Source organism: Vipera berus (assembly GCF_964194415.1).
Source record: "Vipera berus genome assembly, chromosome: 3".
Classification (NCBI taxonomy): Eukaryota; Metazoa; Chordata; class Lepidosauria; order Squamata; family Viperidae; genus Vipera; species Vipera berus.
In genome coordinates this window covers 183,798,037-183,870,125 of record NC_138204.1, presented here as the reverse complement: position 1 = coordinate 183,870,125, position 72,089 = coordinate 183,798,037, and the positions used below count along the sequence as shown (strand labels likewise).

Sequence of the window (72,089 nt, the reverse complement as noted above, 5' to 3'; positions counted from 1 at the left end):
AATGGTTGTCCAATCTCTTCTTAAAAACCTCAAGCGATGGACCACCCACAACTTTTTTATTATATAGTAATGCTATTCCACATTTCATTATTCCAAATTATAATTGATTTGTTTTGTTCTCCTATAACCCTACTCACCTATCCCTGCTTCATGGCAATTAGTCCATTAATATGGCTGCACCTTCAGCTAAAAGCTTTTTAATTTATCCACATTGATGAAGGTGTTTTTTAATTTGAACTCTCTTTGAAACAGTCTTATTAATTATGTTTACAAGACCCATCCCTGCATGAAACGTGTGTGTCTGTTGCTCTATTTATATGTATACCAGGGTAGAAATGAATACCTACTGAGAACTTTTCACTGGCTTTGGGGAAATTAGGTTCTACTAAGGTAGAAATTGACTTAATATATATGCACCCCAGGTCATATATTCTTATTACCAACTCAATTCCATAGTGTCACAGACAAATATCTCACGGTTAGAAAGTTTCTCCTTCGTTCCAGGTTGTATCTTTCTTGAACAAGCTTCCACGCACTGCTTCTTGTCCTCCGGAGCTATGGAAAATAAGTCAACCCCCCCACCACCACTCTGTAGCAATTTTCATGTACCAGAAGACAGCTATCATATCACCCTAATTGTTCTTTTCATTAGGCCAGATGTACCTATTCATTGTACAATTTATCCTGCAGACCCTTTATCATCTTAGTTGCTCTTTATATTCTTTCTAGGCCTCAGCATCTTTTTTATATTGTCGTGACCAAAAATGGATGCAGTATTCCAAGTGTGACCTCACTAGTGCAATTTATAGCAATACTATCTCTTCTCATGATCTTGATGCTATTCCTCTGTTGATGCAGCCTAGGACTATACTGCTGGCTCATACTTACATGGTGGTTCACTAGGATACTTAGAACCTACTCACAGTTACTACTGTTGAGCTAGCTACTGCCTGCTGTGATTTTTCTTGCCTTGGGGCAGGACCCTACTTTTCTCACCACTGCACTGTATCTTGTAAGCAAGGGCTCAATACTCAACTCTGTCAAGAACCTTCTTAATCTTGAATCTACCATCCAAAGTAGTAACAATTCTCCCCCCATTTGGTGTTGCCTGCAAATGTGATAAGTTCCTGTTCTATCTCCTCATCCGGATCATTTGTGAAGATGTTAAAACACTGGCCCCAAAACAGAACAAAATACACACACACAAATATTCACATAGACACACACACACACACACACACACACACACACACACAAAATTTGTCAATCATGTCAGTTCTTGCATTTGAAACATACTTCTGTTTTCAATAATAGCATTATAAAAACACAATTCAATAAGCAGAAATGTAAAAGTCTGCACTTTTCACTGACCCACAGAAAAACTTTAGTTGCTTGGTATAATAATCTTATTTGTAACCACAAATGCCAGTGGATTTAGCATTAAGGCTATAAATACAACTCCAGCTCATTCTGTTGTGTTTAGGTATTCAACAGATGAGTGTGCCTAGGCAGAACGGGGTTATTTAAGGACCTACCATACAATTTGAATATGCCCACAGACACAGCATTATATATCACCAGGCCCATTTGTGGATAGTGCTATATTAATGACACAATATTTGCTTTAGTGGCCACTACATATCTCTGCCAGATTAAACATTTGTAATCTGGACCAGCCTTAATATATCCTTTCAAATGGGCAAGCCACAAAGAGCCATACAGCTATATCAACAGAACGTCGCTCGATCTGTTAGCCTGTCAGCATTGCAGTTATGTCAAAACCAGTAATAGCAAATACTTCCATGAAGGTATTAATTAAACTTAAAAAAATTAAGGGATCCCTGACTCTGTACAGATCTTCATCTAATACTTTATAAAGTTTGAGGTTTTATTTTTTTGTTTATTTGCTCGATCACAATTAATCATTTCAGAGCTGCCTGCAATGCAGGATCAGAAAATGAATCAGAGCGTGTTTCTTCTCCAACGAAAACATTCACTAAAAGGTCTACTCCTTGCCACCATCTCTTCATACAGATGCAGGTAAATGAAATGCTTTCTGCTTAAAGAGACTTTTCCACACCATGGAGTTACATCAAGCTGGTACCAACGCAGCAGCCCTGTGCTTTTTATTAAATTTTGATAGTATTTCTGTAGCTAGCCTTATTTCCTGCTATTCCAGAGCACTTTTAATGAAGATAGCATATTTCACACCCTTTTTTGTTAGATCTGCAGAAAGAGCTGTTTGCTGTTGGGTGAGAAGCTTTGCCTTCTCCCTCTGCCAGTCTCTTTAGATCTTCCCTCTCTCTGCAGGAATGAAAGCAAACCTGGTCTTTGCAGTCATTTGTGGCAGAATATTGTAGCAAGCAGAAAGTCATCTCCTGCCCTCTTTCCCGCCATTCCACCCTCCCTAATTCCATCTCCACCCCTTCATTTTTCTTGCCAGAAAATAAAGGCAGAGACATAAGAAGGACAATGCTAACAAGCCATTAATTCTGTCAGTGTTTGTTTCTAAAAGTGACTAGCTGGAAGATGTTCTGATCAGCTTATAAATAGGCTTATGCATTGCAAGTTGGAAGTCAGCACCCACCCTCCTAGAAAAGGAAATATTTGGGGGGAATATTAAAAAGGACAGAATATTATATTTCCCCAAAAGAATAATGAAAAATCTTAGGCAAAGACAGCCCCAAGCAGAAACCAAGCAGACCAGCTTTTAGAAATGCAAATTTGATAATCCTTTCAGAAAGACTGGCACCAGGAAGCTTAGAGCTGATAGGATTAGAAAGACAAAGTTTCCTAAAACCAACGACCCCTCACCCAAAAAATCCAACACAGGACAGAGTCATCAGCCACAGCCACAGGGAAGCAGGATACGACTTTTAGGACATAATACGATTAACCCATCACCATCAGAATACCAAAAAAGACACACTCAAAAGCTTAGGTCAGAGTTCATGCCACAGGAACAGGAAACAACTCCAAACACAAAAGCCCAAGAAGATATAAACTACAATAAACTACAACCTTCTTTCTAAAGCACTTTTCATTTTGTTTATTCCCGGCTTGGACTGGACCCTGATGAAGATTTTTCTTTCAACACAATAATGGTAGGACACAATAACACAATAATAAGGATATTTCACATTGTGGCACAAGGCTGGCATGGAAGATTGGAAGGTGCAGTAGAGTGATGCAATTTCTATATGAAAATGCCATGAGTATATCAAATAGGATTGACAACAGGTGCAAAAATTACTACTAAAAGACAACAATTTGTCTTTCTTGCCTCCTAGTGATATACATAACTTTCCATTTCAGGCCTTATAATAACATGGACTGTTTCAGATACAGTTATATAATGCTTGTACTTCCCAAGTTGTATTTCATAATTATGATGGAATTAATATTTCTGGGGTGTAAAACTCTAGATGATTTCCAGATGGCAGCATAGAGTATGCTCCCATGTTGTGACGACCTATATATTGGCAGCTAAAGTATGGAAGTCTTGGATTGTGCAGAGTCCAATCACTGAATCCCTGCTTATGAGACCCCAGTTGAGATGGGTGGGACAGAATGGATGACTACTGTATGCTGAGCCAGCTGCTCTATAGTGTGCTGGAGTCTGGAAAGAGACCCGAAGGTCAACCATGAAGAACTACAAAGATGTTGCAAAAGAAACTTTATGCCACTGTGACATCAAACCAAGGGAATGAGAAGCTGCAGCTGCTGAAAAAAACCCACTGGCAAGACCTGTGCTATAAAGCATTCACTGACTTTGAAGACAGGCACTGTCAAAAATTGGTAGAAAGCCATGAGTGGCGTCAGAGAGTAGTAACCCACAGTTACTACAACAATGGACTTCCAGTGCTCCCATTGCGCTAGTTAGACTCTGTGCTTCCAGACTGCATAGCACTGTGTCTTCTTCGAACCCAAAGGACTACCATATCTATGATAGACAAAGTTTATAGGAATCAGATGCTATTTATTTAAATCACTGTAAACAAAAGTGTTAAATAGCAGGTTCTTTGGCGCAGGAATGAAGACGCGAAGCTGAGTACAAGGTAACTCATAGTTTATTTCATGCAGAAACTGTACTGGGGAAAAGGCTGCAATGAGCTGCAATATATAGTCTAGCCCCTAGGTGGCAGCCAATAAGTTTGAATCAACCATTAGTGCCTGGAGATAGTTAATTGCAGCACAGGAGACTTGTAGTCTGGGTTGTTGGAGAGCCGTTAGCTGCTCCAGCAACCCACGTGGTATTCTTTAAGAGCCCAGTACATAACACCCCTCCCCTCTTAGACCAGACCATAATAACACCAATTAGTCTCAACAATTGTCAAGACTCATTATCCAAACACACTAAAATAAAGTGATAATAATAATAAAAATAAAAAACAATGTAGGTTACAATGTTATTAAACAACGTCTCAATGAATAGGCTTCAAAGATGGCACTTTTAGACAGTTACATCATAGCACTAGTTTCTGTAGTGTAGTAGCACAGGAATTGCAATATATAGCTCTTTATTTTACAAAGTAATCTGCAAGATATGAAGGAGGCTTGTGTGCCCTAGAGGAACGTTTCGGAGTTCCCATCACTTTGTGGTCTACCAACTTACCCAGTGGGTTGGGTAGACTTGTGTCCCTTTGTGCTCCTGAGTCAAGGGGATTCGATGCACTCTGGCTGGCCTCTCCAGGTTGGCCCACCCCAGAGTCAGACTGTTCGGCAGAGTAGGCACAGCAGTTGCTGAAGTTCGGTTGGCTTGCTCCTTCAGGGGATCCATGTTGCATTCCAGGGCTCCCCAGTTCTCCCTCTGGTTCCACCTCATTTAAGAAGGAAAAGTCCTGATAGTCCATGTGAGGGCTGGCTTCGCCACAAGTTTGAGGACCTTGGGAGGGACTTATGATGCAGTCCTCACTTAGTGGCCATTCTGGAAACCATTTCCTGAGCTGATCAATGTGTTGTCAGACAACTCGCCCTCCCTCCAACCCCACTTCATAAGATAGGGGTCCGGATGCCTTGGTAATTTGACCAGGAACCCACAGATTCCCATGACCATAGTTCCTGGCCCAAACCCAATCGCCCATATGCAGCCCCCTCAGGGGTTTTGGTCCAGAGGCTTCAGCTGCTTTAACCCTAAGTTCCTGTTCTCAAATTGGAAACACAGCTTCAGCACTTCACAGTCTATTGTGTCTGCTTGTGCTGGAGTGATAATTAACCTCTCCTGTCATAAATTGATAATTATTAATAGAAATATACTTAATTCATAATAAAACTGTGAGGCTATCTGGAAATATTTTTTTATATGTGGTCAAAATTAATTACCCTTTCTTGGAGTAGAAAAATATTTCCCATATTGTATGTGTGCTGGCTTATAACCAAATGTGTATATGTGTAGACATCCAGCCGTCCAGTAGTGCTTTCCCATCTGTTTCTCTTCAGAGAGGTCTTCTGCATGTTCCAAGAAAATTTCTCTAAAGGAATAGGAATCCTTTGAGAAAGTCTAGTACTATGTACTATCCTATGATAATAATGATGATGATGATGATGATGATGATGAAGAAGAAGAAGAAGAAGTTGGAAGGGACCTTGGAGGTCATCTAGTCCAACCCCCTGCTCAGGCAGGAAACCCTATACCATTTCAGACAAATGGCTGGCCAGTATCTTCTTAAAAACTTCCAGTGTTGGAGCATTCACCTCTTCTGGAGCCAGGTTGTTCCACTGGTTATTTGTTCTCACTGTCAGGAAGTTTCTCCTTAGTTCTAGGTTGCTTCTCTCCTTGACTAGTTTCCATCCATTGCTTCTTGTCCTGCTTTTGGGTACTTTGGAGAATAGCTTGACTCTCTCTTCTTTGTGGCAGCCCCTGAGATATTGGAACCCTGCTATCATGTCACCCCTCACCCTTCTCTTCATTAAACTACACATACCCAATTCCAGCAACCGTTCCCTATATGTTTTAGCCTCCAATCACCCAATCATCTTTGTTGCTCTTCTCTGTACTCTTTCTAGAGTCTCGACATCTTTTTTACATCGTGGTGACCAAAACTGGATGCAGTATTCCAGGTGTGGCCTTACCAAAGCATTGTAAAGTGGTATTAGTACTTCACGTGATCTTGATTTTATCCCTCTGTTAATGCAGCCTAGCACTGTGTTGGCTTTTTTGGCAGCTGCAGCACACTGCTGGCTCATATTGAAGTGATTGTCCATTAGGACTCCGAGATCTTCAATATCTTCATTAATGATTTGGATGAGGGGATAGATGGGGAACTCATCAAATTTGCAGACGACACCAAGCTGGCAGGAATAGCCAATACTCCAGAAGATAGGCTTAAAATACAGGAGGATCTGGACAGACTCAAACACTGGGCGCTATCTAACAAAATGAAATTCAATGGTGAAAAAAGTAAGCTTCTACATTTAGGCAGGAAAAATCAAATGCACAGGTATAGTATAGGTGGTACCTTGCTCAATAGTAGTAACTGTGAGAGGGATCTCGGAGTCCTAGTAGACAATCACTTCAATATGAGCCAGCAGTGTGCTGCAGCTGCCAAAAAAGCCAACACAGTGCTAGGCTGCATTAACAGAGGGATAGAATCAAGATCAAGTGAAGTACTAATACCACTTTACAATGCTTTGGTAAGGCCACACCTGGAATACTGCATCCAGTTTTGGTCACCACGATGTAAAAAAGATGTCGAGACTCTAGAAAGGGTACAGAGAAGAGCAACAAAGATGATTGGGGGACTGGAGGCTAAAACATATAGGGAACGGTTGCTGGAATTGGGTATGTGTAGTTTAACGAAGAGAAGAGTGAGGGGTGACATGACAGCAGTGTTCCAATATCTCAGGGGCTGCCACAAAGAAGAGGGAGTCAAGCTATTCTCCAAAGCACCTGAAAGCAGGACAAGAAGCAACGAATGGAAACTAGTCAAGGAGAGAAGCAACCTAGAACTAAGGAGAAACTTCCTGACAGTTAGAACAACTAACCAGTGGAACAACCTGCCTCCAGAGGTGGTGAATGCTCCAACACTGGAGGTTTTTAAGAAGAGACTGGACAGCCATTTGCCTGAAATGGTATAATGTTTCCTGCCTGAGCAGGGGGTTGGACTAGATGATCTCCAAGGTCCCTTCCAACTTCTTCTTCTTCTTCTTCTTCTTCTTCTTATTATTATTATTATTATTATTATTATTATTATTATTATTATTATTATTATTATTATTATTATTATTCTCACAGTTACTACTATTGAGCAAGGTACCACCTATACTATACCTGTGCATTTGATTTTTCCTGCCTAAATGTAGAAGCTTACTTTTTTCACCATTGAATTTCATTTTGTTAGATAGTGCCCAGTGTTTGAGTCTGTCCAGATCCTCCTGTATCTTAAGCCTATCTTCTGGAGTATTGGCTATTCCTGCCAGCTTGGTGTCGTCTGCAAATTTGATGAGTTCCCCATCTATCCCCTCATCCAAATCGTTGATGAAGATGTTGAAGAGCACTGGGCCCAGAACAGAGCCCTGGGGCACCCCACTACACACTTCCTTCCATGTAGATGCAGTTCCATTGAGGACAACACACTGAGTATGGTCTGTCAGCCAGCTACGAATCCATCTGGTAGTGATGCTATCTAACCCACATTTTTCTATCTTATCAAGTAGTAGGTTGTGATCTACTTTATCAAATTCCTCACTGAAGTCCAAGTAAATTATATCTACAGCATTCCTCTGGTCCACTAGTTTTGTCACTTTGTCAAAGAATGCAATAAGATTTGTCTGGCATGATCTGTTTTTGACAAACCCATGTTGGCTTTTATTTATTTATTTATTTATTAATTATTAATTTAATTTATATACCGCCCTTTTCCCGAAGGACTCAGGGCGGTGAACAGGGCAATACATAAAAACAAGATACAAAAATTAAAAATTATTAAAAAGTAATTAAACAATGCCCATAATAAATTAATACAGATTAAAAATTGAAGTCCATTTATAAAATCCCACCCCGTCCCATCAGGCCAGGCCAGCTTGTTTAAAGAGATGGGTTTTAAGATCGCGCCGGAAGGAGCGGAGATCGGGCGCCATCCGGAGCTCGACTGGAAGATGGTTCCATAAATCCGGTGCACCCACAGAGAACGCCCTCCCCCTGGGGGCCACCAGTCGGCATTCTTTGACCGGTGGCACCCTGAGGAGGCCCGCTCTGTGGGAGCGTACTGGGCGGAGGGAAGTTGACGCCAGCCGCAGGTGCTCCCCAAGGTATTCCGGACCCATGCCATGTAGGGCTTTGTAGGTCATTACTAACACCTTGAACCTCACTCGGAAGACAACTGGAAGCCAATGCAGCTCGCGGAGCAAAGGTGTGACATGGGAGTGTCGGGAAACTCCCAATACAACTCTCGCGGCTGCATTCTGTACCAGTTGGAGCCTCCGAGTGGTCTTCAAGGGTAGCCCCATGTAGAGAGCGTTGCAGTAGTCAAGACGAGAGGTGATGACTTTGTTTGCATCAAGGTGTTCACTGATTTGTTGTTTGATTATCTTTTCCAGAATCTTCCCAGGTATTGAGGTCAGGCTGATAGGTCTGTAGTTTCCTGGATCTATTTTTTCCCCTTTTTTGAAGATGGGAACTACATCAGCTCTCTTCCAGTCCTCTGGTAGTTCCCCAGTGCTCCGGGATCTTTGAAAAATATAGTTCAGTGGTTCTGAGATCACGTCTGCCAGTTCCTTGACAACCTTGGGGTGTAATCCATCTTGTCCTGGTGATTTGAACTCGTCTAGGCTGGACAGGTGCTCAGTTACCATTTTCTTGCCTATCTTAATTGCTATGATGGTAGAAAAGTTTAAGATATTGGATATTTGAGAGTTTAGATGCAAATTGATTTGATCAGAATGGATTCATATCTATTGGCTTTACTATGAATCAAATGATGCAAGACAGTTTCAGCTCAAATTGATATCATATGTTTGATGGTATATCATCTGAAATAAAATACATCCACAAATATTTCAATTCTGATAGTAGAGTGTTCAGTGCAGTTCTCACCTCTGGCACTAGAGTCTTCCATAGGGTTCAGTCATAGCAGAAAATGTTCTTATACTTAGCCTACCTACCAGCTGGAATTCCTTAGTACACAGGTCCATAGCAGGCAGGCCTCTTCCACTGGCACAAGTGGAGGCAGGCTATTCCATCTGCATTAATGTGTTTGACATTGGTTCCCCTTGGAGATGATCAAAAATGCAGTTTCTGCAAAATATGCTAATACAAGCTTCAATTATGAAATTAAGCCAGTTTTATTTTAGTTTCAGAAGGGACGCCGTGGCTCAGTGGGTTAGGATGCTGAACTTGTCGATCGGAAGGCCGGCAGTTTGGCGGGTCGAATCCCGAGTGCCGCGTAGCAGAGTGAGCGCCTGTTACTCGTCCCAGCTTCTGCCCACCTAGCAGTTCGAAAGCACGTAAAAATGCAAGTACAAAAATAGGGACCACTACGGTGGGAAGGTAACAGCGTTCCGTGCGCCTTTGGCATCTAGTCATGCCGGCCACATGACCACGGAGACGTCCTCGGACAAGCGCTGGCTCTTCGGCTATGAAACGGAGATGAGCACCGGCCCCTAGAGTCGGAAACGACTAGCACGCATGTGCGGGGGAACCTTTACCTTTTACCTTATTTTAGTTTCAGTAACTTCAAGTTAATTGTCAAGTCTATTTGAAGCATCCATTTTGAGTCATTTATACCAATGGAACACCTTTATCCATAAGTGTCCACAAATTCCCTAAAACAGGAAATTAGTTTGATAGTCATCTGCTGAGTCTTTCTTCATTCTGAATCTCAGGTGGAAACTATTATGCAGAAGTTCTTCTCTTTGGTGGTTTCATGAGACATTTCCCCAGGTGTTGTTAATTTGAAGTAAAGTTTTGATTACTCCAGCAAATGCACTATTTGATCCCTTTGATCTTGCCTAATAAATATATTGCCCTAATGTAAATTCTAAAAATGTTTAATGTTGTTTAGATTAGGCAACCCATTTTCATGCTTCCTTGGATGGTGCTTCAAGTGATACAACATAAGACTATGTTAACTAAGATAGTACCTTTTGTTTGGATATAATTAGATTTACAGTTTTTCTCAAAGTATCATCTGTCATGAACTTACTACACAGTAAAAATTTGAATTAATTTTAGCTTGTTAATTCATATGAAGACTATTCAAGTACATGGAGTCTTTTCCTAATAGTAACTGTTTCAATTTAACTAATGCAGAGAAACAACCATTTATTGCTGAATTGTGAAATGGGACTGGTTTGTATAATCAAAAAACGTTCTCCCCCACCCCCACCCAGTTAGTTATTCTTCGCATTACCATTAGTGATGAATATTTGATCATTACTGTGTTGGCTTCTTTTAAAATTATGTCATCTATATGAAAACAAGTACTATACTAGAGTTGTTCAGTATGATTATATGCAATCAGGCAAATGATAACAATTCTAAAACAAGCAGATTTTTTTTTCAAACTAGATTTATTACTTTAGGGGGAAAGGTCAAATTCCCAGCAAGTCAGTGCTATGCTGGCTTTCGTCAGTGGGCCCTAATGCACAAGTAGTGTTTTTGGCTGAGAAGTATCAAGGAAAAAGTGACATAATAACTGAGGATTATTCAGTTTCTTGTTAGCCTTAATATTGCTAGAACTTGCCAGGACTTCTTACTTATGCAGCAAAGTACTACTTTATATATTTATTTCTAGGATCAGGTTTTCCTCTTACCAAATACTTTTAAGGTATCATATAATAATGGTACTAAGAAAATCAATAAAAATCAAATAGCAAGCAAAATAGTCAATTAAAATAATTTAAAATAGCATTGAAATAATACCAAAAAACATAGACTTAAAAAGAAAATCTAAAAATGTCACATGCATGCAATTATTTTGAATAATAACACAGTAACTGTAATTATCAAAGGACTAAGAAAAATAAAAAGTCTTTGCCAGGTTCCAAAAATTTAACAAAGGATGGTTCTTTCTTGGGAAGGTATAATGGGAAATGCTGCTAAAGGTTTTTTAAAGGACTCAGGATCATGCACACATACTAATTTCTATATTTAGAATTATGTAATATTGGCCCAGTGGAAATCAATTCCAAGTTTTGATAAAGAGAGAGGAAAAAAATAATGCTTACTTTTAGAAATCTGACAGTGTGGTGTTTTTTTTTTAATTTAAACATATATTCTCACACAAAATTATGGTTGTATTACCACAGGAATAGTGTAATACTAATCGCAATCTGTAATATAGCTATAATGATATGAAAAAGTAAATTTACCTATCACCTATGCCAGACAATGAACTATACTTTCAGACAAACAAACCACAAAAATAAGTCAAATATAGAAGAGAAATTGTTTTATTTTACAAATACATTAATTGCTGATTCCACATAATAACAATATCATGTTACAAGTTGGAAAGTTGGCCTCACAATGTTTTCAACATTAGCTATTTTCAGATATAACACTAAATTATGATTTAGCAATGGGAAAATGAGCCTATGTCTTGTGCATTCTTCAAATTATGTATCTCATTGTTTTGCATAAGAAGGTTTCTCATTCCTTTCTCGTAAATGGACAATAGTAAGAGGCATAGACACATTTACTTCATTTTGATTAATCATAATGCATAAATATTAGTTTTAACTATGATTTGTGAAAGAAAGACAATTTCAGGTTGTTCAGGTAAATCAGACTAATTTTAGTTAACAATTCAAAGTGATAAATTGTAGCCAGCTGAAAATGGAAGAAAATGCATCTTCTCTCCTCCTTCTAGCTATTCTAGATCTGGGTAGCACAGGAAAAAGCAAAATTAGGCAAGGAATAGCAGGATTAGGCATGGAATACTAAACAATTATTTAATCCAGCTTTCCTTAACTGATTCTCTTCAGAAGTGTTGGCCTACTTCTATAAATCCTCAAGTTGCATGGATAGTGTGTAGTGCTATGCAACACAAATGAAGCCACCAAGTTAAAGAGGATAATTTACACTTACTTTTCTAAAAATATAAAGAGTGGAATATAATATATCACTAGTAAATTTACACTAGTTTAACAAGGTTTTATTTCCTCTTTCCCACACGACTTGGCCTGCTCTTTAAATCTTCTTCAACAGGATAGAAGAACATGGAGGGACAGTTTTTAGAGCAGTGTTTCTCAATCTTGGCATCTGTACAATGCCTGGACTTCAACTTCCAGAATCCCATAGCCAGCCATACTGGCTGGGAATTCTGAAAGTTGAAGTCCAGAGAATTAAACTCGCAAGATTGAGAAACACTGGTTTAGAGGAAGGATTAGCCTACCTCTTCTTCAACTGAAAACGCATCCCACTAATGCAGGGGTGTCAAACTTGCAGCTCGTGGGCCAGAGACATCACGTGCAGGCCTTGCCCACACAGGCTTCGCAAAGGGGAAAAAAACATCAAAATATGTCACGATACAACATGTGATGTGATCGACTTTGACACTTGTGCACTAAGGGAATCAAAGCACTACGTTCCAACCAGAAAGGGGGAAAAGTGAGATTAACCTTTTTGCAGCAGCAACAGCAACAATTACCTAATGTGTTAACACTTAAGTTGCATTAGTGTGCTAATAAAGCTTGCTTATATAGTAGCAAACTATATTTTTTCCCACAGTGTGTATATATGCAATCAAAGTCATTCAGAGCTTTCTGATGGCTGGATTTCTGTGATATATGTATATTTACAAATGTGTATCTATTAGATCCACAAGTTACTTTTAAAACTTAAATTTCATATATTTTGATGTATTACTTCATGAGTTCAGACTTCATGAAGGAAATATCTTAGATTGCCACATGCCAAGGAGCATACTGGAAAGCTTTTTGCATAGGTTCCTTGGTGCTGTATTGGTGCAGCATTTTCTATCTGTGGTGAGATATATGGAGGTTTGATTTCTTGGCAACTTGTTTAATGAAGTTTTGTTTCTATTTTTGACTTTTGGTTATGCTTTGAATTCAGTGCCCATCCATTCTTTTTAAATTAATATTCTAAATTCTCACTGTACCTTTGTATTTAAGCTCATTGCAACCAAGACTCTTACAGTTTTGTATGAACATGTTGAAGCTACCCTCTGTAATGTCCATATCAATATCAATGAGTGTTTTAATCAAAAGATTAATGTCATAATCTTAAATCATTATTGTAGGTCAGCTCTGCTGTTGTTGTTAAACCACCTAAATTTCATTAAAGCCAGTTGCCTGATTTGGAGTAACTGAAATGTACAAGATAATTGATAAAATAATGTAGCACCTTAGTTATATAATATAGCACCAGCTTCAGAGTTAAATTGGTGTGACAATATGCCAACACATTTTGGTCTAGTGGCTAAGGCACCAAACCAGGAGACTGTGAGTTCTGCCTTAAACATAAAATCCAGTTGACTGACTATGCCCCATCACCCTGTTTCATCTCCGTACATCAGGCTTGGGTGCAAGCCATTCTGTCAATTCCTGTTACAACCAGTGGATCAACATTTGGTTGCTCTGAAAAAAACTAAACTCTGCACTTGCAGGAAATTTCTAGGAAAAAAAAGAAGAAAAAATACTGAGAGACTAGCAGTTCTGCAGGAATCAGAAAATGAGCCAAGGAGCCAGTCACAAATGTCTTCTCTTTTTTTGAGAAAATTTTAATTTTCCTTTAAAAATGTCTGCACATATGGCCAAATTTACACTTTCCAAATTTGGACTCTGTATATTTGCTGAAAAAAATAGTGACTGGGTGGTTGGTGTTTCAGATATCTGCTATAGGATTGTCCAAGGCCACAGTAAATCTATCTATCTATCTATCTATCTATCTATCTATCTATCTATCTATCTATCTATCTATCTATCTATCATCTATCTATCTATCTATCATCTATTTTACACTGATACATACTGTAGCTTTAGGCTGAGCTACTCGATCAAGCACCCATTGATACTACTGGTTATGTGAGAAAATGAGCATTTTTCAGCTTTCCTTTTATGTAAACTTGTGGTTTTCAAACTTTGTAAACTCAAAGAAAATTTTTCACATCAATTTGTTTACCAAGGAACTCAGATGTGTCTGCCAGGCAACATATACATCTGCCAAAGGTTGATAAATATGGCTCATCATCCAGACATGCTAGGTTTTGTCACACCTACAAACTAAATCTGTGTACCTTAAAATATAACCAAGATATATTTTGCAATTCAGATGAAGAGCAGTAATAGTTGACAGTAATCAAATTCCTTCCTGAAATGCTTGTCTTTTCATTACTATTTTTTTTTCACTGAGAAATCCTAAACTTCTAGGAAATACGGTTTAACCATCTTTGGCAGAAACCAATAGAGCTGATAAATATTATGTGATTTTGGGTTAACCATGCAGGTAATTTAATATCATCATTATATAATTAAGATAGAAAAGTCAGTCCCTCAACCAGTGCACTGAAAGTCTTTTAGGTCTATGAAGAAATTTCCTGCTGCCTGCTTTAAGAAGCTGCTCATATGAAATAGCTTATGTTGTATTTGTTTTAATTAACAGTGTATTTATAATGGATAAGTAGATGAACCATAGTTTCTCTGAAAACAATGGAAAAATGGGCATTGTTTTCAATAGAGCCAGATTTTGCCCTAGATTAGCACCATTTCTGCATGCTGTAAAAAGTCCTATGCAGCAGTTTGATAGTAAAGTTTTGTGGTCTGAGTTATTAAAAGATAATATTCCATAGAATCAGGTTATTTATATCAATGTAGAAGAATAATTATCACTAAAAATATAAATGCATTTATATTCTTTGAAATAGCTTCAGCTGCAATACAGAATCAGGTATGTACAATTCAGAAAGCACACTATACTACTTCTGAAATATCACTCTTTTTAAAAAAAATTAAATATATAGCATTTTTTTTGCTCACCACTCCTTCTAGTACCTAGAAAGGGTTATAACCTATTCTGCAAACTAAAATTATACTGGACCCAAAGAATTTTTTTCCCTATGGCAGAATAAGCCCCTTGCTACGTTGACAGTGATGAGAGGTCAACAGGTTATAAGGTTTACTTGTAATGTTACAGATCTATTTCTTGACTATCTTTTTGCCAATGAATTAAGGAATATAGTTAGTGGAACAGCATGTACCCCATAGAAGTTCAGTTGTATAATTGCTATCCAGTAACTATTTTAATGCTGGGGAAATTCTTGGTTACCATAAAGCAAACTACTCTAACATTCTTTCTCCATTAAGAAGCAAGATATTTGACTCTAAATTAATGTTTAGCTTATATATGGATAGAAGAGTGTGTTATTATTACAGTCCAGCCTGTGTTGAATATCCAGGTAATAATAAACCTGATGCTGTTTAAAATATATCTAACTTTATCAAAACTGAACAGTTCAATTTCTGATATTATTGCACATACTCCAATGAACCTGGGATCCACAATAGCATGGCAGCACCCATCTGCTCCACTCTACCTGCAAAGAATATCATTGATAGGAGTCAAGTAGTTCACAATGCAAAACTCCAGGAACAGCAGTGGCCTTAAATATCACAAACAGGAAGAAGAGTGTAAGTGACCATCAGATGATTGCCAAATTGCTTTGACTTTCTTATCCAAGTTAGGACTTTGTTTAACTATAGCTACATAACTAAGCATATTTCTAAGCACAAAACTAAAGTTAGTCTACAGAATTTTGCCACAATTGCACATATATTTTTAAGTAAAGGAAAAAGTTTGGACTTTTTTTGCTACTAAATACGAGAATTAAAGCTGTACAAATATACGCCATTATAATTTCAGTATTGTTTTTTCTTCTGTTAAATTTTCTGGAGAACTTTCTGTTCTTTTATAAAATTACACTTGGTTGGGTATAATAGCAGTACAAAGAAATATCCCATATTGATATTCTACCAATTTGAGTTATTTAAACTTTTCAATTTGTAGCTAGGATATCTTTTGTTTTCCAATTTTTGTAAAACACATACATATGCACACAAGTAAACTCAAAGGATTAGATATAATAATTTAGAGTTCATTTTGTGCCCAGGCTTATAAATATAAAATATTTGAGGATACATTCCTTTAAGGCCTTTAAGGGACTAAACGTAATCACTTTAATTCCTATTCCAATTTTCTTTGTCTTTGTTGTTTAAGGCACATTATTAATCTGTAGCTTTCAGTGGTCCACTGTCACTTAAAAAAGAAATATTTAAATATACATTATATCTCTAAAAACTAATGTTCATATTATTACATAAAGTCCATAATAATATTAATGAATCAATACATTATATATACAATATATGCAAACTTCAATATACAAGATTTTGTTACACATGCATTTCATTAGAACAATTGTATCATTTATTTAAACCAATATAAGTAGTTTGATGTCACTCCGGGAAAGCAAAGATTGTTAGTGCATGATCCTCCATAACTGGGAGGGCAAGCAGAACATGGCACCCCAACTTTATATGGTGCTTCTCCTATCCAATTTCCCCTAGAGAGGGAAAAAACAAATAATATACTTAGTATGCTGAATATTTCATAATATTCTTTATTGAATAACATAAAATATACTTTTTCCATATGTTACCTGCACAGCAGAGTCTATTATACAATTGTTCTTAGGTGCAGAATCTACCTTTATTCAAGATGTTGAATTCACTTAGATTTTTAGCCCCAATTCCTATGGACATAGGACTGGATATTTATGGGTAGAACCAGAAAAATCTCATAAGAAGACAAGTTACAATACGAATAGACCGAGACAGACTCCTTCTATGTTTAACTGATTTAAGCTAAATAAAATTCGGAGATTGCAGATTGTTTATAACCAAATCACATGTTCTTAAAATTCAATGCTTTTTGCTACCAATCTTCAAATACATGCCAAATATTTGCTGCTGATAATTCTTTGCCCCTTTTGCTATTGTCATTTAAAAACATGATATGAGGTTTAGCAACAGGGAATTCTTATATTTCTTTGATAGATGGAATTATAACTGCCCTGATTTACTTTTACGGAATACCAACATATCCAAAGTTACACGTATAACCTATGGATAACCTAACTTTATAGAATATAACCTGAATGAATTAGAAAATGAGTTACAATGATGGCTTGTATGCTGAGACAATATGCAACAGTAGATGAAATGAAAATAGAGAAACTTACTTTGGGGCATAGTTGCATACCAGATAAATAACTCGGCTCCAAACAGCCCCCCAGACATTCATATTAGGGCAAGTGTGGATTGCACAACCTATTCTGTTGGAAGTAGCCCAAACCATCTAAAGGAATAGTAAGATTTATTTGTTAAGTCCAGCCTGAAAATAACATACTTATTACATAGATGTAAGCTTTGAACTGAAGAATGATACAGGAAAACTGAACCAATATCACCTGGGTATAATGTGTGCACATTGGTCCATAACATCTCATTGGACACCTTGGATTGCAGTCCTGAGGATATGGAAAGGCATAATCTTTCACTTCTTCATACCAGGGCTGCACCAGCTGGAGAATGGATCGATATCTGAGCAAAATTAAAATAAGAAAAAATGGTATTTTTGAATGTTCAGTATTACTAACGTGCCTGTCATATATTATGTATAGACATATATATTATTTATTTTCTGAAAATTACTTCATTCTCATAAAATTGCAGGATAAAAGATGCTTGAAAATTAATGGCTTGAAACAAATATATATTAAATTTAATTACCTTCCAGTCCGTACAGATAAATTTTGTCCCAGAAATCTCAACAAGTAAGAAGGCCCATGGTCCCAAATGCAAGTAGCTGCCCAAGCTTCTGCAGATTTAGCTAGATTATCATCCCACACCTGGCAAAATATAACACTTTTATTTATCCTAAATACTGAAAAGGAGTTCAGAAATATCAATTGGATTGAATAATATAGTGATCAAATTATACTATTGAAGACCTGGTGGCAGACCACCCCAAAACCTAGTTAGTCAATTCTTCCATGTTTCTTTGTCCAGTGGGATGAACTGATCAAACATTATGAAGATGAATTGGCTGAGCTTCAATTCTAGGCAATTTATTAGAAAGTTACACTTTTGAAAAGACTGTTTATTCAGTTGTATTCCATCCATTTCTCAAATGACACACAAGCTGCATACCCCTCTGTATGAAGGCAACTGACTAGTCCAATTCATACCAGAAACATGGATATTGAGTATTTTGTGCCTCTTCCAGTTTCTCCACATCAGCAACATTAACTTCAAATAAACTTAAATGAAGAACTCTTTACACTGAGCACAAACTCACAACTTCTGTTAACAAGTAGGCTTTTTTCCAAGCATTAGCATAGTATCCTAACAATCCTTTAGTGACTTAAGAAATTTCTAAACAAACATGGATTTTGAAGATTCTGCATTTCTATCAACCTTGTAGTAATGGTGAAAAAGAACTGGATACTTGAAACATAAGAAACTTGGAGAAAGACCTATGATATTATGGAGGTATTAAACAGGACAGCAATGTATCTGTTCGCCCTGACTGTTCGCCCCGAAGAATCCTCATAGGAACCATTAAGATGTCTAGTGTAGTTCTTGAAATGAACTCTGTCGCTCCTTATGCTTCATTCCAAAAAGTTCCCTGTTAAGTATCAGCAGTCAGCTGCTCAAGGAAATGGGTCAGTGGGCTAGGATCTTTTATTATTATTATTATTATTATTATTATTATTATTATTATTATTATTATTATTATTATTATTATTATTATTATTCCTGATTCACAGTCCCACTTATGACAAACATGTTACAAAAAATAATTTGTATGGAGACTATTTGGGCTTAAATTGGTTTGGAAATATTCAAAAAGCTTGCAATAATTACTCTTGATCCTTTTACTACTGTTCCTATTTTACATAGAGAAAACCAAAATTCAGAAATAAAGGTTCACAGCCACCCAATGAGTGTTTGCTCGTGATGCTAATATAATTGGTTCTCCATCTCCTTTGCTATATATGCCAATTTTTAATAGGTCTTTTCTGTTCTACTCAATGTATTGTTTTCTTCATATAGATTACTGCATTTAATGAACTAAACCCAGAAAAATATAAACTATTTCCCCAATATTTTTTTTGCAAAATAAAGTTTAATTTGATTTTTGAAACAAAGCCATTTTTGGAAAGGATTTTATTAAAGAACCCTTCAGATCAAAGCATGTTAAGGTGCTACACTTTAAATACAATTTAATATGAGAGCAATAGTTTGAACTTAAATTACACTTAAATCTATTAATTTTCTGTTTAAGTGCATTTAAACTTAATTTAAATGTGGTCAAAATGTTTCATAGGCAGTTTTGAAGGAAGGAAAATGAATCAATAATAAATAATTATAAAGAAACTAAGTTTGCCAACTGATTGTTTATGTATGAGATCTCTGGCTTTATTAGCTGAAATTTCACATTAATCGAATTAAGAAATACAGACATTATCATCCAGAGGAAGGGTTCTCCTTAAGCCATAGTGTTCAATACCTGCCCAGAACAAAAATCCTAGTTAAAAGATCCCAGAAAAACAGCTGGAATCTGCTTCAACCCATCCAGGGAAGGGGGCCTATCTCTTCTCTGAGTAATTCTTCCATTGTCAATATTTTTTTCTAATTTGTAGACAGAATCTACCTTTGTGCAATATGAATTCATGTGTCTGTATTCATCACTTTTAAAAAGAGAGAACAAGTTGCTCTGTGTGATATCCCTTCAAGTATTTAAAAAGTGCTGTAATATCCTCCCTCCCTCCCTCCCTCCCTTCCTTCCTTCCTTCATTTATTATTTCCTGCCCTTATTATTTTTATAAATAACTCAAGGCAGCTAATATATCCAACACTCCTTCCTCCTCCTATTTTCCTTACAACAACCCCCTGAGATGAGTTGGGCTGAGAGAGAATGACTGGCCCAAAATCACCCAAATGGCTTTCATGCCTAAGGCAGGACTAGAACTCATCGCCCCCCGGGTTTTAGCCTTTTGCCTTAACAATTAGACCAAACTGGCTTCCTTAATCTCTGTCACAGTGAAACATACTCTACCCCTTCATAGTTTCTAATTCTCTGATCATCCATGTTTTCCAACACTCAGTCTATTTTCAGAATACTTAAATTGTGATACCTACAAATCGGCACAGTACTTAATACAGATTTTCACCAATGCATAATAAAAAGGAAACATTTCTTGTGCTAGAATCACTATACTAACATTTGCTTATCTAACTGTTGTATTACATGTTGATTTCTGCATGAGACTATAAAAACATAGACCGAAATGAAGTGAATATCTAATTCACTAACATTGACACTCTTTCTCCTGCTGTACCTGAGGGTCCTCAGGATGAAATCTAATTTGCACAGTTAGCTAGTTTCCCTATTCTTTATTGCTGAGACATATCTACCCGATGAACCGTTTTTTTGCACTTAGTCCTTTCAATATATACTGTGGTTGTAGTAAAAATAGAAGAGATTCCACAGGCCTGGAATCCATTGTTATAATAAATACTTTCTAGACAACAATTTTTAGAAATTCAAAAGTTGTTGACATGTATCAACAACTAAATCTTCAATCTGTCAGAATTTCTTCAGACTATATTCTTTAGACAATAATTTATCATACAAAACCAGTGCATGTCAATCAATAACTCAGTCTAAAACACCATATTCTTTTTGTATCAAATGTGCAGGTGAATTAAGAGCATCATTGTTGTTGTTAGTTGCAATGTCATGTCCAACCCATCGCGACCCCATGGACAACGTTCCTCCAGGCCTTACTGTCCTCTACCAACTTCTGGAGTCCATTTAAGCTCACACCTACTGCTTCAGTGACTCCATCCAGCCACCTCATTCTCTGTCGTCCCATTCTTCTATTGCCCTCGATCTTTCCCAGCATTAGGCTCTTCTCCAGTGAGTCCTTTCTTCTCATTAGGTGGCCAAAGTATTTGAATTTCAACTTCAGGATCTGGCCTTCTAAAGAGCAGTCAGGTTTGATCTCCTCTAGGACTGACCGGTTTGATCGCCTTGCAGTCCAGAGGACTCGCAGCAGTCTTCTCCAGCACCATAGTTCAAATGCCTCAATTCTTTGGTGCTCAGCCTTTCTTATGGTCCAGCTTTCACTGCCATACATTGCAGCTAGGAAAACCATAGCCTTGACTGTACACACTTTTGTTGACAGGGTGATGTCTCTGCTTTTTAGTGTGCTGTCTAGATTTGCCATGGCTTTCCTCCCCAGGAGCAAGCGTCGTTTAATTTCTTGGCTGCAGTCCCCACCTGCAGTGATCCTGGAGCCCAGGAAAATCAAATCTGTCACTACCTCCATTTCTTCCCCATCTATTTGCCAGGAATTAACAGTGCTGGATGCCATGATTTTGGTTTTCTTAATGTTGAGTTTCAAGCCAACTTTTGCACTCTCCTTCTTCACCAGCATCAAGAGGCTCTTTAGTTCTTCTTCACTTTCTGCCATTAGAGTGGTATCATCTGCATATCTTAGGTTGTTGATATTTCTCCCAGCAATCTTAATTCCAACTTTTGATTCATCTAGCCCTGCCTTTCCCATGATGTGTTCTGCATATAAGTTAAATAGGCAGGGTGACAGAATACAGCCTTGCCAGATTCCTTTCCCAATTTTGAACCAATCAGTGGTTCCATGTCCAGTTCTCACTGTTGCTTCTTGACCCACATATAGGTTTCTCAAGAGACAAATAAGATGGTCTGGTACTCTCATTTCTTTAAGAACTTGCTACAATTTGTTGTGATCCACAAAATCAAAGGCTTTAGCATAGTCAATGAAGCAGAAGTAAATGTTTTTTGGGAACTCCCTAGCTTTCTCCATGATCCAGCATATGTTGGCAATTTGCTCTCTAGTTCCTCTGCCTCTTCAAAATCCTTTCTGTACTTCTGAAAGTTCTCAATCCACATACTGCTGAAGTCTAGCTTGTAGGATTTTAAGCATAACTTTATTAGCATGTAAAATGAGTGCGATAGTGTGATAGTTTGAACATTCTTTGGCATTGCCTTTCATTGGAATTGGAATGTAAACTGCCTTTTTCCAGTCCTGTGGCCACTGTTGAGTTTTCCAAATTCGCTGGCAAATTGAGTGTAGCACTTTTACTGCATCGTCTTTTAAGATTTTGAATAGCTCAGCTGGAATACTGTCACCTCCACTAGCTTTCTTGTTGCTCAGATTTCTTAAGGCCCACTTCACTTCACATTGTAAGATGTCTGGCTCAAGGTCAGTGACCACCCCATCGTGGTTATCAGGGACACTAAGCTCATTTTTCTATAGTTCTTCTGTGTAGTTTTGCCACCTCTTCTTAATCTCTTCTGCCTCTGTTAGGTCCCTGCCATTTTGGTCCTTTATCATGCCCCTCTTTGCATGAAACGTTTCTTTCATATCTCCAATTTTCCTGAAGAAATCTCTGGTCCTCCCTATTCTATTGTTTTCTTCTATTTCTTTGCACTGTTCATTTAAGAGGCATTCTTATCTCTTCTAGGTATTCTCTGGAATTCAATTGGGTGTATCTTTCTCTTTCTCCCTTGCCTTTCACTTCCCTCCTTTCCTCAGCTATTTGCAAAGCTTCCTCAGACAGCCATTTTGCTTTCTTGCATTTCTTTTTCTTTGGGATGGTTTTAGTTGCTACCTCTGGTACAATGTTGCAAACCTTCGTCCATAGTTCTTCAGGCACTCTGTCTATGAGATCTAATTCCTTAAATCTATTTGTCACCTCTACTGTATATTCAACAGGGATATGATTTAGTTCATACCTGAGTGGCCTAGTGTTTTTCCCTACTTTCTTAAATTTAAGCCTAAATTTTGCAACGAGAAACTCATGGTCTGAGCCACAGTCAGCTCCTGGTCTTGTTTTTACTGACTATATAGAGCTTCTCCATCTTTGGCTACAGAGCACATAGTCAATCTGATTTCTGTGTTGACACATGATGTCCATGTGTAGAGCCGTCTCTTGGGTTGTTGGAACAGAGTGTTTGCTATGACCATCGTATTCTCTTGACAAAATTCTATCAGCATGTGCCCTGCTTCATTTTGTACTCCAAGGCCAAACTTGCCTGTTATTCCAGTTATCTTTTGGCTTCCTACTTTAGCATTCCAATCCCCCATGATGATAAGGACATCATTTTTGGTGTTAGTTCTATAAGGTGCTGTAGGGCTTCATAGAACCAGTCAATTTCATCCTCTTCAGCACCAGTGGTTGGGGCATAGACTTGGACTACTGTGATATTGAATGGTTTGCCTTGGATTCGCACTGAGATCATTCTGTCATTTGGGGGATTGTATCCCAGTATTGCTTTTCCTAATCTTTTATTGACTATGAAGGCTACTCCATTTCTTCTGAGGGATTCTTGCCCGCAGTAGTATACCTGATGGTCATCTGAATTAAATTCACCCATTCCTGTCCATTTTAATTTGCTGATACCTAAGATGTCGATGTTCAGTCTTGTCATCTCTTGTTTGACCACGTCCAGCTTTCCTTGATTCATGGATCTTACATTCCAGGTTCCTATGAAGAATAGATCTTTACAGCATCAGATTTCCTTTCACCACCAGATGCATCCACAGCTGAGCGTGCTTTCGGCTTTGGCCCAGTCACTTCATTCTTTCTGGTGCTACTAGTACTAGCCCTCTGTTCTTCCCCAGTAGCATATTGGACACCTTCCAACCTGAGGGGCTAATCTTCCAGCGTCATATCTTTTTGCCTTTTGATACTGTCCATGGGGTTTTCATGGCAAAGATACTGGAGTGGGTTGCCATTTCCTTCTCCAGTGGATCACATTTTGTCAGAACTCTCTGCTATGACCTGTCCATCTTGGGTGGCCCTGCACAGCATAGCTCATTGATTTACGCAAGCCCCTTCGCCACAACAAGGCACTAATCCAAGACAGGGGATTTCATTACCTGACTAAATAACATTATCAGTGCTAGGGAGTGTAGGGAATGTGGGGTTTGCGTTCTGTTGTACCCTGCCCTGCCAGTGTTGGTGTGGCTTTCTCCTTGGTAGTTTCTTGTTTTCTGCTTCATTGTTTTCTTGTTTGTCTCCTTGATAGTTCTTTGATTACAGTATTGTTTGTGCCCTTGATTGTTTGTCCAGTGTTAATTCCTACTTATCTGGGTTTGGCTGCTGGAGAGAAGGTGTTCTAGTCTTTTTGTTTCCTTCTCAGTTTTTATATTGTCTCTTTTGCATGGCGTGTAAATGTAGTTTATCTCTATATTTCTATTGATGGCTGAGTAGCAGAAATGCTGATTATTTTACACATTTTTATATAAATTTTGAATTCTTACTTTACTAAATATATCATCTCATTAAGTGGAGATTTTCTCCATTTAATACTGAGAGATTAGTGGAAAACTGACTGTATTAAAGTAATAACATATGCCTAATTCTGATGCTTGTATTTCGCAAGAGACCTCACAGAATTTATTTTTGGGATTACCAATTTTTAAAACAGTTTTCATTAACAAATGTGTATGTGGTACATATTCAACAAATAAAACCATTTTTAGAAGAACTGGGGGTAGGGGGGAAAGCAGTGATTCCAAGGCCATTTAAAAATAGGCCATTTCTTCTTTTTAAAATTGTACTGGAAGCACTTTGTACTAAAAGGATAATTTCCAGTGCCTATTTATCAAACTGGTCTGTGATCTCTCATTATTAACACATTTCTTGGCTTTAGTGACTTTAATATTTTTTTAAAAAAATTAGCTCTGCCTTGGATCTGTTCTTGCACAAAAAGCCACTATGTGGATTATATCATTTGGTTTATGTATGTCAAGGGAGTGGGTGAAGAAATCCTTTTTTAAAAATGGAATTGTCTACACATTTACAGATGTTGATAAATTATTAAAACTTTACAGGGACAAGTCTGATTTTTAGAAATATAACTAAGCATTTACATAAATTCTACTCTTGTATATTGAAGAAGCGACTAGTTCTTGATACACATATACATGCTCATGCTTACTTTGGAAATTCTTTTTCTAAAGATCTGGCTCAAAATAAAAACAAGAATAAATATAAGATTCTCACCATGATCTTGTTTTGTTACTTGGCTTTGATTGTTAATTGAGGTCTATTCTGAGATCCTATTTTCCTTAAGAAAAGTCCAGCTTGAACAAATCAGCATCTATCTAATCTAGCATTTGCTTCACCTTTTTTCACTGTGCAGAATTTGTGCTCTTTTATTATTGTATTTTACTTTCTCCTGGATTATTTTCATTTTTTGTTTTAGTAGTAGTAAGCTTATGTATCATTTACCTTTTACCAAGTAGGGTATGAAAAAAATAAGAACTCCAAATAGAGTGGGTGAAACATGCCTGGGAAATGAGTTTGAGGTGTTCCAAGCTAAATTCCTTTTTTTTTTAAAAAAAAAAGTACTTGAAAATTACTTCTAAGTTGCACCTATGCAAACTTTGAAATAAGTAGGTTGACAGATTTTTATTCAAAGTAAGCAGTGTTTGTAAGAAATAATGGCACCTTTTTCTGAATGCAATGAAGCTGATTGTTAGAAGTTTAGCTAAAGAATAAGCAATTAACTTACTAGTATGTTCCATTTACTTTTATTGAATATGGTGCTATAAAAATGATGGATGAAGTACTCAATGTTTTTGAATTACACTAGGACTCAGAGAATGGAGCAGGCTATATGTGTGAATAAATCATATTCATCAACAACAGCTGCTGGAAACAATTAGCACTATGGGGACCAAATAGTAAAACTAAAGATCTTTTCACCCGCATCATCTATCTATTGTCCAAAATGTGTAATTGGACTGATCAGCAATGGTTTAATTTGATATGAAGGCAGGGTTTTAGGTCACTGAAATGCAAGGCTTCTTCTTGTCTCTATTCCCTTCCCCATCATGCAGTTATATATAAAAGAAAGACTTGCATTAAAAAAAATCAGCTTCTGTCGTTTTGGGGCCCTGATACTAACATTGTACTACTCAAAGCTAATTTAGGCTGAAAATTAAAACCTAAAGTATGTCTGTTCTTTCTCTAGCAAATGAAAACAATCTCTTCTGGTTAAACTTGTAATAGATATCAAAAATACAGAGCCATCATAATTAACAGCTTTGTACACTATTATTTTGAAACAGATTGAAGCTGGAGACTAACCTTATCTAAATTAATAATTAAGATATGCACTGAAGTGCTTCTTTTTAGCTACTCTCAGCTTTCAAACATGTGGAATAATATACACATATTATGTGTTTTATGCTTACCTTTTTGAAAATTAAAAATATATATTTTGGTGTTTTAATGAGAACTGCCCAACGGGAACATCCTAGAGGAGGTAACAAAAAAATCAAGATGGGGACCATGACCACATAATTAAAGCACACTTAAAAGGGAAAGGCTTCAATTATGCAGCCACAGTTGCATAATTGATTCAACTTTTCCGAACCTTCCAGAGGATGCCCGTGCTATCCACATAAGAACTTTATCTGATTATCTTGCAGATGTATTGTTACAATGTGCTCTGTAGGTGTCTGAAAACCATTGGGAAGCTATGTCAAGAGTAGAGCAGTAAGTACAAGCAATGATTGGAAATCACAGTGTTCCCATGAAACATCCATGCTTCAAGTGCTACACAGATTACTGATTGGCTTCCAGGTGCAGTTCAAGGTACTGGTTGTCACCTTTAAAAGTCCTCATGAGATAGGGCCTAGTTATTTGAGGGAGTATCTGTTCCTATGGTTTCTGTTCAAGATTTGACAGAATTAGCATCTAGTAGGATCCAGGAAGTGGACCTAAGCTCTGGAATAGCATTTCTCTGACCACTCCCACCTTTGCTGCCTTTAAGAGTACTAAAAACATTATTCTTCTCTTGGTCCCTGGTTTAGTTAGGTTAGATTGGCCTTTTTGGTCTCTCCTCATAGGGGAGAGAGTTTGGTTGCTGTATCCTCCCAATGGCATTCCACATTGAACTTTTGGTGATTTTATTGTTTTTTATAGGTCAAATGTCCCAGAGTCATTTAGAGTCAGGCAGCCTAGAATTATGAGAAATAAATAAATGCATTTATTTATTTTTTTGGAAGTTTCATTCTGGTTTTTACTTTTTTCTTGCATTTATTTTCAAAACAAAGGTAGATATTGAACTAATGAACTGACCTTGATTTCATTTTCTACATTGAGATACAAAAGTAGAAATAGTAATTATAGTAAAATTATGTTGTATCTGCCACTGTATCCTCTGCTGAGGAGTAAACTAAATGTACATGGCATTTGTAAGGCTAATATTTAATGAGATGCCATTAGTCTATTAATGCACATCTACGCAACAGCTCCTTTGAGTCAAATTTACTGGGCGGCTATGTTTTTTCTTTGCAAAAAGATGCAGATACCATTTACCATGATGCCTTCTGGGGTCTTCTATCACCTTTTTAACCTAGTCCATAACTATTACCTGGGTGGTATTTATCTTCAAAGCTTGAAGGTTCATCAGGTGTTGCCATCTGCTGATACAATGTATGTTCTTAATTAACAGGACCAGGAAAGGTAGAATGCACAGTCCAAACAAATTGTACAGGCTCCAACTAAGATATTATGCCTACAAATCCTATTATTGAGGGACAATATTCTGATAGTTGTTAGGTGTAGTTGGAAATAGTTTTGGATGCTGATAGATTAACAGCTGCCTTCAAAGAACACCCACCAGATTTTTCCCAACTCCTGCAAAGCATAAGAGTATTGAAGGTAATTGTAGTTAGATGTGCACTATTTCTTTAGGTCCCTGCTACATAGATATGAAATTTCTGTGCAATTATTGCAATATGCAGTCATCTCTTTACTTCTGAAGATAAACCTGCACACGGAACTTGAATGTGCCTGAACATTTGCAAAACTTGAATAAGAAAATTGGGATGTGTTTCCTGACCATGGTCCTACCTCTGTGTTCAGGTGGAAAATCTAAAGTAGAGACTTAATTTGGATTCCCTTGAATGAGAGTAGAGCTACCAATACAACTCAGACTCCTGCTTTACCAAGAGCTAATTTCAGCAGTACTCAGGTGCACATGAATGCAACAGATCTCCTTCCAGATTTAGTTCATATTCTACTTGGTGCTTTGGAGAATTGCTTGGTTAACCTCAAACACTATAAGCCTGCTAGCTTTGACCCTGACCTGACTCAGAAATAAGACTGGGAAACAAAGCTTTGTGTCTTCCAGTATTTGTCATGGGAAAACCACAAATGGCTTTTAACTTTTTTTCTTGTTATTTTTTTCACAGACTAGGGTGAAATCTACAGACACAATATTGTTCAGAGAAAATGAAGTCAGCTCTGTCTTGGAAACAGAGTACAAAAAGTTTGGAAGTAGGCTCCATTACAAACATTTTTAAGACTATGTGCTTATACATTTTCAATTTTGGAGAAAATTAGACATTTTGAGGAATCAATCGCTGACAGATCAATCTTGCCTAGTTTCAGACTGATCAGTGCCTGTAACAAAAACTGTATTTTCTTAAAATATCTTTAAAGATAATCTGAATTTTTACATAGTTTAAAAATATTTTTCTTGTATTTTGTGAATATTCCTCTAGAAATTGTAGCCATTTATCTATATCTATTCCTTTATTAAAAATATGACAGAGCATTCTAAAAGAGATGAAAGTATTTGTAGTTAGGCTGTAAAGTATGATTTGGGAAAAATACTGAATATTTGATTTCAGATAGAATAAACTGACATGTTTAGCAAAGGACATTATATTCTTCTCTAAATCACTGTGTCTAGACAGGTATAATGACCCATTTCTTGTAACAGTGATGTTGATAGGAAGGTGGGAGATCAAATACACAAAATGGTGGATATGAAGATCTGATACAAAAGGGGTGGACTTGGTATGATTTTTCCTGTCAAAGTAAAAATAAAGAATGCAAGGCTAGATAGTAAACAATCCATTCTGATGAATGGTAACTTCGTACCAACTCTATGTTCCTAAATCTAAGTTGATTTCAAGTGCAGTTATGGTGCACTGAAGATTTTCTTTTCAAGAAAATTTCAAATACCTTTTATGGCCTTTCCAGAAGGGCTCATTTCCTACTAAAGTCTACTGGGTTTGTCTTCTTTTGTAAAGAAAACTTCTTAAAACATGTTCATTCTTCCAAAAAAAACTTGAATTGATCACTTTGGCTGCTTATCTTCTCATCTACATAAAGTTATGTTATTTGATTGATAAAGTTTATGATGATGAAGATGATTAGTTAAAATCAATCCATTGTAGGACAAAGAACTCTTCTTGAAAGTATGGACTGCAATCTACCTGCTTGTCCAATCTAGTTTATTAGATTGATGTTGCTCAACTCCCCAGTCTAGTGCTGAAAGAGGGCAGCTAGCGAACCAGTTAGCTTCCATGACTCTGAGTCTTCTATTCCTAGTCTAGCACCTTAACCACTGGCTATCTGTTTGATTGATGAATAAAATTAAATGTTTAAAATAAATAATTACAATATTGAGTTTGATTGTTCTGCCTTTTCAAAGCTGTGAGCTAACATACAGTAAATAGTCCAGAAGTGCAAGTGCCATTTTTTAAAAACTAAAAAGATCTGTCAATGCTTGAGAAAAGATATAATTTGTAATCTTGTTTACATATAAAATAAAAACAGACTTAAGCTGTTGAGAAATTCATCCTCAGTTCCAGACAGCATCTTGGTTTTTATCCAGGCAATTAAGTTACAAACGTCAGTGCTAGATTATGTAGCTTTAAAATGATTGGCATTATTTTAGAACTTATGCTTCTGAAGTCAGTATGAGTCACTTCACTGACTAAGTGCACTATTTTTATCAATTTAAATCTTAAAAGGGGACAGTTGATTCAGCTGCAAACTCAAAGGGTAAGACCATTCAAGGCTGAATGCCATCTCTTAGAATGACATTAGATACATGCAAATTGCATATTGTGCTATTCCCCAGATTGATATAACTATATCTGAAGTAATGAAAGACTTATCATTTTCCTAACTTCTTTACAAAAATGTACATAGGTACACATATGCAGAACTACACATTTTCTTTCTCACATGGCATGCAGTATTGCTTTCATTTGGGAGTTTAAATTGGCATATTAGTGTCTCAAGTATTATCAGATTTAAAGTATGTTGGATCTTAATATGCTGGGCCATAATAAACTTTTCCAAATGCACTTTTCCAGAATTTTTTTCCATTTCTATGCTAATGCTTTCACTTCCTTTTAAGAACTTGAAAGTAAATAGTTTCACTGACTGTGCAATCCTTTTATATGGCCTAATACAAAAGTGTGCAATCTGTGGTTCAAGGAATGTATACAGCCCCCTGTTTAATTTCCTGCATCTACTGGTCCAATTTCAAAAGCCTGTGCAATCTTTGGACAGAAGCAATCTGTTTCTTTCCTGGCAGCTTTCTGGGTGAGCCATAGATGACAACGAAAAGAAAGAATAGTCCAGGGAAGCTGATCCTTCCTTCCCATATTTAATTTTGGCCCTCACTACACAGGCTTTGGCCCTGTCAATTGCCTCATGTTCCTGGTGATTTTTTTTTTGCAATGCAAAGCAGCCTTGCATGCCAGTAAAAGTAAATAAATAAATTAAAAGCTAATTCATTAAACCTGAGCTTTTATCCTTGGATTGCCACTGAACACATTACAAGAAATAAGGCATCTACGACAAGCAATAGCCAATTTGTGGACGTTTTCACTATATTGAACTTCTGCTTTTTCCTGCAGGAACAGCTTTCCTGCTGAGATTTTTTTTGAAAGCTGTGAAGATCTGATTCTTCCCCAGTTGCTGGGCTTGTATGATAGTTGAGCCCAAAACAGATGCAACTGTGTTGTGGGTTTATTATTGTGCTTGGCTACTGTGTTATGGTTACTTTTAACTTAGTTTGTATTTGTATTTTGAGTTGTGTGTGTGTGGGGGGGTACTTTTTATTATTTTAAGATTATGTATTTAAATGGCTGGCCATATAAATAAATAAAAATTCACAGTTGCACATGACGAGCTAAGAAGCAACTCCTGAATAATTGCAAAATGTTGACTTGGTATAAGTCAATTTCTCTGAAGGCTTGTTGTAGGAAGAGCCTTGTCTATTTTCATCACATTCATTCTATTTCTCCCCATTGTAGAGTTTATGACCATGTGGAGGGGAAGGTAAGGAAACTGAGCAAGGAGATGGAATGGGAAAAATGCAATAGTAGAACTTCTGCTATTTCATAATGGTAACTAAATTCCTTTATTAATTTGTTCTTTCATCACACAAAACCAAAATATTAATCACTGAAGTAGGCCCACACTCACCAAAAGTGTGAATTGCATTTCTTATTGTAAGGCAGTGCTTCTCAGCTTCTCCATGCAAAATTCTGGGAGTTGAAGTTCAACATCTTAAAGTTACAGAGGTTGAGAGACACTGCTGTGGAGAGAGTGCTATATGTCTTGTTACTTTATACATGGATTAATTGAGAGTAAACTACCAGCTTACTGCTTGTAAGGATGCTATCAGTTCAAAATGTAAATACAAAAGTATATTGCACATTGTACTTTTCTAGATTTTTATTCAAATATTTTTAAGGAAAACCCATTTGTTGTTTTTTTATGTTAGTTCCCATCTGGTCTATTATTTCCTCAAAGTTTTCATTTGTTTACTCCACATGAAAGGACTGAGTTTTCACCATTGGTTCTTAGAGGTTTTGCTTATGGAATTTTATTGTTGAAAGAAAAGATATAGTCTGAAAGAGTTAACATGAGTTAAAAATTAGTATGTAGAATCACCTGATTCAATTTAGGGAGCCAATCTGAAACACAATAGGGCTCATTCTGGTCTAGGCCATTCCAAAAGTAGATCCATCTGATTCACATCCTGCATCCAAAGGAAGATTTAAACAAACCACACTTTTTGTTTGAGGATAATGTGATTAAATTTGCAGAAAAATTAACAAGCATTTTATATTTCAGACACACTAAAGGTTAATCACCACAAAATTTACAGCAAAGATTGATACAACTAAGTATTCCCTTCCATATAATTTGGCTCTGAGTCAGGTAGAACTCTCTGCTAGTTCAAAATGTGTAATCTCTGATAAAAGACATTTTCTCACATCTAATGTTTTTTTAATCCTCTACGGCCCATGGGCCAGTTGCATCATGCAGAGACCATGCCCACCCCAGGCAATGTGAAAAAAGTCACAATACATCACGACACATCACGTGATGTGGCGAGTTTGACACCTGTGCTCTGAAGTCTTACAAATTAGTTTGAAGTAGTCAAGCGACTTCATATTTATATATTCATTGCCTTTGTATACCACCATAATCAAGGTTTACTCTCACAGCTTATAAAATAAATAAAAACAAACATGCAATAAAATCCTAAGAACAAGACAATAAAACAACTTAACCATATGCAATAATGGTGCCAATTCCAACTTAATAATACCAATTCAGCCTTGATTGCCAATGAATACCTAAACAGAATACCTAAACAGTGCCAAGTAGATGCCACTCAGCCATCGGGAAGAGGGGTAAAGAAGTCATTATAAAAAAAAAGTTTTACTTCTGAGCCCTCATTTTTTATCTCACATATGGGGGAACCTTAACCATCAACACCTGAGAAAACCATATAGGATGGACTGTTTCCACCAGGAGGAAGTGAGGTCCTCCCAAATATATCAGGAAGTGAAATCATGATTGAAACCAGCTCCTTACCTGGAAACCTAATGGAAGGTAATGTAGTGCCTGTAATATAGATTTTATCTAGTTGTGGGAACTCTCATCCACTGAATTTTTCACCAGTTGCAGCTTTTCCAAGGTGGCTCCATGTAAAGCATGTCACTACTAGAAGAGTTACTAGTGTCAGGTGCTATTGTTCCAAGTAGGAGCATAATTGGCACACTATCTGAGGCAGGCAAAGTTTTCCTGGGCCATGGAATCCCCCTGTGAATCCAGCATAGCTGTGAGTCTAGAACTCCCAAGTCTAGATCTGCTCTTTCATAAGTGACATCCCATCAGAATTAAAATTGGAGCAGACAGAGCAAGAGATGTTTTCTGGACCAGCAACAATATGCTGATGTTTAGCCTGATTCATTCCATCCAGGCCCCTTTAGCAACCAGTAAAGACTTCCATGGCATGTCCAGACCAGCTCAATATGAACTCAGGTACCATCAGTGTATGGATATGTCATCCAAAACTCCCCTAGGAGTTTCATGTAGATATTGAAAAAGTAGTGGTAAAAGGACCAAACCCTGTGATACCCCACAGAAGGGTGACTACAGTTCAGAATATAATTTTCATATTCTAATAAAAAAAGAATTTTACTGATTCCTGGTGAGGTTGATTTCAATATGCTTCACTTATTACCAACTATTAGAAAGTGAACATTATCTAAAACTGGGTAATATATATGATAGCTGTAGACTCCAAGAAACAGGCTAGTTCTATAACATGACAAACTTCACATACCTGTTGGATGGTTCATGTGGGATATTACTAGAACTACCACAATAGAAGCAAAGTGCTGCTGGTTTGGGAAAGAACCATTCCTGTATGAGATCCACTAAGAAATAAAAGGCAGATTATCCTGACCCAGTAGACTTATAATCAGGGCTTTTTTTTCTCATAGAACGGTCAGAACAGAGTTCCAGCACCTTTTTTGGATGGAACCTTGTAGGGTAGGCAAGGCGGGTTGTATGATATGTGTGAGTTCCGGCACCTTTTTCTTTTACAAAAAAAGCACTGCTTATAATACCAATGTTATGACTCAGGGCCAGCCGGGGGGTCCGGCAGCCGGTTCAGATGTATCGGATGACTCAGATGAGGGGGAGGAGGAGGGTGTGGAAGACGAACCGGCTGATGATGGCTTGGAGGCTTTGCAGAGCCCTCAGCCGGGGACCTCTTCTCAGCTGCGTGAGCCCGATAGTGCGGAGGGTGATGACCCACAGCTGGCCCTGTTCAAGGACGCCCGACGCAGGAGGCAGTCGAGCAGGAACAAACAAAGAAAGGCTGTGGGACTCCTCGGGAGGAGGCACAGGGAGACCACGCCCTGAACTCTAAATAAAAGGAGTGTTTGGGGAGGGGCTGGTTGCTGAAAGCAACCCTTCTGCTTGAGGATTCAAGTTCCTGTGTTTTTGTTTCTTGTTCTGTTAATTGACTATTAAATCTCGGCAAACGCTTTTCAGCCTTGGACGCTCTCCAGTCTCTTCTGTGTGAATAGGGGTTTGCCTTACTACAAGGCCGGAAGAGGGCTGGTTCAGAACAACCAAATGCCTTTTGACAGAAAAGGTCAGGAGGAGGCAAATGAAACCATTACCATATAAAAACTCAAAATTAACTCAGTTGTCCTTTCTTGTGTTCTCTTTCCCATTTTGTTTTGGTGCTGGACCATATCCTAACAGTATCAAATGTTTCTGGTGTAAATTGCCCACAGTATAAGCAACTGCACTATCTTTCTACTTTACCTGAGATCCTTGGAGGTTCACTCATGCCATTCATTTCCCTCCTACATTATACCCACACCCAGGCTCTATAATTCAACCTAATGTTATATTTGCAACTGTTGGGAAAATTGCCTGGTTGAAAAACTTGGTTGTGTCCTGCCATCATAAATAATAAATAAACCTTTATTGTCAAAGTACAACATGTGTACATTCAGATTAGCTGAGCCTCCCCCCCCCCCGTGCTCTCTCCCCCCAACACACAGTGACAACAAACCCTCCATCCCACCACACTATGTGAACCAACTACACCACACACCGGCCTCCCAAGTCAATTCTGCATAAGATTATGTCCCATTTAAAAGCCTAACAGCCCACGGATAAAAGCTATTTTTCAGCCTGTTGGTACGGCTGGCTATATTCCTATATCTCCTACCGGATGGTAGGAGAGTAAAGAGATACCGTCCAGGGTGTGAGTCATCCCTGAGAATCTTCCTCACTCTTCCAAGGCAACGAGCCCTGGGAGTGGGAGTATATATTCAGGAAGAATGACACTTTGTTGTTTTATTCCTGGAGTCCCTATCTTGGAAATTAGGACACTTGCTGAATTATAGTTTGTTTGTTTTTCCCCTGTCAGTTGGGTGGAAAAAGCAGTTATTGGCTCTTGATCTTCCTTGTCTATTCTTAATGTTCTGAGCATAGTAAAACTTAGATGACCACATGGTTGGTTTCAAAATAGTATGGAGCAGGGCTGTCAAACTGCCAGCCCGCGGGCTGGATGCGTCATGCCAAAACTGCACTCACCCCATTGCTGGCAATGGAAAAATAGTTGCAATACATCATGACACATCATGTGACGTCACAGGTTTGACACCCCTGGTGTGGAGGGATTATCAAATGATGTGATGTGGAAGTGTCAGAAGCTTTTTAAAAAATGGATGCAAGAATGTATAAATTCTTAGAGATGCAATGTGAAATAGAAATTTTAACTTTAATTTTGTTATACTGTAAATTTATATGAGGTCCCTTTAATGCTTATGCTGTCAAATTTGATAATGATACCATTATGGTTCAATAATCCCACCTTTTGATATTATTGAAGATTTTGCTGTTTTTAATTATATATCAACATGTGATACATTTGATAATTATGTAAAATAATCTTCCATGTGTATGGTATATTGACACTAAAAAATATCACAGATTTCCTTTCTAAGAAATCTAACAGAATTATAGACAAGCAAGAGAGACAACAATTGGCAATAGGAAAAGTGAAAAACATTGCACATTTGATTAGACTTACCAGGGCCAGATTTTAGACAGAATGGAGTTCCTCAGAATAACTCCAAGCAATAAAAATATTTGATACCTACTTTCACATTTTAAAATTTATGGTTCACTCCTGTGCATGTTGATTCAGAAATGCAATTATATGCAGTGAGATTACCTGATAACTATGTGCAGGACTACAGCCTTAAAAAACTTAATTTCATTTTTCTTTATAACCTGAATAATTATTGCAATCAACTCTTGCTCTCATATAATACAGGATTAATCAAATACAGAATTAATCAAGCACTTTAGTAAATTCAGATTATATGATCCAAAGAAGCTTGTTATAGTGGTCTATTAGTTTATGCCTTGTATGCAGCATAGACAGAGGAAGAAGAAAATGGTCTGAATTACTCAGCACATGCAAACTATTATAGTAATTTGAAAAGCTCTTGGCTTGGCTTTTTTGATGAAGAAAAAAACATTATTGGCAATGTGAAACTTAAATAGATTGTACTTTTTTTATTTGCAAGTTCCTTCCAGGTTCAGACATGAGGAAATGAATAAAGACCTGACTGCTTACCATGTATTCCATATTGGATGCAGGTGGGAACACTTTGCCTCTGACCTGATTGTGATAATCCAAAATGGCAATCATATCATTCTGTGAGATATATCGCTTTTTCCTGACTTTGGGGAAGCTTGCAGAATCCAGATGAGTTTTCAAAGCTGCTTCAACATCAGTGTAATTTTTAGTGGACAGGAATAGGTCAGAGGAATTGGGCAACACTAGTGCACTTGCTTCACAGAGAATGGTAATTAAGAGAGCCCCACTAATGGCAGAAATGACTGTCATTTTAGGATCTGTGGGTATGTCTCCTTTAAAGCAGAGACAGAAGATCTGTGGAAGAAAAAGGGTTAAAGAATATTATTGGGATCAGACTAAATCTTTTCTTCCAGCTGAGTTTCCCAGCGGATCTCCCAAATCGATTCATGTGTGCAGCACAAATATATGACGTTTGCAAATAGTTAATTGAAATTCTCTGATCTCGTGTTGCCTAGCAACAATAAACACCAATTGTCCTATAAAATATGTGACCATCTTAGTACAGATCAGAACTTACAGAAAGGATTCAACACAGTATTTTCAAACTGAAAAAAGTTTTGGATCACTGGGAGTAAGTTCTGTACTCAAGCTAAAGAGACTTAACCAAAAGAAAAAATCAGGACAGGAGAAAGAGAGAGGGAGACAACATGGAAACCACTATCTTCCTTCTGCCACTCAACTGATTCAAGGAACACCAGATGTGTAATAATAACAGTAAAAAGACATGCAACAGAAAATGAGCTCAGTGGCTTACCTCTTTGCAGAATCAAAAAGCCTAGTGGTATTATTCTTCCAAGTTAAACAGTTCTCTTCTGTGCTCTAGTGTGAACTTTGGGAAAAAAGAGTGTATCTTATTACCAACTTACAAGGAGAAAGAGGGTGGGGAAAACTGCAAGCTTTCTGGCTGCTGGCTACACGAACTGCTAACAGCTTTTATATGTTATAGTAAACTACAAAGGACAACTCTTTTTCCAAGTCTTATGCACCCAAGGGGTGGAGTTTTGTACAGAAAACACAGTGATTGGGCTTTTACTGTAGGTTATTAGGATATTGTTTCAAACACCCCTTTCACCCTGACTACAAAAAGGCAAAATGCAACTCCCCCTCCCCTCCTTTGGCTTTATTTCCTTTGGCTTTCTTTTTTTCATAGTTTAATTTCCTGATGTTAATAATTATGTGCCTGTGATAAATAATGCACACGTTTTATTTTTTCAGAAATCTGGATGGAAAAAATACAGGAGGCTTAAAGAAAACAGAGACAATTTGTTTGAGGTTGACACTTGGAACACTGCTGTCAATTGTTTGCTTTTATTCAGGCAGCTCTGAAGCAAGAATGGAGAAAGTGATACTCTGGAAAAGACGTTTGTCACCTGAATTCATTCCTGTGAATAGCAATAGAAGCTGAATATTCTCGAAAGCAAAAAAAAGGGTCAGGGAAACATCTGGTCTGCATTTGCTGGAAGGGGGTGGGATGGAATTCTTTAAGCAGGGAATGGTTCGGCCACTGATACAAGATGCAAATAGCTGAGGGCATAAGTAAATAGCACCATGACAAATGGGCCATCAGCTATAAAGAGCCCCAGTGACCTAGAGCCAGCAATCCCATATCATGGATTTTATAGCTTGGAGTTCCTTCAGTATTACAGTAGACAGAAGCAGTGCCAGGTCTGGAAGCCTGAGGTAATCTTTACAATCAGCCCCATCAAACATTCCAAAGGGGAATATGTTATGAAGTCAATGGAATGAGGCTTCTCCCAGGAGAACTGAAGCAACAATTGGAGGGAGGCATGGATGAAAAGGCACTGGTGATTGCACAGATAAATGCTTACCCACTTTGCTTGGTCAACAGCCCAACTATGCTTTAAACCAGAGAGCATTTTCAAAATGCTTACTGTGTGTAAGAGGGGTAGCTCAGACAGTTTGCAGAGTGAAAATATTGGCACTTCATCTTTGAGACATATAAGCAGCCAACAATAGGTCATGTATCTCACTCTTTGCTCCATAACACTGAATGGCTAGTTAAAAGTAGGAACTTCTGGTGTGTAATGGGAGGGAGGAGGAAATGAAAGAAATATCTATTTAGTTTCTTTGTGGGAGTAATTTTATGAATCAGCCGAGTCATTAAACAAGTGGGAATGAAAGCTTAATTATTGCTTATGGCAGAAATCCACTTTGCTCACTTCACCAGTATGATCTTCAAAAGTGCTTCCCATCTTCTAGACCAGCATTGTAGAACAACAGAATAACAGAGTTGGAAGGGACCTTGGAGGTCTTCTAGTCCAACTCCCTGCTCAAGCAAGAAACCCTATACCAGTGATGGTGAACCTTTTAGAGACTGAGTGCCCAAACTGCAACCCAAAACCCACTTATGTATCATCGGGTGCCGGGTGGGCGTGGCCCGTTGGGTGGGTGTGGCTGCGGTGGTAATGGCAGACTGGGTGAGACTAAAAATTTCAATCAATTAATTCCAACTTTGCAAGATCTTTTTTTGTCCCGCAAGAAGTTGAAATTGAACCTTTTTTTTGCATATGGCAGCGGAGGCCTAAAGCAAAAAGGTTTTATAAAACCCAGCTGAAGGCCTAGGACTGGGACGAGGGCATGTGTGCCCACAGAGAGGGCTTTGTGTGCCACCTGTGGCACGCCTGCCATAGGTTCACCACCACGGCCTTATACCATTTCAGACAAATGGTTGTTCAATCTTTTCTTTAAAAATTCCATTGTTGAAGCATTCACAGCTTCTGGAGGCAGGTTGTTCCACTGATTAATTGTTCTAACTGTCAGGAAATTTCTCCTTAGTTCTAGGTTGCTTCTCTCTTTGGTTAGTTTCCATCCGTTGCTTCTTGTCCTGCCTTCAGGTGCTTTGGAGAATAGCTTGACTCCCTCTTCTTTGTGGCAGCCCCTGAGATATTGGAACACTGCTATCATGTCACCTCTAGTCAGTCTTTTCATTAAACTAGACCAGACATGTCAAACACAAGGCCCAGAGGCCGGATCCAGCCCGCAAAGTGGTTTCATGTGGCCCGCAAAGCCATCCTGGAAACAGTGAGGGAACGGCCCCCACTGCCTTGGCCCTGGCCCAGAGACCCTCCTTCTGCCAGAGACCCTCAGATCTGTCCCACTCCTGCCCAGGTCCCCATAGGCACCCTTGATGCGAACGATGTAGAGCTGGCCATGCCCACCCAGTAGGCCATACACACTGTAGCCATGCCCACCCAGTAGGCCATGCCCACTCTGGCCATACCCACCTGGCCCCCTGAGGGTAACCGCAATGCTGATGCGGCCCTCAGTGAAATTGAGTTTGACACCCATGAACTAGACATATCCAATTCCTGCAACTGTTCTTCGTATGTTTTAGCCTCCAGTCCCCTAATCATCTTTGTTGCTCTTCTCTGCACTCTTTCTAAAGCCTCAACATTTTTTATATTGTTGTGAACAAAACTGGATGCAATATTCCAACAGTGGTCTTATCAATGGCACTAACACTTCACATGTTAATGCAGCCTAGGGCTGTGTTAGCTTTTTTTTTGTCAGCTGCAGCACACCGCTGGCTCACATTTAAGTGACTATCCACTAGGACTCCAAGATCCCTCTAGCAGTTACTACTGTTGAAAACTACCTGCTTCCACCTTAACAACAAACTAGATATGAAGCCCCAAAGGTCTACAGTATTTAAACAACAACCTACTTCTCTATAATCCCCATCCAAATTACTTTGGAGTAACATTGGACTGGACTCTCTCCTATAAGATATACCTAGAGAATACAGTGGCAAAAATCAACACTAGGACCAACATACTCCAGAAATTATGTGGAACTAAATGAGGCTATCAGCACTAGAGTTTTTCTACTCTGCAACAGAATATTGTGCAAATGATGCTGCACTTCAATGGATAGATGGCCTAGACATTGGTATTTGAACACAGATCTTTTTAACATTTATATTTTATTATGTTTTACTAATCTAGGTGAAATGTTAATGTATATTGTAGTCTGTGTATACTGTATATATGCCATGTGCTAAATAATAATATCACATCCTCAAATCTTAGTCTAAGTTATTTTTTACCTCTTATCTATAGATATACCTCACCAAAGATTGCAGGTGTTAATTTATAAAGATAAATGTATGTCAGACATGAAAGACCAGGAGCATACATAAAGTTCAAATTTATTATTTTATTATTTATTATTTTGATTTATTACTACTCATGCCTATGCACAGGAATTTGCCAACTAATGATTAGCACTAGTTTAGTGCTAGATAAGAATTAGCAGAATTTAAGAGAGGTTGGACTTAGGCTGTTTGTGGCTACATAGAGACTTTAGGTTTTGACTCTACCCCCAGGTTCTGCCACTCCTTCTCCTACCATGCACATCTCATACTTGAGTTTAGATTGTGACTCTAGAATTTCCTGCACATATTGTATCTCACTAAGATAATTTATTTACATGTTGTCCACATACAAAAAGTTACGTAAAATTGTATGAAGTTGCAATGATAAACTGCATATTTGAAATAGCCCTTCAGATTAGCACCAAATAATACAATCTTCTATTCACATCTGACTTCCAGAGCTTGAACAGTTTAGAATATACAGGATTATAGACTCAGTAGTATGCTATATATCCAAATACATGTTTACAATATGAACAGGAGACAATTTTTGCCATTGACTAAAATATAATGAATATTATTATATAAAATAGGAAGTAATTATGAGGATTGAGATCCACACTCAGAAGTATATTTGTTTTATGAGTATCATAGGAAGTTTACACAAACTATTAAAGGGAATAATGAAGCTTCTTGTATTTTATAAAAATATATGAACCATAGAATTATTAGATCTGATGCAGTATATATCAGCTTTCCTTAGCCTGAAACCTCCAAATTATATAGTCCTACAGCTACCACAGTCTGACTATCTGGTAGATTACCAGAAAAAGAACAGTATTCACAGTATATTGGATAGATTTGGTCATCAAGCAATGTACGTAACTCTCTAGACATCCTTCCAAATTTTACATATGCCAAGTAAGATTCACTTCACCAGATCATAATTCACCCTGGCAACTGGACAATCTAAAATTGTGTGACGCATATAGCAGCCAAGGGGAAAAAAGTCACATTTTTTTTACTTACTCTGACTGGAAATGCTCCTTGTTATGTTACACTGAAAAGTTTCTAAACAAGTCATTTAAACTAACAACGGAACTGAGAGAAATCAAAGTCATCAATGTCATGTGAATTCCAGCAGTAAAAATGTTGACATTAGCTCTTCTAAGTTTCTCATAATCCATGTATTTGGGTGGCTGTTTTCTCTATTTCAGAAGAGAAATACAGTAATAGAGTACTGATTGTTTTACATCCATATATGTGGAAAAATTCTAGAACAAATTCAGAATGAATGTACTGTGCAAAACTGTCTTAATACAGTGCTGGTTATTTTAAAGGCATCATCTCCAAATTCTCTATAGTTATTATGTCTATTGTTGTGTAGTCGGTTTGTTGCAGGCAATAAGCAAGACGAAGGTTCCAAACAGTAACATGCTTTATTGAAGTCAAGCAGAATAGAACTGAAACAGTGGCTGCTGCACAGCTATTTATATGGTTGGCCACTAGGCAGCGGCCAATAGATTTGAAGGAAGCCATTCCTGCCCCAAATCTACCAATGATAGTCCTGGAGGCAACAAGTCTGGCTTAGTCAGTAGCTGATACACATACACACCAATGAGCAACCATTAATGCAGCATTTAAACAGACATGTGAATCCGTACAAGCAAAAACTCCAATACATTACATCTACTAGCATGTATCAGGCAACATCCTAATACAATTGAATCTGCCCTTCTGATATAATCACTGAGACAGGGCCTTCTGTAGGTCCTCCTTTGACAAAATACATGGAGTATGAACTAAGTGATACGCCTCAGTTGTGGCCTCTATTTTATGGAGGACTCTACCCTTGCAGGTACAAATAGAAACAACTCTATTGGCGTTACATAAACAAGTTAAAGCAGTTCTGTTCCAGAATGCAATTGGCTTTTAGTTTATTTTATGGGGGTGGAAGCTATTCAGCATTCAGTCACTGAGTAAGTGATTATCTTAATTCTAACTACATTGGGTTTTATATCTTTGTTTTTAGTTTTGTCATATGATTTTAGTCTTGTCATGGGAATTATGGTGGAAAGTACTTTTAGATTATTCTAATCCAGGGGTGTCAAACTCAATTTCATTGAGGGCCTCATCAGCACTGCGATTGCCCTTGGGGGGGTTGGGGGGTGGCCAGGGTGGGCACAGCCTACTGGGTGGGTGTGGCTAGAGTGCGTGTGGCCTACTAGGTGGGTATGGCCAGCTCTACATCATTCGTATCAAGGGTGCCTATGGGGGCCTGGGCAGGAGTGGGACAGATCGGAGGGTCTCTGGCAGGAGGAGATGGGACTGGGGGACGTGCCAAGGCATGGTCCACTGAAGGAGACTCACTGTTCCTCTCGGGCCATGCGGGGGGGGCTGGATGGTGGCACAGAGTTCAAATGCCCAGCCCAGCCCTCAAGCACCCACGGCACTAAGCCCAGCCCCACTTCCCCAAGGGGGTGCCCAGCTGCACTTACCTCCTTCTCAAGGCTGCTGGTGCTGTGCTTGCTCTCCTTAGCCAGGTTGCTCATGATGGGTATGAGGGCAAAGTCAAGAGGGAAGACCACTCCCTCTCCATGTGAGAAGACCTGGCTTTGTATCCAAAGCTTCCTTAGCAATAGGATGGGAGACCCCCCAGGATAGGCCAGGAGGAGGGGGCAAGGTTTAAGGTTTAAAGTTTATTAAATTTATATGCCGCCCTTCTCCCTGAGGACTCAGGGCAGCTCACAACAATAAAAAGTTAAAAGATATAAATACAAAAATTAAAAGAGGATTAAACAATATAAGAAATAAGAGCAATTTAAACCAATAAAAAACCAAATTTAAAAACCATGATCAGTCCAGGCCCGCTTGTTGGAATAACCAGGTCTTTAGGTCACAGCAGAAGGACCGAAGGTCAGGGGCCATCCGCAGCTCCGTAGGCAGTTTGTTCCAGAGGGTCGGTGCGCCCACAGAGAAGGCTCTCCCCCTGGGGGTCGCCAGCTGGCATTGCCTGGCCGACGGCACCCTGAGGAGGCCGACTCTGTGGGAGCGAACCGGGCGATGGGAGGTTGACATTGGCAGCAGGTGGTCTCGCAAGGGGATGGTGAAAGGGCAGCAGGGCAGGACTAAGGCAGGGCTTCTCTCAGACCCTCCCTCTCCTTCCTTCCTTCCTTCCTTTCTTTCTTCCTTCCTTCGAACAGAGTGGTGGGAAAATATTTGAGATGAGGGAGAGAGAAAAACAGGCAAGAAATAGCTAGGGAAGTGTCATCCTTTGTGAAGAATGAAGAAATGCACCATCGCCTGGAAGTAGCCAGCACATGGCCCTTGTCTATTTCACATATCCGGCTTGGTGGGCTCTGGGGGAGGGGATGCCATGAGCAGCGTGAGAGTCAATGTTACCTGTGCAATGCTTCCCAGCCCCCAGCCTGCCTGGTTTTAGCAGGCAGCGGGGTGCTCTCCTCACAGCGCTGAGAGGCTAAGCCGGGTGGCACAAATCTGAAGAGAAGTGCAATGCTGCCCAGCCCCTAGCCTGCCCAAAATAGGCAGGGCCATGTGCTGGCCACTTTCAGGTGATCGTGCATTTCCTGTTGCAAAGTAAGTGGTCATTGGCTACAAAAGATATTGTGAGAGGGAATGATTTGATGGTATTTTCCTGTAGCACTTTTTATTAAAACAATTGTTTCTGAAATTATCCATGATTATCCTTTTCCACTGAAAGAATTCATTGGTGAAATTAAAGATCCAGGCTACCTATTGCTGACCCTTTTATTAGTAACTTCTGAGCAATATTTTCCTTGGAGACACAATACATGTATTTCCTTTCGCTCTGTTCTATAGCTTTGCTTCTTTTGTTATCCTAGTGACTTTGAAAAATGAACAAGCTTTTTTAAAAAAATTCTTTAGCCAAACAATTTTCCACATTTTAAAATATCTGAAAAAGGAGGAAAGGAAGCGAGGGTTCAATGCAGTAAATTAGGATGATTAGCAAGTAATTATATTGAAATAATCACTCTCTTGATTAGTGAACACATTCCTTCTCCACTCTTCTTAAATATTATACTTACCCCAAATAATTTACCTTTAAAATGGGTAAATTACATCCACCAAGAGTACAGTAAAAGAAACAGATGCATTTGTTCCCTGCACAATACTGTGTTTTCAAAGAGTCTGTCATCTCCAGGATCAAATTCCTTTGGAGTAAATGAAATACCGTATTTTCCGGCGTATAAGACGACTGGGCGTATAAGATGACCCCCGAATTTTGAGAAGATTTTCATGGGTTAAAAAGTCGTCTTATACGCCAGAAAATATGGTAACAGGATAATTTGAAATTTATTTCAAGTTATTTTGCTTACTTACTTACTTACTTATTTAACTAATAGTCACTTGCAGAGATGAAGACTGGCAAGGGTATTTTAAACAAAAAAATTAAAGAATCCTCCCCAAATATTCATTTTTGCAAGATTTTTTTTCTGTAATTCTATTGTGTTGTATTTGGTTTCCACACAATTTTTTTCTTTTTGCCATCCTCTGTATTCAACAGCTATTATTAGGTTGCTCAGGAATTTTTCACATAACTTTCTATTCTAGGCTAGTCTAAATATTTTTTTACTATACAAAGCCTCTTGCCAAGATATTTATAGTTATGCACTTATTACACAGACCTACCATTAACTTCTTTAGGGTTCAGCTCAAAGAACCAAGAAATAAAATAACAATAGCACCATTTGCACTTTTCAGGAACATGGGTTAAAAAGAAATTTGTGCAACGCTGTAACAACTGTTCTTTATACTAGGTGCTTTGTAGAAGAAGCAGGCGAGACAGCGAAGTTAAACACTTAACTTTATTACAAACCAGGCAAAAGAACAGAAGAACATAGCTCCTATTTATACTTGCAGCTGTCAACAGTTTGGCCAATCAGGGCTGAGCTGGGTTCCCACGCCGTTCACTTCCGCCAATCGGGGTCGGCTGGTTTTGACAGCTCGGAGCTGTCATCGGTAGCGCGTGCTGTTGCCAGGTGATTTTGACAGCCGAGAGCTGTCAGTTGGTTGGCGCCTGCGCAGTTCTGTTCGGCAGCTTTTGACAGCTGTCAAAAGCTGCCGCGGTTTTACCTCAGCCCTGTTTATATATATGAACGTTATTTAACATGTGAATACATAACACCCCTTACCCCTCCCTCTGATTAAGTTGATGTTTCCCCAACTGTTTCTTTTTTGGGTTTCCCCATTCGAAGTCTTCCAAATAGGTGGGGGGTCTTTTTATTCTTTCGGAGCGCCGGGGTGTTGACTCTGCAGGTCGTTCTCTTTCCCCAGGTGTATCGGGATCTGGCTCGGGGGGTAAGGGACTTGGCTCTGCTGTTTCAGAATCGTTTTGTGTGGGGTCTTGTTGTGGAGCAATTTGATCGGGGGGGTATTGGTGTGGTAATGTTTGCGGTAGGGGTTCTGCATGCATTTCGTTGTTCCCCCTTTCCCCCATATTTTGTGGGCTGCGCCGCCGTAGTTGGTCGATGTGTCTGCGGATTTGGGCATTGTTGCCTGTGTCAATGACGTATGATAGGGGACCCGTTTGTTTCATGACAACCCCTTGTGTCCATTTATTGCCCCCTCCATAGTTCCTGGCCCAGACAGCTTGCCCTGTGCTGAGAGTTCTGTATTGGAGGGGAAGCTCTGGGTCTAGAGGGGATCTGTCGGGATGTAAACGGTCCAATCTGGTGGTTAGTCTCTTGCCCCAGCAGAGTTCTGCTGGAGACTTCCCTGTAGTTGTGCAGGGGGTCGTGTGTTGAGCCAAAAGGAATTGAGCCAGTCTGCGGTGCCAGTTGCCGGTGATGATTTTCCGCAGTGCCTCTTTGGTCGACTTCACCATCACCTCTGCCAAGCCGTTAGTGGATGGGTGAAACGGAGCTGTGGTGGTGTGCCTAATAGAGTTCGCCGTTGTGAAACTCTGGAATTCGTAGGAAGTAAATTGGGGGCCGTTATCAGAAACTATTACATCCGGAAGCCCATGTGTTGCAAACAATCCCCTTAAAACCTGTATTGTGGCTGCCGAAGTTGTGCTTGTCACTGGGGCCACCTCAAGCCATCTTGAATAGCTATCCACGACTATTAGGAACGTTTGTCCCTGGAATGGCCCTGCAAAGTCTATGTGGATGCGTGACCAGGGTGTCTTTGTAGTTTCCCATCTGTGTATGGGAGCTTGGGGCTGGGCTGCTCTGACAAGTTGGCAGGGATAGCAGCCGGCTACGTGTGCTTCTATCTGCTTGTCTAATCCTGGCCACCAGACGTAGCTTCTGGCCAGAGCCTTCATTTTGACGGTTCCTGGGTGACCTTCATGGAGGCTTTCTAACACCTTTAGTCTGTGCTTCTCAGGTATGATTACCCTGCTGCCCCATAATAAACATCCTTGATGGGTGGACAATTCTTTTTGTTTTAAAATATAAGTTTGGAATTCTGGGTCTGGCGGTGTGGATTGCCAGCCAGACGTGACATAGCCTAAGACTCTCCCTAGTGTTTTGTCTGCAGCAGTGGCTGCAGAAATGTCCTTAACAGATAACGGGCATTCCGGAAGTTCTGAGATAGCCAGTATCTTTCCAGCTGGTGCTGGGTCTGGGTCGATGATTGGTTGAGGCAGTCTGCTAAGCCCGTCAGCATGGCCCATATTTTTCCCTGGTTTATATTCTAAGGTGAATGAATAGGCTGACAAAAAGGTAGACCATCTCAGGATGCGGGGGGATAATATTTGGGGCGTTAGTTTGTTTACTGTAAAGATTCCTAATAGGGGCTTATGGTCCGTAAAAATGGTAAAGGGACGGCCATATAGGTAGTCATGAAACTTTTTTACGCTAGCAACTATAGCTAAAGCCTCTTTATCGATTTGAGCGTAATTGCACTCAGGTTTTGACAGCGTTCTAGAATAGAACGCTACAGGGGTTTGCGTACCTTCCTTAGTTAGGTGGCTTAGGACTGCTCCGATGCCGTAGGGAGAGGCATCGCAAGCCAGACATAGGGGTAACTGTTCGTTGAACAGTGCCACCGTAGCATTGCTAGTCAGTAAATTTTTTAGTAGATTAAAACTTTTATCGTGCTGAGGTGACCAGTTCCAGGGTTTGCCTTTATCTAATAGCCTGTGTAGGGGTTCAGCAATGGAGGCTTTATGAGGCAGGAAGGTATGATAAAAATTAACTAACCCTAGGAAGGCTTGTAGTTCCTGTTTATTTTTAGGGGTTGGTGCTGTTTTAATGGCTTTAATTTTTGTTTCAGTGGGGTGGATTCCTTTTGCGTCAATTTTAAATCCTAAAAACTCTGTTGAGGGCACCCCAATGGAGCATTTGTCTCGTCTTAATTTAAGGCCAGCCTCCCTGAATCTAAGGAGCACCTTTGTTAATTTGTCAGCTAAGTCATTTTCTGATTTCCCTGCAATTAGGATGTCGTCGAAATATGGACAGACCCCAGGGATCCCTTTCAGTGTTTTTTCCATGATTTCTTGGAAGATCCCTGGGGCTGCAGAGATGCCGAATTGAAGGCGGTTAATTTTAAATGCTCCTTTGTGGGTGACGATTGTCTGTGCTAAGGCGGTGTCAGGGGTGACAGGCAGATGTAAATACGCCTGCGCCAAGTCTAACTTAGCAAAAATGGCACCTGACTTAATGGCCGCGAGGATGTCTTTGACAGCCGGGACCGGGTAGGCATGGGCATTTAATGCGCGGTTTAGTGTCGCTTTATAATCAGCACATAATCTGATTTGGCCATTTGGCTTAATTGGGGTCACTATGGGTGTCTCCCACTCTGCCCCCTCTACTGGTTCTAGGACTCCTAAGTTAGTTAATCGGTCTAGTTCAGTTTCTATTTTTTCTCTTAAGGCGAAGGGAACTCTTCTTGCCTTGATTCTGACAGGCATTACATTTGGGTTTAGTTTTAATGATACAGGCGGACCTGTGTATTTCCCTAGCAAGCTGTCAAAGACGTCCGCGAATTGAAGGCAGACGGATTCTAAGTTTGACAGCTGAATGGCGTTGACGCCTGTCAACACTATCCCTAGCGCCTCAAACCAGTCCAATCCTAGCAGGCTGGTCCTGTTTTCTTGGGTCACTAGTATGGTGAGGGGTCCTTTAAATTGTTTGAACTCCGCTGGGACGGAAGCCTTCCCCCGGAGTTTAATGGGCGTTTTTTGAAAATCCGCTAGGCGGAGTTTGGTGGGGCGTAGGACGGGCCGGTTTCTGCTGCGGTTACAAATGTCCCTGTACGTTTGCCAAGAAATAAGTGAGACGGAGGACCCAGAGTCTACTTCCATCTCACAGGGAATTCCGTGAATCAGGACGTCCACCTTGACTTTGGGCTTAAGGGTACTGTGGACTGTGTGCTCCCTCGTCTTTCCCTTCACGTTTAGTACTAAGGTTTTGAAATTTTGCCTGGCCCTGGGTGGGTGCTGGTTCATACCTGCGGACGTCACCTCCAGTTCATGCAGATTTTCTCGGCCCCGGCTGCGGCACACGGCTTTGAGGTGGCCTGTCTTCCCGCATCCATGGCACTTGGCACTGCGGAACCGGCATGCTGCTCTCGGGTGGTTTCCGCCACAGCTGGCACATTTAGCCCTGTTGGGCTGGTAGTTAGTGCTCTTTTGGTTGTTGGCAGGACCCCCTCGGTTGTTGCGTTGCAGCCTGAGCCTTTCGAATCGCCGCTGCACAGCATCGATGTCCATTGAGACGTTGTCATCTTCTGGACCGCTGAAACCGCCGTCCTCCTGGTGCACGGACCCACTGGGCCCGCTATCAGGGGAACGTTGGTTGTCACCGTGGCTGTCCTCGTAGGCGATGACTTCCCTAGCCACTTCAGCCAGTGTCAGTTCGGGCTTGGCAATCAGCTTCTTCCTCAGCCGCTCATCTTTAAGCCCTATGACGATTTGGTCCCGGATTCGGTCCTCTAAATCTGGGAACCGACATCGCCGAGCGGCGTGTCTGACCCGGGTTATAAAGTCATTGGCGGGCTCGTCAGGGAGCTGTATTCTTCGGGCGAAGTTTACCCTCCAGAAGAGCTCTGATTTCGTGGGCATGAAGTGTTTACTCAGCCCCTCGGTGAGATCAGCGTAGGAGATTGTGGCGATTGGCTCTGGACTGAAGAGCCCCACAGCGGCATCGTAAACAGCGGGCCCGCTGAGCCAGAGGAGGGTGGCTGCCTTTGCCCGGTCGTCCGTAATCTTCTTCACCACCAGGTATCCTTCTACCTGGCCTAGATGAGACTCCCAACATTCTGGGTGGTGAGTGTTGAACTCTCGAATGTGGCCGTGGTTTGTCATGCTGTCTGTCAAGTCGTGGGTGCAGCTGCTTGCGTCGTGAGGAGTTAGGCTCCCCCAGTGACTTCAGCGAGTGACTAGCTCAGGCTAAGGGAAAAAATCTCTTCTCCCCTTAGGCGGTGACTTCAGCTATGCAAGCAGGCATCCCATCCTCGTCGCCAGTGCTTTGTAGAAGAAGCAGGCGAGACAGCGAAGTTAAACACTTAACTTTATTACAAACCAGGCAAAAGAACAGAAGAACATAGCTCCTATTTATACTTGCAGCTGTCAACAGTTTGGCCAATCAGGGCTGAGCTGGGTTCCCGCGCCGTTCGCTTCCGCCAATCGGGGTCGGCTGGTTTTGACAGCTCGGAGCTGTCATTGGTAGCGCGTGCTGTTGCCAGGTGATTTTGACAGCCGAGAGCTGTCAGTCGGTTGGCGCCTGCGCAGTTCTGTTCGGCAGCTTTTGACAGCTGTCAAAAGCTGCCGCGGTTTTACCTCAGCCCTGTTTATATATATGAACGTTATTTAACATGTGAATACATAACACTAGGTCTCTTTCTTTTGATTATTCAAAAAGTCATATGGTCTTTTGCAAAGACTAAACATATTTTCCCAAGTTTCTAATACCTAAAAAAACCTAATAGAAACTGTATATGCAATTATATAGAAAAATAAAGAATGCAACAAAAAGAAAATTAACCTGAAAATTATAGTCACAATAATATCCTATCATTTTATAAACACAATGAATTCATTTGAAATGCAATATTTTTTTAAAAAAACATTTTAAATATTTTTTTCTTCAAAGGAAAAAGAGGAAGGAAAATATTGTTCAGAAGGTACAACTATATATTCTTTAAAAGCAGTTCTTTTTTGAACCTGGAATATTTAGCTTTTTTAAAAGGTCTAAGAGTTGTTGAAAGAAAAATCTTCATCAGGGTCCAGTCTAAGCTGGGAATAAGCAAAGTGGAGACTGCTTTAGTAAGAAGGTTGGAGTTTATTGAAGAGCAAAGCCAGACAAGCATGGCTCTGGGAACGCTGACCTGAGTCTGGGTGTGCCCTTTTGGTATTGATGGCTTAATCCTATTATGTTCCAAAGGTCATATCCTGCTTTCCTGGGGGTGTGGCTGATGACTATGTCCTGTATTGGATTTTTTGGTGTGAAGAATTGTTGATTCTAGGGATCTCTGTCTTTTTAATACCATCAGCTCCAGCTTCCTGGCTCCAACCTTCCTGAATGGATTGTGATATCTGCATTTCTACAGAGCTGGTTTCTGCTTGCAGGAGGGAGACTTGGGGCTATTAAAAAAAACTGGGCATGCTTTTCTGCCTTTTTAAGATACTTTGAGGAAATATAATGTTCTGCCTATTTAATATTTCTTCCCACAGAGTCATAGGTAAAGGTAAAGGTTCCCCCGCACATGCGTGCTAGTCATTTCCAACTCTAGGGGCCGGTGCTCATCTCCATTTCAAAGCCGAAGAGCCAGTGTTTGCCCGAGGACATCTCCGTGGTCATGTGGCTGGCATGACTAGATGCCAAAGGCGCATGGAATGCTGTTACCTTCCCTACTTGCATTTTTACGTGCTTTCGAACTGCTAGGTTGGTAGAAGCTGGGACGAGTAACAGGCGCTCACTCTGGTACGCGGCACTTGGGATTCAACTTGCCAAACTGCCGACCTTCTGATTGACAAGCTCAGTGTCCTAACCCACTGAGCCACCACGTCCCTCACAGAGTTATAGATGCTAAATATTGAAAACAGGGTTGCCTGCAGGATACGGTTTAAAAAAATCAATATGGTAGCCACAACTGAAGTGATGCCTGTTTTATATGTTTCTTGCACATAAAAAACAGGTAGAGCTTCAGTCACTCCATTATGCTGCCATCTTGATATTTTTTATAGTACACCCTGCAAATACAGATAGAAGTTACTGTTTGCACAGTTGGTAAACACTGTCTGGTAATATGGTATGTTACAAATTCCTTTAAAGATTGTACTTGCTCATCTCATGCTGAGAACAAATTTATTGGGGAAACAACATTTCTTTCAGAGGGAGCAGCCAATAAGAACAGAAATTTATTCCCATAATTTAAAGCCTCATGAAAAGAGGTCTAAATGTTATTTTTCTTGTTGAGTTTCCAAATCCCAATTCATTTATATCTATTCAAGGTGCAGGGTAAATAATATTTTATTTGTTGTTAATTTTGCTTATGAATTTCATACCCAATCAATATTGATCTTTGATGGATGAAGTGATTGCTGAAACCTTGTACTTTATATATTTTTCCCCTTTTTACCACTTGGTCTTTTCTTGAGGTATTTGAATTAAATTTTAAGATGCTATGACTAATTGTCTTCAGGGAAAAGTAAATAGCAATAGCAGTTAGACTTATATAGTGCTTCATAGTGCTTTACAGCCCTCTCTGAGTGGTTTACAATGTCCAAGAATCCAAGAATCTGTGTCCTCATTGTACCCATCTCAGAACAATGGAAGGCTGAGTCAACTTAAGGTAGTGAGAATCGAACTGCTGGCAGTCAACAAAATTAGCCTGCAATACTGCAGGTTTACAATGCAGTTACCTAGTTACAATGCACCACCACCATGAAATTGATAGTAAAACTGGCTGACAAAGAAAAGTAAAATAAGCTATAAATGGAACAATTATAATAGACTAAAATTAGACTCAGAGCAAGTGACTCATCCTTGCAGGATATTGGTGCTATCTTCCCTATTATATTGTTTTCTTTCCTTCTTAAGATCTGATTTTATTCTTCTGACATCGTAGCTTCATCAGTCATAGTATTTTCCAGCCTTCATTTCTTGTTGTGTTTTTAGTCTGTTTGTAGTTTCTGAGCAAACCCTATCTGCATATATAATTACATTTTTTACTATATTTATCTACATGAATGAAGAGCGTTTGAAGGAGAAGCTAAAGATAAATTGATGGAATTATAATTTTCTCTGTGAGACAATTCCCTTTGAAAGAATTAAATTAACAAAATTCATTTAGTGCTCTCATTTAGGTCTATGTATCTGATTTGGCTTATGAGTGTGATGGTTCTTCATTCCTGTTTATCTTCTTTACTTTTGTCTTGTCTGTAGGTACTAATTTCCCTTTGATCCTAGTTTTCCATTTCTCTGCTCTTGTCAATGTTCAGTGCTTAGTCCTTACACTTTTGAAGATTTTCGAGTGACCCATTCTGTCAATCATTGTATCAAAAGTGATGCCAAACAATAATCCCATAGTAGCCAGCTTACTATCTCTTTTTAGGTTCCAGTAACCCATGAAATGTGACAATAGATACAAGATAATTATGTCTGCAAAATGACCAAGTCTTAGTAAATTTCTTTGAAGTTTCATACGTGGCTACTTTTATCTCACACTGTATTTTTTATCTAAGTTATTGAAAGGAAGAATACTTCTAGACCTCACAGGAAGTCCAGCTAATTCATAAAGCTAAGTAATAACCCATGATTTATAAATACATAGCTGATTCACATATTCTTTACATCACATTATAATTGAGGGCATTGTGACTTTGTCAATGTCTGTGAAAAGATAATAATAATAATAATGGCTCTTTATCTATCCTTATTTTTAATAACACTAATTTTATACACTTCCCAATCATCTGAATGCATGGTACTGTAATCCCAAGATACTAAGATATAATTGTGCTGACTTAATTATTAGAATTAAGTTTTTCAGAAAAATAAATTACAGTACTTTCATTTAAGAAAGACTATAACTCTATTGAGATTAACAACAATTCTACAAAATAAAACTACATTTTAGTGTCTTCTTTCTGTTCCAGCACCACTGTTTTTATTAAGAATCACTCATCTTGGCTAACATAAGAAAGGTTGTGTAATTTATGTTTTTATTTTGGTTGTTTTTCTCTTTTTACAGTTCCTGTAAATTTTGGGAATTATAGGGAATTTTGACTGAGATGCAATGCAAACCATAGCAGTGGCATCACAAATCTGCTTTTTCTCAGAAACTTAATTTGTTCAGATAAAAGGGTATGGGAAATAATGTTATTTCTTTTCTCAGTTCTATTCAATGATAGAATTCCAAGACAATTGATAATGAGTACATAAGCAGTGACATATTTATTCATGGTTTATGAAATTAACCAATATCTTGTGTTCATATGGTGCCTCATCTTTCTTTCTTTCTTCCTTTTTATATAGTTGCCCACTTCAAGAGATTCTGGAGAGCCTACAAAAATACTAAATACTAAATTAAACACAACAGTTCCCCACCACCATCAAACCCCCCCCACAACACATTAGCCTCAGGTCTGGAATCAAAGCCAAGTTTTAAGAGCTGTTGGGAACCATAGGATAGAGAGTACTCTCTGTATCTGGAGGCCGGGGAAGAGAATACTGTTCTAGAAGGTGGAGCTGTAACACAGAAGGCATGCTTCCAAGATCGTATAAGATGACAAAGTTTAATGGCAGTAATTTGGATTGGGAACTCTGCTACTAAGCAGCACAGTTGGATTATAATTGGCAATTCTGGCAGTTCCAGTGGTGATCATTGTGTGTGATATCATGTGATCACCATTTACCACCACTGATGGCTTCCCTAATGACTTTGCTTGTTGGAAGCTGGCAGTAGTAAATTACAGTCATGTGTCTGCTACTAGCATCAGAATTGTGAGTTGGTTGCCAAACACTCAAATCACAATCACATAACCTCTTAACATGACTTTTATTGTTTTATCAATATATAAAATACAAAGAAAAATAAAAATAGGAAATTAAGGGAAGGCAAAAGAAAGGGAGAAAGAAAATATAAGGTACAAAGGAAGAAAGAAAAAAAGTGTTGATTTCCGACTCTTTTTGGCACAGTACACAATAACATTACAGCTTCAAGTTTTTACTTTTATACATTAGTACAGGTGAAACTCAAAAAATTAGAATATCGTGCAAAAGTTCATTTATTTCAGTAATGCAGCTTAAAAGGGGAAACTAATATATGAGGTAGACTCATTACATGCAAAGCAAGATAGTTCAAGCTGTGATTTGTCATAATTGTGATGATTATGGCGTACAGCTCATGAAAACCCCAAATCCACAATCTCAGAAAATTAGAATATTGTGAAAAGGTGCAATATTCTAGGCTCAAAGTGTCCCACTCTAATCAGCTAATTAAGCCATAACACCTGCAAAGGGTTTCTGAGCCTTTAAATGGTCTCTCAGTCTGGTTCAGTAGGAATCGCAATCATGGGGAAGACTGCTGACCTGACAGTTGTGCAGAAAATCATCATTGACACCCTCCATAAGGAGGGAAAGCCTCAAAAGGTAATCACAAAAGAAGTTGGATGTTCCCAAAGTGCTGTATCAAAGCACATTAATAGAAAGTTATGTGGAAGGGAAAAGTGTGGAAGAAAGAGGTGCACAAGCAGCAGGGATGACCGCAGCCTGGAGAGGATTGTCAGGAAAAGGCAATTCAAAAGTGTTGGGGACTTTCACAAGGAGTGGACTGAGGCTGGAGTCAGTGCATCAAGAGCCACCACACACAGACAGATCCTGGACATGGGCTTCAAATGTCGTATTCCTCTTGTCAAGCTGCTCCTGAACAACAAACAACATCAGAAGCGTCTTACCTGGGCTAAAGAAAAACAGACCTGGTCTGTTGCTCAGTGGTCCAAAGTCCTCTTTTCTGATGAGAGCAACTTTTGCATCTCATTTGAAAACCAAGGACCCAGAGTCTGGAGGAAGAATGGAGAGGCACACACCGCAAGATGCTTGAAGTCCAGTGTGAAGTTTCCACAGTCTGTGTTGATTTGGGGAGCCATGTCATCTGCTGGTGTTGGTCCACTGTGCTTCATTAAGTCCAGGGTCAATGCAGCCGTCTACCAGGAGATTTTGGAGAACTTCATGCTTCCTTCTGCAGACGAGCTTTTTGGGGATGCTGACTTCATTTTCCAGCAGGACTTGGCACCTGCCCACACTGCCAAAAGCACCAAAACCTGGTTCAATGACCGTGGGATTACTGTGCTTGATTGGCCAGCAAACTCGCCTGACCTGAACCCCATAGAGAATCTATGGGGCATTGCCAAGAGAAAGATGAGAGACATGAGACCAAACAATGCAGAAGACCTGAAGGCCGCTATTGAAGCATCCTGGTCTTCCATAACACCTCAGCAGTGCCACAGGCTGATAGCTTCCATGCCACACCGCATTGAGGCAGTAATTGCTGCAAAAGGGGCCCAAACCAAGCATGCTTATATTTTTCAGAGGTCCGATATTGTTCTATGTACACTCCTTGTTTTATTGATTGCATGTAATATTCTAATTTTCTGAGATTGTGGATTTGGGGTTTTCATGAGCTGTACGCCATAATCATCACAATTATGACAAATCACGGCTTGAACTATCTTGCTTTGCATGTAATGAGTCTATCTTATATATTAGTTTCCCCTTTTAAGTTGCATTACTGAAATAAATGAACTTTTGCACAATATTCTAATTTTTCGAGTTTCACCTGTATATAACTAGACATTTCTATAACAACAAATTTATCTAATCGGCAAAACCAAATCAAAGTTTTGTTTTTTTCATCACAAGCACAAAAACCAAAAGTGATATCCAAATAAAAAACATAATTAAATTTATTCTCCTCTTTGAATAAAACAATCAATTTAACCATTCCTGTTTTATCTTCCTTGCTGTGGAAATAATAAATATTTCTATTTGTGCTTAATAATCTTTATAAACTATCATCATTTATATTAACAATATTCACTGTATTCTTTCAGATTCTTTAACCTTAAAGGGAAAAATACTTTTTCCTATCTATTTTAAAACACTAAACTTTTCTTTAAAAACATTTCTAAAATCAAAATTTTCTAATACATTTTTTAAACTTACCCTTAACATGCATACTTTAAAGTTCACTATTAAATTTATATCACTTCCTCCAAATTGCCCTCATAAAATATTTTTTCTTCTTGCATACATCCTTTTTAAAATTCTAAACTTCTTTAAACTAATACATCTTTTTCTTTAACTTTCTCTTAACACAGATACTCTGAAATACTCTTTCAATAATATTTTACATTTATTTAACTTTAGGAATTACTTAAGCCTTATATATTATATAAAGGAAAATTACATTTTCAATCTTTAGATTAAGACCTAGAGGTTCTTTCAACCTCTGAACTGCATCTGAACTGGAACTTTGTAGAAATTGTGTCTTACAGTCCCTGAGTAAGTGTCCAGGTTTACCAAATTTATAGCACTCTTTTATCAACCCCAATTCTCTTTTAATCTTTACAGAACCATGTGATTTCTGTCCTGGTTTGCTTCATTCTTTTTTCTCCACAATGGAGGCTTTTACAGAGTACATTTCTCAGGGCTTTTTCTATCCATTATCTCGCCTAGTGTATTCTGCTTTCCTATATACTAAGTAATTTTCTGCTAAGGACACATCATTTGTTCCTGTCTTTGGGTAATGTTTTTCTACACTAAAATGTACATCTGGGGATAACATCTGGAGGACTACCTCTTCTAGTAATTCATCCTTGGCTTGTTCATGAAGCCTGAGCCCCTTTTTTTAGATAGCCAGCTCAGTCCACAGTTCCCTTACTCCTTCCAGACAGTTGTAAGGATATTCATGAAACGTTTGCTGGTCTGTATATTGTGCTACTTCATGTAGAAACAAAATTTTGCTCCTCTGTACTCTATTACTTCCTATACTGATAAACTGGTATAAGCCCCAACTGCTAGTAGTGCTACCCTGGTTATCTGGTTTGGCCATTTACAAGCTATAGCAACTGTCTCAAACATAAGAAACTATGATTCCATATATATCTTTCTCCTCTGTGAATTTAGAAAAGTATCTCATGCTGTCTTTCCCTTTTCTATCCCAGATAATGGATGTGGAGAACTAGTGCTTCAGTAAAGAGAATATTTGTCCCTCAGAGTTGAACTGTGAGGTAATTCGTGCTTTCTGAACTTGGTTGTTTTCTTGCAGACATTTCATTACCAAACTAGTTAACATCATAAGTGCTAGTAGGGATGGGGTTTGCTCTCAATTTATATACTAGGGGTTTGCCCTTTCAGTGTTAGTGGAAGTGGTCTTTGAGGTTTCTTGATTGGGCTGTTGTTTACTGTTAGTTTGTCTGACTTGGTAGTTGATTAGGATATTGTTTACTACTTGATTGTTGGTCTAATGTTTTGTGTTAATGTCTGCTCATCTGGGTGTTGACTGCTGGTGAAGAGTTTTTTGGGGGTCTTTTATGTAAATGATATGTAAATGTTGTTTATCTCTCTGTGCCTGTGGATGGCTGATTTGTCTGAGTGCCAGGCTTCCAGGAATTCTCTGGCATTTTTAGATTTGGCCAAGAACAAGAACTCTGAGGTCCCAAGCAGTCAGAGCAATGGGGAGGTGGTCATAGGGGATCAAAGCCCAGGAGTGCAGCATGGGGCCCCTGACAGAGAAAGTCAACCAGAACACTACAGCCACCATGCTAACTCTGCGGAAGGATTGGACTCTGGGGTGGGCTGACCTGCAATGGCCAGCCAGAGAATTCCGAGCCAGCCAGACTCATTTGAACTTATAGACCCTGGTTTACCCAGCCCGGCGGGCAAACTGGTAGGCCAGGGAGCGCCTGGTTGTCCCAGGCGCTCTACGAGGGTTTGCAAGCCTCCTGCATATTTACAAGATTTTGTTCCAAAATAACGAAGCTATAATGTTGTATGTGTCATTGATTTGCTGCTAGCCAGGAGAGCCTCTGTATTAGCAAGTACAGAAAATGTGTATGTTGCATACTACTTCTGTATCGCTGTAAAACTTGTAATTGCTGTAATCATTCCCTTTGTTGTTATAATGTGTGTACATTCTAGGGGGGAGGGGTGTAATGTATTGGGCTTTGTCTTGCTTGGAATATCACGTGGGGTTAATTGCTGGAAGGTTGCTTAAGCAAGGAAGCTGGCTAACGGTTCCCAGCTCCTCAGACAACCCGTCTCCAGCGCCGCCGCCTAGAGGCCAGGGTATAAATTGCTGCATTCATAGCCCTGTTTCTCAATTCAGTTCCTGCAACCAAATAAACAATTATCTTTGCTGAACTCTCTCGCCTCGTCTCATCAATCAAGCAACGAACCCAGTATCTAACAGAATGATTAAAGTTTTAGGTTTCTCTGTGCATTTACTATTGCTTTTGACTTTGCAGATATCTCTAGAAGCAAATTAGGAGGAATGTTTTGCAAATCAGCAGTCAAATATACACATGTCCAAAAAAGCATAGACCAGGGGTGTCAAACTCTATTTCATTGAGGGCCGCATCAGTATTGTGGTTGCCCTCAGGGGGCCGGGTGGGTATGGCCAGGGTGGGCGTGGCCTACTGGGTGGGCGTGGCTAGAGTGTGTATGGTCTACTGGGTGGGCGTGGCCAGCTCTACATCGTTCGCATCAAGGGTGCCTATGGGGGCCTGGGCAGGAGTGGGACAGATCTGAGGGTCTCTGGCAGAAGGAGGGTCTCTGGGCCAGGGCCAAGGCAGTGGGGGCTGTTCCCTCACTGTTTCCAGGATGGCTTCGCGAGCCACATGAAACCACTTCGCGGGCCGGATCTGGCCCCCGGGCCTTGTGTTTGACATGTCTGGCATAGACTATGTTTTGGGTAAGGACAATTAGGGTAAGGGCAATTAGAAACATAATTGTTCTTCTTGTGAAGGAAGAATTGTTTTTAATTTGTGGAGCTCTGGAAACTGATTGCAGAGGACAGGTTCTAAATTCAGTGATTAGCAAGGTTTTTTTTTCCCTCATAGAGAAGAAGTACTGATTGTCTGGCATTCTCTGCACTCAGTTGGCTAACAGGCTGAACAATGTTTGGCTGAAGTTGTCCTTTGCAAGCTCCAGAGTTGCAAGAATATGGACATTATGCTCAGCCAATTTTTTTTAAGCTTCAGATGGTGGGGGGAAGAAGGAAGGAAATGCCACTTTTATTTATTTGATTGTATGTTTGTTAGAAATTCTATCCCAACTTTGATTCAATAGCTCTAGGCTGTGTACATCCCTCCCATTTTCTCCATTCTGGATTAGCATCACTGTATGTAGAACAAGATGGTTTAAATATATCATTTCTGCCAATTAAGTCTTAAGGTTTTGCCCTCAGATACATAGTCCATGTATTAACTTTTCAAAAAAGAAGAACAAGAAGGAGGCTGGTAAGCTTTTATCTTTTTAAAATTCCCTTGCAAGCAGGGGAATTTTTGTGACAGATGGAGCTCAGAAGAGAAACTGTAAACCTCCCTTCGTCTTCTCAACACAACACACATAACATATACAGACATAGTAATTCTAATCCAGACTGAGAACTGTTTCCTAACCTAAAAGTTAAAAATGGAATCAGTTGAACATTGTCTAAAAGAATATATCATAAAGATGAATATTAAATATTTATGAACAGTTTTGCAGTTAAACATTTTCACAGTATGTACTGTACAGTATATAACTTCTGCCTTTGCATGTGTTTTATTGTTGTTTTACATTTCAGTTTTTAAAGAAGGTAGCTGTAAAAAAGATGTAAAGAAACAAAGATTCTATGACAATTTAGTGACCTGTCATGTTATTTATACATTTAAAAATGTTATTTTGCATACAGCAAATTAGTTCTATGTGCTTAGATGATTTATGTATCTTACTCTATCAACTCTCTGTTGGGAGGAGTATCTGAGGAACTACTGTTTAGACTGAACCAATTTCATCCAGGTTTATCAGTGGACCCAAGGTTAGCTGGACAAGAGTCATAGTTTTCTATTTAAATTATAGGACTTTTTTTAAAAATGACATAGTAGCAATAGCACTTAGACTTATATACTGCTTCATAGTGCTTTACAGCCCTCTCTAAGTGGTTTACAGAGTTAGCAAATTGCCCCCCAACAATCTGGTTCCTAATTTTATCCTTTTTAGGATAGAAGGCTAAGTCAACCTTGAACCGGTCAGGATAGAACTGCTGGCAGTCAGCAGAATTAGCCTGCTACTTCACCACCACTGCATCATTATTACAAATAATCTTGATGTTTTTCATATATATTTGGCAGTGAATAAATGCCCACATGATTTCTAATAGTTTTTGAAGAAATGACATGTTTTGAGGATCCTAGTCTAGTTTCTAACTCACTACTAAATTCTCTTCCTGACAAATAAGAAAAAAAACATTTTTATTTGTACCAAGCACTCAGAAATATTTTTAAAAAATCATTCTTTCTGGCAGTAACCAGTATAAACTTCATCTTATTGTGTATGCAAAGGAAAGTAAAAAGCATAAATTAAATGATACAATTCTGGAATAATCCTTGAATAACTGAGTGAAGTTTGGAGATCTTGTGATTCCTTGCTAAGTCAGATGGCCAAGATCCCTAGTCTCCTCACTTTGGTGTTTCTTTTTTATTAGCTAGCTAAAACATTTCTATTTCAAACATTTCAAAATACTCTCATGGAGTGACTACCATGTGATATGATATGTATTTTATGAATGTGTATTTATTCTCTGTGACTACAAATGTTGAGCATTTGAAGAGAGCTGCTGGCTCATTTGCATGACGTGTTTGGCTTTGGTTCACATAATATAGTGTATAGAATTGACACATTTTCTGGGATTTATTCAACATATGCAATCATAAAGTTGCTATCCTGGATCGATTAGTCCAACACGCTAGGCTAAAAGATGTCTGGCTAGTTTATGGTTCAACTGAACCCAACTTCTTTTCAAAATTTCCTACAAACATCTGGCTACCATGTGACACAATGTTGGGCTAGATGGAAGTTAGCTGGATCCAGCTGGATTCTTCTAACCATCTGTGAGAATTGGAGTGCCAATGTTTTTGTAGGGCAGGGGGATGAGTTATGTTTCGGGAGGAGGGGGAACTGATGCTTTCCTTTCTCTTTGTATGTTTTCACTGCTTGGCAATCATAATACTCCTGGGAAAAAAATCTCTTTTTAACCATTCTGACTGTAGGTTTACATGACTATTTAAAAGAGTAATGGGTAACAGGATAAATATTTTTCAAAATCACATTAAGTCTGCCACTATTTTAAGAATCTTGCTCTATTTTCTATCATAGTAAGTAATTGGGTGTTATTTTTCACAGTCTCTTAAGCATTAGTATAACATAAATCCATCATGGATGGAGAAATGTTATAGACATAGATTCACAGAGGGAGCATTAAGGTCCACTAGTGTAATCCCTAACAATAGCCATTACGGCATCTGTGACTAATGGACATCCAATCTCTCTATGAAGACCTCTAGTGAAGGAGAACCCACCATGCCATTTGTCAGCCTGTCCTTGCAGACAGCTTGTACAGTCAGGATGTTCCTCCTGTTGTCTAGCCTGAACCTCATTCCTTATAGACTTAATCCTTCAGCATTGGCCCTGCACTCTGGGGCAATAGAAACTAAGTCCACTCTGACTTGTGTGTGATAACCTTTTACATATTGTAGGCTGCTATCATATCGTCCCTCAACTGCCTTTTTGTAAATTAAACATACTCAGATCCTTTAACCTTAAACATGCACAGATCTTCATAGAGCTTGGTTTTTCAATTCTTCTCCATTTTGTTAGCCCTCCTCTATATTTGTTCCAGTTGGTCACTGTCCCTTTTGAACTGTGGTGCTCAGAACTGGACACAATTTTTCAAATGAGGTTGGGCCAATGCAGAGCAGATCAGTTCCTAAGATCTGTACCCTATATACTCACTAATGCCCTCCAAGACAGCATTTGCCTTTTTTAGCAATTGCATATTAAGCAAATATGACTGCAATTGGGATTAGACAATTGAGCCATTTAGGGGAAGTACTATATATTAGATATATTTTGAAAACAGAATGTTCTCTTCTTTTAAAGCAAACTTTTAGTCTTGAGGTGGATGATGCCAAGTCACAAATTTAAAATCAATTTAAAAAGCAAAATGACCTTTCCCTTTTCACTACCTTAGGAGGAAACAAAAGACTACTTTATGTGTGAGAGTGCATCCATTGTTTTTCAAGTATTCCAAGTCAGTCTCTGACATGACCATTAACACCAATGGACAATAACCTTACCTACTAGGAGATAGCTTCTTATGATCTATAAATTTCTGGCCCAGACAACTGGTGGGCATGAATGAAATGTTGCCTAGAAAGTCATTTCATTACTAAGCACTGCAGTGATATTTTTGTATACACATGTTTTCTTTTTAATTAGTAAAAACAATTACCATTACTGTTTTCATGGTTTGAAAATCTGCCCTAAGGGAATTTGCTGTTAGGCTTTTAAATAAACTAGGTGGAGAAAACAATACTAATATTGAGTGTTCTTCATTTGTCGAATCCTTGGATTTTGTCTCATAAGATTTTATACTTCTGTGGTGATTACTATTTCAAGTATTCTATAAGCAGCAGCTGTATCAACATTTCAGTTTTCATACATGTTGCATTTATAAAAAGGAGGCTGCATATGGGTTGGGTATTTTTTTAAGAACTCCTTTGGCCACAGATTTTGCTATTCCCTTCTGATAAGATTTTGTCTTACACTAATGTATTATTTTCAAATGGTATCAAATACAGGTGGTTCTCAGAATAGCCAGAAGATTTATGGGCTCTTACTTGCCCTAAGAGGACTACTGGGTAGCCACTAGACAAGAATACCATATTTTTGTGTTCTAAAATGAATTTCTAGGAACTGTCAAGCAGCAAGTGATATCAAGCAAGTTGTGTGGGCTTCATTGAGACCTGACCATTTGTGCTGGGCAGAGCCAAGCTTCTAATTCAAAACACACTTTAGTATTGTGATCTTATTTCCAAAAGTAAATTTGAATCCAGATGAACAGCTGAAAAAATGCAGAGGATGGAAGAAAAAAGCCCGATTTAAAGGAATGGTTGCCAGAATCAGTCCAGGATGGGTTTTTTCAGGTCATGTGCCTCTGTAGACAAGAGAAGGATTGCAAATGTGGTTTCTCTTTACTGTTATATAACTTTACAATTATTTAGATTTTAGTTTTATTGTGTTCTATGGATGTACATTAGATTCCACTGAATCACAAATCAGGACATGGTATAAGGTAATCTGAAATAGATTTTTATTTATCCTGGGTAGAATCTAAAAACCTAAATCTGCTTCATTTCTATTTTAGGCCTCCATAAAGTATTGTTCTATTTCAGTTTCTCTGGAGGAGTGATGTGTGATAAAGAGTAGTGTTGTGGCAGCTGTGCCCCAATACATTTTTTAAAAGGTAAATTTATTTACTTCTTAGATTTTTATCCTGCCTTTAAATTGCTATGTGGCAAAGAGGAACATTGTGTTTTGAACTTGTCTCCATATCCGAAAGATCACTGATCAGACCAGCATGGACAGATCTTATGAGATAAAATAATTCCTCCATTTGCTCTACTTTCTTGTTTACACAATTGGGCAACTTTTTTTTAGAGGGAAATATCTGTGAGTTAACCTTACTTTTATACTGCAAGATAGAATCTTTTTTTTCACTAATGCTAAGACAGAATTAATCAAAGGTGGGGTTTACCAATTGTTGAAAGGTTCAATGAAGATGGCAATGATGAAGTGTTATTTGATCACTTCTGCTGATGCTGCCTGGTAATATATGAAATGCTTGTCATTGGGAAAATTACCCAGCTTCAAACTCAAGTTTTGAATCAAAAAAATGTTAATGGCAGATGCTCCGGTTCTATTATAGTTGAAACTTTGCTACAGTGATTTCTAGACTGTGTACTATATTTCAAGAACTGCACCAGATGGTGGCAGATTTGCTTTGCATTTGTAACACAATCCAGTTATATGAAATCCTCACTAGACAATTGTCTAAGGCTCTTTCAGTGGAGTGCCTATGTGAAATATTCCACAAATCCCTGGAGTCCAAGCAAGTAGAAAAGAGGGCTGTATCCTAAATTCAATTTTGAAGTAAAAATGTAGGGTAAATTATTAAAACACAAATTATTATCTATTTTCTTCTGATTATGCCATCATATTGAATATAGAAATAAAGATTAAGCCTTCTTAATTACTAATTACAAGAAAACCCCTCCTTTGAATGTTCTGAACTATGTAGGTAGCAAATCAAATGCTTAGCTGCAGAGGAGGAAATTTTCTCAGCACTGTAGCAGACAGAGAAAGGGTTAAATTACATCTCCATCTTTTGTGATGTTGATCATTAATATCATTACCAACTAATACTATATCATCTTTTAATAAATCATTGTATTATGAAATATTGTCATATGGCTGATGAGTTTTAATTTTCTAAGAGATGTGTAACAGTCAAATTGCTTATTGTGATACAATATCTTGATAATTCTTAATAACCTTTTTTATTTCAACAATTTTCCCCTTCCAAAGCCCTAATTATTTTTGGCTTTTCAACTGTTTTTTCTGTGTTAAAGGTAAAGGTAAAGGTAAAGGTTCCCCCGCACATGCGTGCTAGTCGTTTCCGACTCTAGGGGCCGGTGCTCATCTCCGTTTCAAAGCCGAAGAGCCAGCGCTTGTCCGAGGACGTCTCCGTGGTCATGTGGCCGGCATGACTAGACGCCAAAGGCGCACGGAACGCTGTTACCTTCCCACCGTAGTGGTCCCTATTTTTCTACTTTTCTGTGTTACCCCACATTAAATAGATAAGACCTCCATCCTGAAATTAATCCAGGCAATTCAACATCTGGAGCCAGGCTTGCTGAACTCAAAACTCTGGAAGCAAAACAATGAAAAGGTAAAACAAAGAGGAATAGAGTGAAGAGCACAGAACTGGAGCTAATGCAAAATGTAGCTCTATTAATAACAATTGGAGAATTGTGCTGTGAAGTATATGATGGCTGTATGTGTCACCTGAGCTATGCCAACTCATATACAGTAGAAGACTTTTCTTTAACTAATAAATTTAATTTTAATGGGGATTTTTATATTGTTATCGACTGTTTTAGCAATTGGGCTACTATTTAATTCTTTTTAATTTTTGTATCCTGTATTTTTTATGTATGCCCTGTTCACCGCCCTGAGTCCTTCGGGAGAAGGGCGGTATACAAATACAATAAAACTAAACTAAAACTAAACTAAACTAAATTAAATAGAAATAAGTTTAGTCTGACCTCGCCACAACCTGTGGCACAGGCTCAGAATTTGATTTTTCTAGAGCCAACATTAATTGCAAATGCTAATAAGCTCAACAACATGTAATTCTTCTCCACTGAATCAGTATGTTTGTGGTTAATCCTTGTAGGAAACATTTTGGCATCTAGTCTATACAAACTTGCCAAAAAATAGACAAAACATAAGATCATTGCTCTTTTACATGTTCCAACTGTAAACGTGACCAATGAAATCTGCCATTCAAAAGGAAGACATCTGTACCAGAGCAAACAAGTGCACACCAATTATGTCTTAAAGCTCAGAACAAGTGCTATCTTCTCTAATGTTAACTCTCTCCCAAACACAGTAATACGATTGTATACTAAAAGTGGTAATAGAATGGAGTGCCCTTGATAACTGTGACAATAGTTTGTACAACAGCATTGCTGCCATAAATTCATGTCTTTAGATGAGAGTCAAAAGTCACCCTGCACCCACAGAAGTATCCCCGCACAAGGAATTACCCCAACTCCTTTGATCACCCATATATATAAATTTCAGAGGAATTTCTGAAGTCTTTTAATGGTTACCAAATATGGCTATTAAATAACAAAGTCCATTTAGGCACCAGGAATTATCAGGTGCATTAACAGTGACATTTGCCATATCTGGAAAGCTTTTAAACCAAACCTGCAATAGGAGGTTTCCTAATCATGAGAAGGAAGAGGAAAGATGGCCTGGTGGCCCTTACTTCTGTTCACTTAGATTCAACATACCCTGCAAAATAAATCCTCAGTTGAGAGGGGTGAGTAATCATTGATTGCCCAAAATGTGTTCTCTGAACTGCTAATTTCTCATAGCTGGAAATTGAGGACTGGTTCTTGTTGAGTAAGCATAGGCTTCAAAAGAATATATGACAGCCAGGTTCCAAGAAGAAAGCTCATAGAAAGGAACTTTATAGGGAATTTAAAGGAGAGGTCTTTAACTCAAGAGTACTATATGCATTTGGCTAGCGTGAGAGCCTAAAAAAGTTATGAGAAATAAAAAGCTTTCTATCTTGTAGATTCCATTTGAGCTGATTGGACTTGTTCCATCTGTGTCCCAATGGTTACTCATCAGACTGACCAAACAAACTATGACAAGTCGAATGTAAGAGGTTTAGATAATATATTTCATTTGGGATTCTTTGTAGCTAATCACTATCTCCAAAATCTTCCTGCAAAAGAGAAGATTGGAAGTTATCTAACATGCCTGAACTGAGAGATTCCGCAAAAAGCACATCATTGCTTTTTTCTATCTCCCCCTCTCTCAAAGAAACAGTAATCCTATTGAATCCAGCTGCACATATCCACTCCATAGCATCATGAAGAAGCAAGGAAAAGATACAGCTTCAGCTTAAAAGAGAGGCAGATGGGTGCTAAATTTACACCTTCAAGTGCTCCTAAAGCTTTGCTGCTGCACCTCTAAATGTTATACTTCCATTCAACACTGCATCTGGAATATTGTATCCAGTTTGGTCACCACACAATGCAGAAAAGATGCTGAGTATACTGGAAAGAGTTCAGAGAAGAGCAACAAAGATGGTGAGATACTTGGAGGTTAATTCCTATTATGACTGGATATATTTAGTCATTAAACAAGAATAAAAAGAACTGGCTATGTTTAGCTTAAAAAAGAAAGAAAGTTAAAGGGACTCTTCCATTATTTGAAGGATTGTTACAGGGAAGAGGATGTGGATATATTCTTCTTAATACCCAAAGGCAGAACAAGAAACAATGGGTGGAAGCTTTATATCCAAATTCAAAGAAGTAATAGCGTGACTTTGGAAACTATTAAGTAGTCTTATTAAGTATCCTATGTACTCCTTCACTGGAGATGTCCAACAAAGGTCAGATTGCTTCTTTATGTATCATAATGAAAAGAAGGAATACCCAATTTCACAAACATTCAAGTTTCTTTTGACCAACTTGTTATCTTAGTTCCAATATAATTTGCAGAAAATTAAATCATTTTGAAAAGAGATACATAGAAAGCTTTTTATTATTTGCCCTCAAACTATTTCTCTAAATTCCTTAAATATCAAAAAGATAGAATGTTAAATCAATAGAGTACCTACAGTTTGTAAGTATATACATAAAAAGACAAAATTAGAAAATAGACTTATTATACTACTGCATTTGTTTGGTTAAATCAAATGAGTTAACTTTTGCTCACGGTATAAATCAATCTTAAAATCAATCAATCTTTAAAAAAAACTTTTACCTTGCACATGGGTATCTTCTTCTAGATGAAGGCTGGCACACAGTGCAAATACTATTTGTTGTTGTTAGTTGCAAAGTCGTGTCTGACCCATTGCCACCCCATGGACAATGTTCCTCCAGGCCTTCCTGTCCTCTACCATCTTCTGGAGTCTATTTAAGCTCACGCCTACTACTTCAGTGACTCCAGTCAGCCATCTCATTCTCTGTCGTCCCTTTCTTCTATTGCCCTCAATCTTTCCCAGCATTAGGCTCTTCTCCAGTGAGTCCTTCCTTCTCATTAGGTGGCCAAACTATTTGAGTTTCAACTTCAGAATCTGGCCTTCTAAAGAGCAGTCATGGTTGATCTCCTCTAGGACTGACTGGTTTGATCACCTTGCAGTCCAAGGGACTCGCAGGAGTCTTCTCTAGCACCATAGTTCAAAGGCTTCAATTCTTTGGCGCTCAGCCTTTCTTATAGTCCAACTTTCACAGCCATACAATGCAACTGGGAAAACCATAGCCTTGACTATACACACTTTTGTTGGCAGGGTGATGTCTCTGCTTTTTAGTGTGCTGTCTAGATTTGCCATGGCTTTCCTCCCTAGGAGCAAGTGTCTTTTAATTTCTTGGCTGCAGTCTCCATCTGCGGTGATCTTGGAGCCCAGGAAAACAAAAACTGTCACTACCTCCATTTCTTCCCCATCTATTTGCCAGGAATTGAGAGGGCCAGATGTCATGATCTTGGTTTTCTTAATGTCAAGTTTCAAGCCCATTTTTGCACTCTCCTTCTTCACCAGCATCAAGAGGCTCTTTAGTTCCTCTTCACTTTCTGCCATTAGAGTGGTATCATCTGCATATCTTAGGTTGTTGATATTTCTCCCAGCAATCTTAATTCCAGCTTTTGATTCATCTAGCCCTGCCTTTCTCATGATGTGCTCTGCATATAAGTTAAATTATTATTACTTATTATTTAAATAAGTTTAAATAATAATAATAAATAAATAAATAGGCAAAGTGACAGTAAACAGCCTTGCTGGTCTCCTTTCCCAATTTTGAATCTATCAGTGGTTCTGTGTCCAGTTCTCATTGTTGCTTCTTGAGCAAATACTATATATTCTGTTTAAACATTGTTGAACTATAATTCCTATCTGCCTTGACTTTGACTGTATTGACTGAGACTAACAGAAGCCAACAGTATATAAAAGTTACAAATTTTCCTTCCCTTGAAAAGTCTAGGACTTCTTCAGCACAGAGACCAGTAGACATTTATACATCTACAAATATGACAAGCTAGAAACAGCTCTATGTTGTTCCCAGCATCCTTTATTCAGAAGTACTGCATAGTACCTCCCACAATTGTGGTCAAGATATCACGCTTAACAACTCTTGATATACTACTCAAATATAATTATCTGTACTCACATTATAAAATCATCCAATATAATAGCAAAAAATGCATGTAAAAGGCTTAATAAAGCCTAATGAATGTTTGCAGTTGCCAAAAGTGAATTTTACCCGACACTTTCTGGGAAATCAGTGTACTGAATTAATGTGTTACATACATTAAGCCTCATATCATTCTTCCATTCCTACCAGGAGAAAAGTTCTATTGTAGTAAATAAATCTATTTGACAAGTGTACATATGTATGAATGTATTATATTTATATCTCATATGATGTATGGAGTTAAATGCTTTTTTAATTCCTGGGGGGGTGCATATTTCATGATACAAATGCTCAGTATGGTAGCATTCACAGTATATTTAAATAAAACTAAAAAGGCAGACAGAAATCTGGTAAAGTGTTCAGACACATAAATAAAACATAATTTTACAATAATTCTTCACTATGGTCAGGGATGCTTATCTCTATGTTTCTAAACTGTATGTTTTTCTAGACATGGCCGCTCTCTAACATTTTTCACTTTAAACTAGTTATACACTTTTTGCTAGAGGTTTATACTTCAAAACAAAAAGTCCTTACATTTCTGGAGGAACATGTCATCCTGCCCCTGGCTCTTATAATCCTTGGCTTTACAGCCTGTGCAATAAAACTCTTAATCAACAAGATGTCATCTTCTAATTGACTATCACTTAAAATGTCCTTAAAGATAGAATTTCTGATGACACAATTCAAGGAGGACAAAGGTCTTTTAAAAAGCAATATTTTAAGGCCTTGGAGTCTACAGCAAGATTGGCTATATATGACTGCATGACTTCATTGTATTTATCCATATATCATCAAAGATAATGGTTAGCATGACTTATAAGTCTTGATCCCATTAATTCAACCATTTTCCAAATATATTGAACACATTGTCCTGTTCCTCACTAGGGCAGCTATCTACTCACAAAGAGTACATTTGTAGAACTAATATTTGTCTTCTGTGACCAACTTAAATGTTAAGTTTGGATTTTTGTAAGTTGGTTTTTCAACATTTTTACAACATTCTGTGTGAAGAGACCTTTAAGCTATGTCTTATACCATAATTCTTTAACATCCAGTTTAACATTCAACTTACTTACTTGACTTATATAGCCAACAAAATTATAAATCCTCAATACTGGACAGCTCCCAAAACATTGAAAACAAATATTATAGGTGAAGTAACACAACTTTACTAATTAATGCATTCAGTCCTGAGATTAAACTACAAATATCCTGGCTGGGGATATTCCCTATGCTAGCTAGGGAATTCTGGGAAATGAAGTCTTTTTAATATGGCCAAGGTTGAGAAACAATGCTCTGTACTTAATCCACCATACCCACTTTAGGTCACTTGAATTTCAGTCAATATATTCCCCACTTGCCCCATTTTTATTTAAAGGGATTAAATACTTCATTTCTGAAAAAATAATATTTTTCTACTTTGACTTTTAATCATATAATTGTTTCTATAAGCAGTGTATTCTTCTCATATCTGGACTGATTTTTTAGTATCACATTTCACAGTGGACTGGAATAAATAGACAATCAGATTCATTTGCATTGCTACAGTTGGCTCTATGAAATACAAAACCCTTGGAAGTCTTAATATATAAAAATATTAGAATAAACTGTTCTCTTACAAGAAACCAAATAACAGTATTCAATATAGCATAATATACTACGCCTAAATTGAGTCAGAACTGCATGATTTTACCAGGAAAGTTAATTAGCCACTATTTTAGGAGCCCTTTCTTTGAGGAAAAAAACTCATAAATTGCAAACATTTATACAAAAACAGATTTAAAAAGTTATTGCATGTACAGAACATTACTAGCCTCTATCTATTTGCTTTATTACTATGCCACCCATTCCTGAGACTCTGAGTAGCTAGCAATCAGAAACATCATAAGAATTAACACCCCCACAACTCCACGCACACTGAAAATAAACTCAAAAGTATGGCATTCTCATATATGTGGAACTTGGAAGTTATGGACCAGATAGACAGTTGAATATGGGAGAAAGCGGCCCCACAGATAAATGATGGAGAGCCATGTAGGTCTTTAAAGGAACAACCAACTTTTTGAATTACTCCCAGGAATTGGCTGGCAGCCAGTGCCTCTTCCAAAGTACTGGGTTTGTCCAATCATGTTAGGATACAGTGATTACTGTTTGGCATACCAGCTACAGTTTCTGAATTATTTTCAAGAGCAGCCCTATGTACAACATATTAGAATGACCCAAACAGGACGTACCTAGAGCAGGAGCAGCTGTGAACAGTTTCTCAACTGGTACCCAGGACATAACTGCATAAAGTTATTTCAGCTACATGTGCCACCTACTCCTCAAGCAGGAGCTGTTTGTCCAGAATGACACCAAACTGCAGACTTCTCAGGGCAAGAGTGCAGTTCCATTCAGAGCCAAAGTTGGTGCCATCATGGAACAAAAGCTACGAAGCAATGATAAGTTTGACCACTATTGTGTGAAATATAAGATTGGTTTTCTCCAGCTACTCCTGTTTGAAATTATTTTAGAATATCCTTCAGTTATTGTTCCAAAGAAAATAAAATGCTAGAGACCAACATTGTTTTCAAAATGCAAGTACAGCTAGAAACTGTTAAAGGAATACATCCAGAGTT

General features: G+C 38.6%; 1 protein-coding gene across 1 annotated transcript; it reads right to left on the bottom strand.

Annotated features, from left to right (window-relative positions):
* Nucleotides 1–16,384: 16,384 nt before the first annotated feature.
* On the bottom strand, nt 16,385–37,249 carry PI15 (peptidase inhibitor 15; the record flags this gene model as incomplete). Its single annotated transcript, XM_081322581.1, has 6 exons — nt 37,083–37,249; nt 36,305–36,622; nt 17,749–17,867; nt 17,427–17,559; nt 17,199–17,314; nt 16,385–16,520 (listed from the first exon to the last, which is right to left on the bottom strand). The coding sequence occupies exons 2-6, from the start codon at nt 36,575–36,577 to the stop codon at nt 16,385–16,387; spliced, it is 777 nt and encodes a 258-aa protein (XP_081178707.1). The 5' UTR covers nt 36,578–36,622; nt 37,083–37,249.
* Between the last annotated feature and the right edge of the window lie 34,840 nt (nt 37,250–72,089).